Raw genomic sequence first — 72,089 nt, 5'->3', positions numbered from 1 at the left:
CCGGAAACGGACGCATGTCTACCTTCATGGCAAACTGTCCGAAAGTTAATCGGCCTGATTCTATCGCCATCTGAATTTGTGCGCGCAACACTTTGCGATCGTTGGTGGCGTGCGTGAACGTATGATGCCATTTGCGGTATGGCCTTTTGTTCATCTCTGCGCCGTAGGGATCTTGTGGCCTTCGGGGAGCTTCAAGCTGCTTCTCTTTTAGTAGCAGATCGAAGATCTGTTCAGTCTTGCTCACATCGAAGTCCAACCCTCTTGGAGGCCCTGGCGGGTTCACCCATTTGCAGGACACAGGTACTGGCGTCCGAGTCCACTCGGCTACCGCAACTTCCTGATCTTCCGCAGAATCTTCATCCTCATCAGCATTGACCAGGGTTATCGCGCGCTTGAACTTGTCCTGGTACAGTTCTGGATGGCGCTGTTCATATAAGGTCAGCCTACTGACCAGGTGCGTCAACGAGTTGTACTCCACTTGGAACGTCAGATCTTTGAATGACGCTGCAAGGCCTGCCACGGCCAGCTCGACTGCTTCTTTCTCAGTTAAATGAACCGAATAGCATCGGTTCTTGACAGTTCTGAAACGCTGAATGTACTCAGCCACTGTCTCTCCTCGTCTCTGCCGAACTTGTGCTAGTTCGGCAATACCAGCTTCCGGTAGCTTCCGAATGATATTGGGTGTGAAATTGTTCCTCCAACTGCTTCCATGATCGTCACCGAGTTCGGGCCGCAGCGAGGTGTACCATCCAAAAGCTGGACCGGTGAGGGATTGCGAGAAGCACCTCACCCGTAGCTGATCCGATGCCGAAGCCATGCCCAGCCTGGGCCAAGTATCGGCTCACGTGCTCAATGGAGCTAGATCCTTCCGACCCACCGAATTTGTTGAAGTCCGGAAGCCGGTACTTAGGTGGTAGTGGGATCGAGGTCGAACTCATTGGGGTACGGCTTGGAATAGCCGATTATCTTCTTCTTCGGCAAGATGCCGAACCGATCTCTCGGGACTCGCGCCGATCCGATCTGCGGTGGAGGTGGTGGCAGCTGAGCTTTCCTGGGCCGGTGCGGTGGTATACTTGGCTAGCCACGCTTGTTTCTCGGCTTCCGCTCCCAAACTCCCCGCTCGCTGCGAGTCGTTCCTCCCTGCCGGAACAATGGCTCCTGCTGCTCCGGCAATCCCTCCTGCTGGAGCCTGGATCGCCTGTGTCCAGTTGTTGCAATCCGGCACAAACGTGCACACGTACCCGTGTGGGATCTCCTTGGGCGGCTCATATAAGAACTGGTAGTCGCCGGATCACCTCCAACCTTGTGGACAACGTATGCCGGTGAACCTTGTTGCTGTGGAGCTGCCATAGCGTACGGCAATGGTGGCCTGGTGTGGAGTTGCACCTCTCCTTGGTGAGTCCCTAGAGCAGGTCCTGAAGGGGAGTACCGACGCTCCATGATCTCTTGGACCACCCGGAACGCAACGCGCTCCAAAGAATTCACCAGGCTCTCAGAATGCCGATGCAGTGAATGGGCCACCACGTAGTTGATTTCCTGTCGCAGGGCTCTGGTTCGTTCATCTAAAGGGAGGGATAAATCCAACCCATCGAGGACACCTTGTGGCGTGAATCCTTTGAACCTGATGCCGTGCGAACGGGTCTTCTCAAAGGAGCCGATGAGTTCGGCTTCAACGATGGCCTTCAGCTCATCGTACTTCTTCTTATGATCAGGAGGAAGATCCTCGTATGTGATCTGTTCCTCCGCCATCTCGGATGCCGATGTTGACGTGGATGTTGCGAAGGTTGTCCCACCGGCGTGCGAGAATGTGTTACCCTCCAAAACCCACCGACGGGCAATGGCTGAGCAACACGAAGAGCCGGGAAGCTCCCGGGGCCGCTTAGTGGACCCCGGCACCTCGCGTCGTCCCGCAAATCTTCTAGCCACGTCCTGGCGGTTGCTAGGGCGTGCCACCTGACCTAGACCCGATCAGGAAGGTGTTAGAGTGCTTCGATTGTTCCTGCATGGTAGACACGTAAACATTAAATACGAGCCCTATCGGCTCTTAGGTTTGCCTGTGGATCGGCTCAAGGAGCCGATCGCCCCATGTTTCACGTTGGATTTACAATGGCATGGGGATCCTGCTTGATCGGGACAAAGCTAAAACGATCCACGACGGTTTAGGGTTTTCACCGCATAACCGGAACGTCCTACGTGTGATCGGGCCTAGCAGCTACGGAAGATGATGCAAACCACCCCTACGAGAGGCCTAAAAACCAACATAACGTCGATTCCCGGAACATCCCTCGCAGGGACGGTGAACAACATCTAGCGCACTACCGGATCCTCCGACCCCAGCGTAAGGCCTAACTATGCAGATATTAAACTAATCCCCGCGGAGCAAGGAGCAACTATAACGGATCGGATCTACTAAGTAACGAACAAGCAAGATGCTGCCCTTACGTCTGGATAGACGTAAGGGCAGCTAGGTGTCGAGGGACGGCATCGCCACGCAGATATGCACGTGAAAGCATCAATGCAAGCCCCTAAACACCTAAGGATAAATAGTATTGCTCGCCATCAACAAGGCTTCAGCACGAGCAGTACAAGGTTGACGAATAAACGTATACTGCCTAGATCGCTAGATGCGATCTAGGCATCATGGTGCTTACCCGGGAGAAACCCTCGAAGAAAGGGGTGGCGATGCGCCTGATTTGTGTTGGTTGAACGATGATTGTCCTCCTTTTCCGATAACCCTAGATACATATTTATAGTCCAAGAGACTTTCTAATTGAGGCGTGCACCTAACCGTGCACGGGCCGGACTCTAACTGTTAATTCTAAACACATACGATCTAATAATATTACAGATACACGGGCAACTTGGCCCAAATTCTCAGCACAAGGCCGCTTCAAAGATGCTCCACGTGTATGTCCTTTAAGCCCATCTTCACTTACGGCCCAACTCCTGATTTGGCCAAAATCGGGTGGTAACAATCGGACGATCAACATTTTGCAACAAATTAGTGTTGTGAGCCTCTTATTGTTAAGGTGGCTCTTTTTGTTTTTGTTTTGCTCTAGCCATTTTATTATTGCAAAATCGGTTTCATCTTGTATTAGTATATGGAAAATAACTCTAATCTGAAGGTTGTACGTACTTCTATGTTCAAATGTACTACATAGATGAATACAATATACCATTTTATTTTTCTAATATACTATATTATTAAATACCAGATACCTCAAAGTGAGTTTTACGAAGAAAAAAAATATAGTCTACGTATTCTATACCATCTGCATATATAGTGCAATTTATATGTAAAAGTGGTATATTAGAAAAATCTGAGGGTTCCGATGAAATTTTTGCGTGGTAATTGTATTGGGGTATATTAGAATAACTAGTGAGGTATACTGAAAATAATAAATATGTATTATACACTCATCTAAAGGTATATTGACCTGTGGAGTATGTACATCGAGAAGTATATAAAATGAGTCATTAATATTTTCCTTTTATTGAAAAGATGTTTTATCAAGTTTCTATCAGCTGCAGGGGAGCTGAATTGAATGGATCTCAACAAATCTGAGTGAAATGTGGATAGGAGAATAGCATTTCTCTCCCACAGGTACAAGTCCAGAACAAATATTGTAGCACAGGCAAGTTTGAAAAGGAAGATTGATAGAGGAAAATGAGCTCGTCATTTGTTAGAAAATGATGATCAGACAAGACAAGCTGAACTTTGACTTGTGAGCCGTGATCATTCCACCACGGGTAATCCGTCCTTCTCCACACCGCAGAAAGCCTTGAGTGAATCACTGGGCTTCCGCCCTTCATCGGAGTGCCGGAACTTGGTGTAGCCGTCGTTGGTGCAGGGATGGTACAGCAGAGGGTGCTCACCGTCGACGAGTTCGGGCATCGGGTGTTGTATTGTGATCCAAATCCATATACTAAAGGGAGGCTAAATTTTGACGAGCGGAGCGAGGCCCGTCGCCGGAGGCTTGGGAACTCTTGATGATAACACTGTTGTTCAGCACTCACCACCTGTTTTGCAGCAAACAAACAGTTCCATTGCTGCTGATAGACCGAGACATAACAAAAGTCCACGTCCTCGTTTAATTGAAGAATGTAATCTTGTTCATCATGCTTTGAGTTGCGCTGAACAGGTGGAGCATGATACTGAACCTGCTACATATACTGAGGCCGCTGCATCCGTTGACCGCGTGAAGTGGATTTCTGCTATGCAAGAGGAGATGCAATCGCTTGACAAGAATGACACATGGGATGTTGTGCCCCTGCCTAAACAAAAGAAGGTTGTCCGCTGTAAATGGATATTTTTAAAAAAGGAAGGTTTGTCTCCTAATGAGTCTCCGAGGTTTAAGGCAAGGTTAGTAGCAAAAGGTTTCAGCCAAATTCCAGGTATTGATTATAATGATGTATTCTCTCCGGTTGTGAAACATAGTTCCATTCGTGCATTCTTTGGTATTGTGGCTATGCATGATCTTGAGCTTGAGCAGTTAGATGTGAAGATTGCTTTTCTGCATGGTGAGCTTGAGGAGGAGATATACATGGACCAACGGATCACCAATATACTTGCTGTTATAGGTTTGCAAGTTATACTTGCTGTTATATGGACCAAGGTTTTGTTGTGCCTGGTAAGGAGGATCTTGTTTGCAAGTTGAAGAGGTCCCTTTATGGTCTGAAATAGTCTCCAAGACAGTGGTATAAAAGGTTAGATTTATTTATGATTGCACGTAAGTTTAAGAGATCTCAGTATGATCGTTGTGTTTATACATAGTTTGTTAATGGATCACCAATATACTTGCTGTTATATGTTGATGATATATTGATTGCTGCCAAGAGCAAGAAAGAGATCACTACTTTGAAAGCACAATTAAGTAGTGAGTTTGAGATGAAGGATCTTGGTGTTGCTAAGAAAATACGATGTATGGAAATTACAAGAGACAGAAAATGTAGTGTGTTATTTCTTAGTTAGCAAAATTACATTCAGAAAGTTCTTCATCGTTTTAATATGCATGATGCAAAGTCTGTTAGTACACCAATTGCTTCTCACTTCAAATTTTTAGCATTACAATGTCCTAGTACTGATGAAGATTTTGAGTACATGTCTCGAGTTCCATATTCTAGTGTTGTTGGTTCTTTGATGTATGCCATGGTTTGTTCTCGTCCTGATTTGTCATATGCTATGAGTTTGGTCAGTCGATACATGACTAATCCTGGTAAAGAACATTGGAAAGTTGTTCAGTGGAACCTTTGTGGCACATCCAAATCTTGCTTGAAGTTTGGCAAGACCGGTGAGGGACTCGTATGCTATGTGAATTCAGATTTTACTGCCGATTTGAATAAGAGAATATCCCTCATAGGTTATGTGTTCACTGTTGGTGGATGTGCTGTGAGTTGGAAGGCAACGTTACAATCTGTTGTTGCCCAATCTACGACCAAAGCAGAATATATAGCCATTAATGAAGCTTGCAAAGAGTATGTTTGGTTGAAAGGTTTATACGCCGAGCTTTGTGGAGATGATTCTTGCATTAACTTATTTTCTAACAGTCAAAGTGCAATATATCTTACTAAAGATTAAATGTTCCATGAGAGGACAAAGCACATTGAAATGACAGGTGAACTACAACCATCGTGTGTGAATAAATAAATGGAACAAGAAGTATAATAAGATGATGTTGCATTTAGTATCTGAAAATGAGTACTGTGTGCTAATGTAAAAGTTAAGTGCGTGGCACAATCATATCAAAAGGCTGTAATATGTGATGTTGTTGGCTAAAATAGTGAAGGATTGTTTTTAGTTTTAAGAAAGTCTGGAAGCCCCATGCAGTTCAGTAAAGAGAAGTTCATTAAAACTGATTTCATTTTTTCCCAGGGATTACCTGCTTAGCTTACGTGTAGTTGGGCTCAAAAGTGTTGAATGTGTTCGTCTACTAACATTACATCATAATGCCTTCCCTGTAAGTTGTTGTTGGAGTAGTTTTGAACTTTTGATTCATATGCAGTCAATTTCATATTTACACACCAATGCTTTGGCCACTCAGGTTGACACCAATGTTGGCCGGATATGTGTAAGGCTGGGATGGGTGCCCATTCAACCTCTTCCTGAATCTCTACAATTACATCTCCTCGAGCTGTAAGCGTCCTGCATTGTCTAAACATTTATTTCATCATGTATTTTCAGTTACATTTTTCTTATATCGATTTTTTTGCTTGTCAAAGTTATCCTGTTTTGGAGACTATATATATACAAAAGTACCTCTATCCTTGTCTGTGTAAACTTAATCAAGGGACACTGATTTAAAACACTATTATCTGCTTCAATGGATTCTATGATAATTTCTTCAAAAATCGTTGAACATTTGTTTTACCGTGCTTCAAGTTTTGTGGCTACCAGTTCTCGATCTCTGTTTATTGGTCATGCTGCTTCTTTTAGCTCACTGACAATAAGACATGGTCTCAACAACAATATGTGCTTCTAAAATGAAGACTTGAACCGAACTATGTTGAATTTTGGTTTAACTAATGTACAGTTTGCCACTAGATGATAGAGCAACATTTTTGGAATTTCTAAGTAGGATTTTTTTTTAAAAAAACTAGCCAACTATACTTCTTTTGCTTCACAATATATTTTGTCATAAATTTCCCCTATGCTTGCTGCAACATTCAGTATGCATGTACAATTATCTGGAAGCTTAAAACTGATACTTAAAGGTCACTTTGTCTAAGATGCAGAGAGGGCTAAAGAGTTGGATAAGATGGGCCGGTCTATTTGTATTCCAGTAAAGGCTGAACCAACATGAACACATTCAGAGTTTTGCTCACCAGGTAAATTTCTCCTTTGGAAATGATGTGATTATCTCCCCCATTATCTTGTTGACTATCTTCATCAGCAACCAGTAATATCTCTGAGGTATCATCTCGGAAAAAAAAGACATCAAGGACCTGGGTCTGTTTTCACGATGGAACAAATCTCGAGTATCCCAGCAGTCTGTCTCCTTCGTCGAGACAATGAATTTAAAGTTCTTAAAGATTTTTAGACGGTAAACTATAGTGTTTTATACCTTCATCATCATTTTCACCCTCTCTGATTAGTTATGCAATACCTGACAGTCTCTGGTTGTTATGTTGATAGTGTGCTTTTCGGCTTGCAGTTGCATAGTAGAAAGGAATGTCTGTGTACCATTCTCTATTAGTTCTTACTTCCTTAGCTTAGATAGTGGTAAAGAACACGAACAAGTAAAAGGGCTTAAGCAATATTTTTTCCTATGTCTTTTCATTCACGCAACAAACATGTACCATGCATTGACAAAATGACTCAAGTATAATTTGAATTTTGTAAACTAGAACGTATAGATAAATGCTTAATTTATTTAGGAGGTCCTCAATACATATCTGAACATGACCAGACTATTCTGCCTTTTACAAGTCACAGTGATACTCACGAACCCAAGAAAATTAAGTATAGACTGCTATCGATAGGCATCCTCACAGGAAATTCTATTACCATGAATATATCTAAACATATTTACCATGATTGATGTCCATCGAGTACTGAATATTCCTCTGCCTCCATTCCATGTTTCAGGATTCTCAGAAATTCTCACGATTCCAATTCTTTTAGAATCTTCGGTCTCTGCATGCTTCAGAACCTCTCATTAGTAGGACACATCAGAATATAGTAGAGCTGCTGATTCTTTAGAAAATAGCTTTAGGCTTGGAGAATTAATATGATACTTTAGTTTTTTCCCTCAAAAAAATATATTATACTTTAGTTTTAGCTACTTTCCTTAATTTTTTTCCGAATTCTTTTGGTAAATATGATATTGTTATTGTAGGCATTAGTGGTCAGTATTTCTGGTGTATAATGTCTCACCCTTCTATGGGACAAGAGTGAAGCATTGTCGGTTTTTTCTTATTCTACAACCATGTCATAGGAAGAGCACACTTGCTCCATTAGTTACTTAGTGCACTAGGTTATGAAATAAATTCATTAAGTAGATACCAAGGTGATGCTCAGCTATTCATTCTTCCCCGATAATCTGCATAGATTGTAAAATTATTGAGATACACATTACCCTGATTAGTTTGTCGATTCATGCTTCTGTATTTATGAAAGATGCTTCGAGCCAAGCTGACTTAATTGGTAAAATGATGCATTGTTGAAATAAAACTAGGTAATAAAATAGATAACAAGGGCGTTCTCTGATATTCATACATTGACATTTACTTCTGGACCAGGTCTGTGGAAACCTCTCATTTTCCTAAATTTTTTGTTATAAGAATTTATCTTGTAAGATGCCTAAAGTATTGTTGTATTGCCAGTTCGACACCATCCGTATCTGCAAGTTGAGCACAAATGATTTCAACAACACTAGGTTATCTGCTGCTAGCATTTCATGTTGTATTTGAACTGACTAGGGACAAAAAAATTAAATTAAAAAATTGTATTATTGGGTTAACGGTTTATCTGGACAGCTCATGGCGCAATGGTCTCATCGTCCGCTGATGTCTACTCACGCTTCTTTTCCTGTAGACAGTGTTGGGCCTCCAAGAGCAGAGGTTTGTAGAACAGCAGCAAGTTTTCCCTTAAGTGGATCACCCAAGGTTTATCGAACTCAGGGAGGAAGAGGTCAAAGATATCCCTCTAAAGCAACCCTGCAATCACGATACAAGAAGTCTCTTGTGTCCCCAACACACCTAATACACTTGTCAGATGTATAGGTGCACTAGTTCGGCGAAGAGATAGTGAAATACAAGTAATATGGATGTATATGAGTGGTAATAGCAATCTGAATAAAATATGGCAGCGAGAAACATGCAACAGAACAGTAAATAAACAGAGATTCGATGTTTGGAAACAAGGCCTAGGGATCATACTTTCACTAGTGGACACTCTCAACATTGATCGCATGATAAACAACTCTTTCTCATATGTGCTACATACACTCTTTTGTTGGATGACAAACACCAGTCGTTGTGTAGGGCTACAAGAGCACCTTAATGCCGGAGTTAACAAGCGCCACAACATTCGGCATTCATATTTAAGTAACCTTAGAGCATAATAGATCATTGCAAAATAAACCGAGAACTAACATAGCATACACACTGTCCACATTACGCTTTGAAAGGAGGAATAGATCACATCAATACTATCATAATGATAATTAACTCCACAACCTACAAGAGATCATGATCATAGCCTACGACAAGAACCACATGGTGCACACACTGGCACCATTACACCATGCAGGAGGAATAGACTACTTTAAAAACATCACATGAGTAGCACATAAACTAGTAGCGATACAAAGCTCATATGAGTCTCAATCATGTAAGGCAGCTCATGAGATCATTGTATTGAAGTACATAGGAGAGAGATTAACCACATAGCTACCGGTACAGCCCTTAGCCTCGATGGAGAACTACTCCCTCCTCATGGGAGACAACCAGCGGTGATGAAGATGGCGGTGGTGTCGATGGAGGAGCCTTCCGGGGGCACTTCCCCGTCCCGGCGGCGTGCCGGAACAGAGACTCCTGTCCCCCAGATCTTGGCTTCGCGATGGCGGCGGCTCTGGAACTTTTCTCGTACCGTGGCTTTTTTCGTATCGAGGTTTTAGGTCAGGGAGACTTTATAGGCGAAAGGGGAGCCTCGGAGGGGTTACGAGGCCGCCAGACAACAGGGAGGCGCGCCCCCCTGGGCCGCGCCGCCACCATGTGTGGTGGGCCTGTGGCTCTCCTCTGGCCCCTCTCGGGTGTTCTTGAAGCTTCGTGGAATTCTAAGATGCTGGGCGTTGATTTCGTCCAATTCCGAGAATATTTCCTTACTAGGATTTCTGAAACCAAAAACAGCGAGAAAACGTGAACCGGCACTTCGGCATCTCGTCAATAGGTTAGTTCCGGAAAACGCATCAAAACGATATAAAGTGTGAACAAAACATGTAGGTATTGTCATAAAACAAGCATGGAACATCGAAATTATAGATACGTTGGAGACGTATCAGCATCCCCAAGCTTAGTTCCTACTCGCCCTCGAGTAGGTAAACGATAACAACAAATAATTTCTGAAGTGACATGCTACCATCATAATCTTGATCAACATTATTGTAAAGCATATGCCATGAATGGAGTGATTCAAAGCAATGATCTATATGTTGCTAGATAACATATTGCAAAACTTTTCATGAATAGTACTTTCAAGACAAGCATCAATAAGTCTTGCATAAGAGTTAACTCATAAAGCAATAAATTCAAAGTAAAGGCATCGAAGCAACACAAAGGAAGATATAAGTTTCAGCAGTTGCTTTCAACATTCAACATGCATATCTCATGGATAATTGTCAACATAGAGTAATATGATGAATGCAAATAAGCAAGTATGTAAGAATCAATGCACAGTTGACACAAGTGTTTGCTTCTAAGATGGAAGGAAATGGGTAAGCTGACTCAACAATAAAGTAAAAGATAGGCCCTTCGCAGAGGGAAGCAGGGATTAAATCATGTGCTAGAGCTTTTCAAGTTTTGAAATCATATAGAGAGCATAAAAGTAAAGTTTTGAGAGGTGTTTGTTGTTGTCAACGAATGGTAATGGGTACTCTAACTACCTTATCAACCAGACTTTCAAGAGCGGCTCCCATGAAGGACGTTATCTCTACCAGCAAGGTAGATCATCCCTCTTCTCTTTTGTTTACACAAGCCATGGCTAACCGAATCCTCGGGTGCCTTCCAAAATTCACATACCATGGAGGAGTGTCTATTTGCAAATTAAGTTGGTTACTGATAGATCAGAGCAAAACATGTGAAGAGAATTATTAATGCAAGTTAATTAATTGGGGCTGGGAACCCCATTGCCAGCTCTTTTTGCAAAATTATTGGATAAGCGGATGAGCCACTAGTCCATTGTGAAAGTCTCATCGAAGTAAATGACAAGATCGAAAGATAAAACACCACATACTTCCTCATGAGCTATAAAACATTGACACAAATAAGAGATAATAACTTTTGAATTGTTTAAAGGTAGCACATGAAGTATTTACTTGGAATGGCAGGAAATACCACAAAGTAGGTAGATATGGTGGACACAAATGGCATAGGTTTTGGCTCAAGGTTTTGGATGCACGAGAAGCATTTCCTCTCAGTACAAGGTTTGGGCTAGCAAGGTTGTTTGAAGCAAACACAAGTATGAACCGATGCAGCGAAACTTACATAAGAACATATTGCAAGCATTATAAGACTCTACACTTGTCTTCCTTGTTGCTCAAACACTTTACCAGAAAATATCTAGACTTAGAGAGACCAATCATGCAAACCAAATTTCAACAAGCTCTACAGTAGTTCTCCACTACTAGATTTAAACTACATGATGCAAGAGCTTAAACATGATCTATTAGAGCTCAAAACAATTGCCAAGTATCAAATTATTCAAGACCATATGAAGCATTTTCTGATTCCAACCAAATAGCAACAAGTGAAGCGATCAATTTTCGCCCTTGAACATTAAAAGCACAACTAAGAACACAAGTGTTCAATATGAAAAAGCGGAGCGTGTCTCTCTCCCACATGAGCATGAATTTATTCAGAGAATGAAAATAACAAAATGAAAATAAAAGCACACCGATCCTCCAAGTAAAGTACATAAGATGTGACGGAATAAAAATATAGTTTCACTAGAAGTGACCTGATAAGTTGTCGATGAAGAAGGGGATGCCTTGGGCATCCCCAAGCTTAGATGCTTGAGTCTTCTTAAAATATGCAGGGATGAACCACCGGGGCATCACCAAGCTTAGACCTTTCACTCTTCTTGATCATAATATATCATCCTCTTCTCTTGACCCTTGAAAACTTCCTCCACACCAAACTTCAAGCAAACTCATTAGAGGGTTAGTGCATAATCAAAAATTCACACATTCAGAGGTGACACAATCCTTCTTAACACTTCTGGACATTGCACAAAGCTTCTAAAAGTTAATGGAACAAAGAAACTCATTCAACATAGCAAAAGCGGCAATGCGAAATAAAAGGCAGAATCTATCAAAAACAAAACAGTCCGTAAAGACAAATTTGGCAGGGGCACTTAACTTGCTCAAATGGAAAAACTCAAAACTAATGTAAGTTGCGTACATATATGAGGATCACGCTCGTAAATTTGCAGATTTTTTTGATTTTTCTACAGGGAAATCTGGACCAATTCGTGATAGACATCAATGTTGTTTCTGCGCAGCGATCCAAATCTAGCATCAACTTTAGCATGGAAACTTTACTTGGCACAAAAACATGATAAGGAGAGGTTGCTACAGTAGTAAAAAACTTCCAAGACTCAACAATACAGTAGCAAAATAAACACATGGGTTATCTCCCAAGAAGTTCTTTCTTTATAGCCATTAAGATGGGCTCATCAATTTTAATGATGATCTCATGAAAATAGACAATGAAGCAAAAGGGAACATCAAGAAGCAAATTCAAAACACATTTAAGCCTAACCCAATTCCTATGAAAAGGAATCTTGTACACAAATAAATTCATGAAGAACAAAGTGGCAAGCATAGAAAAGCAACATAAGTGCAATTTCAAAATTCTCAACATAAAGAGGGGAAACTTAATATTATTAAGATGCATATAACCATGTTTCCCTCTCTCATAATAACTTTCAGTAGCATCATGAACAAACTAAACAATATAACTATCATATACAACATTCTTGTCATGAGCTATATGCATAAAATTATTACTCTCCACATAAGTATAATCAATTTTATTAGTTGTAGTGGGAGCAAATTCAACAAAGTAGCTATCATTATTATTCTCATCAAGTGTAGGAGGCATAGTATAATCATAATAAAATTTACTCTCCATAGTAGGCGGCACCAAAAGACCACTATCATTATAATCATCATAAATAGGAGGCAAAGTATCATCAAAGAAAATTTTCTCCTCAATGCTCGGGGGACTAAAAATATCATGCTCATCAAAACCAGCTTCCCAAGCTTAGAATTTTCCATATCGTTAGCAACAATGGTGTTCAAAGCGTTCATACTAATATCATTGCTACTAGCATGCAAATAAGATTCCATAGGTTTTTTAATTTTCGCAGCAAACAATCCATGTCTTAACTCAGGAAATAGAATAAGAAGCTCACTGTTGCTTTCCATTATGCCTAACTAGTGTAAACAAGAAACCAAAAGATGCAATTGCAGGATCTAAAGGAAATAGCTTCGAGCACTTACAACGGCAACATAAAATAACTTAGTTACCTGGGACCGGAGTATGAGTGCCTTTTAACTTTCCTCCCCGGCAACGGCGCCAGAAAATAGCTTGCTGTCCACAACAGGCGCGTGGTTGACGTGGGAGGTTTGATGGCGGTTGGCGGGCTTGATGGAGTGTCTTGATTCGTCCCCGGCAACGGCGCCAGAAAATAGCTTGATGTCTACTCACGCTTCTTTTCCTGTAGGCAGTGTTGGGCCCCCAAGAGCCAGAGGTTTGTAGAACAGCAGCAAGTTTTCCCTTAAGTGGATCACCCAAGGTTTATCGAACTCAGGGAGGAAGAGGTCAAAGATATCTCTCTCAAGCAACCCTGCAACCACGATACAAGAAGTCTCTTGTGTCCCCAACACACCTAATACACTTGTCAGATGTATAGGTGCACTAGTTCGGCGAAGAGATAGTGAAATACAAGTAATATGGATGTATATGAGTGGTAATAGCAATCTGAATAAAATATGGCAGCGAGTAAACATGCAACAGAACAGTAAATAAACAGAGATTCGATGTTTGGAAACAAGGCCTAGGGATCATACTTTCACTAGTGGACACTCTCAACATTGATCGCATGATAAACAACTCTTTCTCATATGTGCTACATACACTCTTTTGTTGGATGACAAACACCAGTCGTTGTGTAGGGCTACAAGAGCACCTCAATGCCGGAGTTAACAAGCGCCACAACATTCGGCATTCATATTTAAGTAACCTTAGAGCATAATAGATCATTGCAAAATAAACCGAGAACTAACATAGCATACACACTGTCCACATTACGCTATGAAAGGAGGAATAGATCACATCAATACTATCATAATGATAATTAACTCCACAACCTACAAGAGATCATGATCATAGCCTACGACAAGAACCACATGGTGCACACAGTAACACCATTACACCATGCAGGAGGAATAGACTACTTTAAAAACATCACATGAGTAGCACATAAACTAGTAGCGATACAAATCTCATATGAATCTCAATCATGTAAGGCAGCTCATGAGATCATTGTATTGAAGTACATAGGAGAGAGATTAACCACATAGCTACCGGTACAACCCTTAGCCTCGATGGAGAACTACTCCCTCCTCATGGGAGACAGCAGCGGTGATGAAGATGGCGGTGGTGTCGATGGAGGAGCCTTCCGGGGGCACTTCCCCATCCCGGCGGCATGCCGGAATAGAGACTCCTGTCCCCCAGATCTTGGCTTCGCGATGGCGGCGGCTCTGGAACTTTTCTCGTACCGTGGCTTTTTTCGTATCGAGGTTTTAGGTCAGGGAGACTTTATAGGCGAAAGGGGAGCCTCGGAGGGGTTACGAGGCCGCCAGACAACAGGGGGGCGCCCCCCTGGGCCGCGCCGCCACCATGTGTGGTGGGCCTGTGGCTCTCCTCTGGCCCCTCTCGGGTGTTCTGGAAGCTTCGTGGAATTCTAAGATGCTGGGCGTTGATTTCGTCCAATTCCGAGAATATTTCCTTACTAGGATTTCTGAAACCAAAAACAGCAGAAAACAGGAACTGGCACTTCGGCATCTCGTCAATAGGTTAGTTCCGAAAAACGCATCAAAACGATATAAAGTGTGAACAAAACATGTAGGTATTGTCATAAAACAAGCATGGAACATCAGAAATTATAGATACGTTGGAGACGTATGATCCGCTTCAAGATCCAACGACTCTGATGACTACATTGCTATGGAGTTTGCTCCTTCTGCCAGTGCTATGATATCACTAATGGCAAAGGTAAGAGTCTACAGGATTAGAACTAGGCTATTAAGTCTACTAATATAACTATATATCCTACATCTCTAAGAGATGTTAACTAGGCAGATCCAAGATTTCCCACTCATCCAAACAACCATGCAGGTTAAGCCACTTAGTATATCATCTCTAATTGCACTAGCTTTTTATTTGTTGTTCCTTTAAAAGTAACTCTATGGTTAGAAATATTTTGCAACATTCGGCTTAAGGCTGCAAGCATGGAAACGGGGGAGCAACGACCTCCATGCCAAATAGGTCGTCTAAAACAATTAGTCGGGACCATTGATCCTGCCATTCCATACATTTTTTAGAATTTAATCATTTCACTGTAGAATGATTATTGCGTCTGTCTCATCACTGGTCATCAGCATGTGTTGCTGATTTGGAAAACCAAACTTTTCTTTAATATGAATTATGTATAAAGTTTGCAATAATGGTGTTTTTGTTTTATTCTGCAGATAGCACTATTTGTTTCATCAAGTGATGTTGTGCAACCTGGCTGGCTGGTGAAATACCTAAGAGGTATCAATGCCAAAATAGTTAGGGAAATGCATTGTAATCTTATTAAGGTTTTTTGTTTACTTGAAACTTATCTCACATTAGGTTTTCTAGGAAGACCCAGTATTTTTGACTATTTCTTACTCATGATGCATTTATAGAACTCAAGGCATTTTATCTATTGAAGTCATGCTTAGCCCCCTTGGGCCAGAAGACCTTACATGGAGAATGGTAGTTTCGTCATTCTTCTAGGCATGTGGGTGTGGCGTTCTTGTGTTTTTGTGAGTTCTAGGGCCAATATAGTCACGGTTCCTTACGTTTAATTGTTTTTGCTTTGTTCTATAAAATTATATGCTTCATCATAATTCTCTTATTCGAGATGATTACACTTCGCATCCAAGCTCATACGGAGTTTTTATTATTGACATTGGACTGCTCTTGTGCGAAATTTTATTTCGATTGGTTATATCCCATAGGGGCGCGTAATTAGAAACCCGAAAAATCCTTCCATATTTTTCTGGCAGATGAGTGCCAAGTAGCTATTTTTTTAAAATGTTTGTAGTTCCTGATTGAGTTGAAAGTATGCCAAGGCATTGTGTGAGTGTTTTAGTTATGTCTAACATATGATATACAAGAGAGTGTGGTAGTTCAGTTATCAACATACTCTCTTCCACTGTACCATCATAATTAGGTATGATATAGAAGAAAGTGTGGTAGTGCAGTCCCAAACTTAGTTACAATTTAATTTCCTCCACAATCTGTAGGTATCACACAATTTGTATGGAAATAGGCCGATTTACTTTATATGGACCCTTTCTGTAACTCACTATCAGGTTTACTTTATATTTCTTGGAAAGAATACATGTTTCCCTTCATCATATGGAGTTTCCAACTATTGGTACTGTGAATTATATTAAGATAATTTGCATGCTTTAATATCTTAATCTTCTCTTCAGCGAGATGGTGAGCTCTTCCCTATTTACCAGTGGTGCTGCCGATAAGTGAGATGTATGTTTTGCTCTTTAACGCTTTGGTTACATATGTTCGACCTAATCTTCTCTAAAATGTTATCATGATTTTGGTGATACCGTGACTTGCGTGCTTTGAAAATTAAGGTTATTAAGATGAATGGCGTTTGTATAAGGCTAGGCGTATTTCAAAATTATTGACGAAATCCTTGAGGGAGTTTTATAGTTGTATTGTACTGCCAGTTTACTACCATATTAAAAGAAGGATTTGAGTGTGGAGCACTACATGTCAATCATAGATTGAAATGAACTTCGGATACAGTTGTAGTTGGAAGTGGACATAATATATGTGAATAAAAATACCTAAAGATCAGTAGGCTGTTGTGAAACTGAGTTGCTACTAGAATTGAGGCATGGGTCATGTATTATTTGAACCAGTATTGATTTGTATGCTTACTGTGTGAAGTGAAGTTGCAAAATAACTATTCTATGAAATCTGTTTTGACCACTCACAAGTTTGTTTTTTGTAAAATATGTTCTTATAATATGCAAGTCATGTATTTGCCACTAAAAATTAGGATTAACTGAATTTTGAGTAAACTACTGATATGTTGTTTCTTTTCTAGTTCAAATGTTCATCCTGTCGTGGTCGTGGCACATACTCCGAAAGCAATTCAGTTCACTCTAGGCCTTACCGATGGCATTGTTTATGTCATGATTGGAAGCTTGCAGTTTTGACTTCAACTTTTAGCTGAAAACCTGATATTTAGAATGCTGTGAAGTTACATGTATTACAGATTTGTTATGATGTGTTATATTATTATATAGAGTTCTGGATTATGTATATGTATTACAGGGTTGGATACTTTTCTGGTACATTTGTACATTTGGATTATGTGCATACATTGCTGTTTATATTTGCCTCTATTGTTATATTGAAGCATTTTCCTAGATTTGCCTCTAATTATGTTTTGGGGCATTTCTTAGAGTTGCCGCTAATTGTGTTTTGGGGCAGATCTCAAAGTGCCCCTAAAAGCTTTTTGGGGCAGTTCTCAAACTGCCCCTAAAAATGTTTAGAGGCAAATCTCAATCTGTCCCTAAAAGTCAAAGTGCCTCTAAATAGATTTAGAGGCATATCTCGAAGTGTCCCTAAATACATTTAGAGGCATATTTTAAAGTGCCCCTAAAAGCTTTTAGAGGCACATCTCGAAGTGACTCTAAATATATTTAGGGGCACATCTCAAAGTGCCCCTAAAAACCTTTAGAGGCAAATCTCAAAGTGCCCCTATTTCAATTAGAGACAGAAGCATCGGGGGCATTTTTCATAGTGCCCTAAAAGTAATTAGGGGCAATTTGGCTACCTATTGGAGCACTTTGAAATGCCCCTAAATCTATACGGTACAGTAGTGTGTGAGGGTTATATGTTAGGTGAAATGCAACTTTACACTCCTCGTCAGCACTTTGCCTATTATAATGTGCATTAGGTAAGGCCTTAGTCTTCTTCTGCGCGTATAATTTTCATATCTCTAGAGAGATAGCGGAACAACAAAAATAAATGACGGACTTAGAAATCGCATTTCATTGGCTGAGAGATTGTTGACCAACTCGATCGTTACACTATATAACAGGTAGGTGATCACTTAGAGCGTTCATAGGGCACTAGCTGGTCCAATTAATCAATGTCGACCCCATTATTCTTGGTTCCCGCTCTGCTACTGGCGGCAGCAGCAGCTACCACCAAGACGGCCGAGAGCCTCACCGTGGCTCCTGGCTGCCAGGCGAGCTGCGGCAGCGTGGACATCCCCTATCCTTTCGGCATCGGCAGCGGCTGCTCCCGCAAGGGCTTCGAGATCGACTGCATCAACAACGGCCCTGTGCTCACCGGCACGTCCTTCGAGGTGGTGCGTCTTTCAGTGGATCCTGCTGAATCGCTGGTGAGGCTCCCCGTCGGGTTTAAGTGCTACAACGCCTCCGATCCAAGCAACTATGAGGACTCTAGCTATGGTGAGACGTTCATAAACAAGGAAGGCGTGTACCGCATCTCCAACACGCACAATATGGTCGTCGTCCTTGGCTGTAACACCTTTGCACAGGCGTCGAGCACCAAGACCGACGGCACCAACTACACCTACGCTTTCTACACAGGGTGCATGTCCTACTGCAACAACTCGGCGAGCGCCCAGGACGGCCTGTGCGCAGGCGTCGGGTGCTGCCACGTCGATGTCCCTCCGGGGCTCACCGACAACTTCTTCAAGTTCACCACGTACGAACACAATGGCATGATGGACTACAGCCCATGCGACTACGGCTTCCTCGTTGACAGGACCAACTACACCTTCAAGCGCTCAGACCTCCTCAGGGACCCAAACCGGACCTCTCTGGTGTGGCTAGACTGGGCAATCCGCGACAACGTCACTGTCTCCGGCGACATACTATCGTGCACCGAAGCGGCCAAGACCACCACCCCGAAGTACGCCTGCGTGAGCGATCACAGTAAGTGCGTTAACAGCATCAATGGGCCTGGCTACAACTGCAGCTGCTACGATGGCTATGAGGGCAACGCCTATGTTGTCAATGGATGCACCAGTAAGTATTACTACTCCATTTAAACCTTTCTCGACTTCTCATGATTTTTCAGTCACTCCATATTTTAACACTTTATTCTTGTATGAAATATGCATCATGTACAAAATTATCTGAAACTATTTGTTACTTTTTCGAAAAAGAGCGTTTTATTACTTCAAAGTTTGTCGTAATACACCCGGCCTCTGCATAACTAAGATGCACACAGCCGTTCACGGACACCATCCAAACAAAAAACAAGTACAAAGGGATCTCTGAAGAGATAAACAAATCATGGTGAAGGAGTCGCTATCCGTAGACTATGCAGCCACCCATGTTGGGAAATAAACTCCTTGGCGGAATTCTCCAACCGTGTAGACACCTCCGTAAAGAGGTCTCGGTCCTCCAAGCGCTGAAGCGGTGACCATGAACGGACCGTAGCCGTACAACGGTAGATTACCTGCGGAGTCGAGGTTTGACGGCGCCTTGCGTCTCATGGCCTTGGCCATCGAGTCCTCGTCCGTGGTCTCGGCACCATCCACTGTCATCCCATGCCGCGTGCTCCTACGCGTCGGGGTAACAGACATGGCACGTTGAGCGGTTGCCACCTTAGGGGGAGGAGTGGCTGGTGCAGCCCCCCCCCCCCGTTGACCGTGCCTTGGATCGACGAGGGCGCTTCAAGCGGCAAAGGAGAGGGCGGCTGAGGCGCTGCGCGCCCAAGCCCAGCCCCGCCAGACATCTCCCGCGGTCCAAGGCCAAGCGGCAGAGCGTCCGTGACGGCGTCCGTGAGCTTTCGCCGCTCCGACCCAGCTGCGTCGCCAAATTATGAAGAGTTTGTGTGTTCATCAGTCGTCAAATAGTAGAGAAGTCTGATGAAGGTTTTCTAATACAAATTACGTCGTGCCTAGAACTAAGATTTTCTTCAATGTCCTAATGATAGTTTTGTGAATTTCTGTGACACAGATATAAATGAATGTGCAAATTCAACCAAGTATCCATGCAAAGGTGAATGTGAGGACATCGAAGGATCTTACCGATGTACATGTCCTTCAGGTTACCGAAGCGATGACGCGACGATCATACCATGTACTCGAAAGTTCCCACTAGTTGCACAGGTTTGCATAGGTAACCTCAGACAACTTACTTCTCTATGTGTAGATTTTGCTGACTATATGTTTCCTAAATATTATTCTTTCTCCATCGCATAAGATTACACACCACAAACAATTAATGTATATATATCTAGCCCCTCTGTATTTTGTATACCCACTCTGTGTTTGTAAACAAGGTCCAAGGATCTGTCACCTTCTTAACCTTTCTAAAATTAAAGCCCAACTAACCTCTGTCAATCATTGGTTGAGATTTAAATCTTAAATCTTACCTAATGCGAGGTAATCTGGAACATCTTAAAAAACACAGGAATGCAAAGGTATGCTTTGGTTGATATAAAAATTTATATTCATTTGTCAAATTATTAGCCAAAGTTAGACTCAAAATATGAAGTAGCCTTGTATAGAAAGAAAAAGGGGGAGTGTTTAAAACCCTCTTAGAGTCTAACTGAGTGTGGGTGGGTTATGTGTAGAAGGAGTTAAGAAGATTGACCTAAATTAAACATAGTTTTAGTCACCGGATAACAATACCTTATATCATGTGGAATCGGAAATGTGTTGTACATTCAATTTCGGTAACTTCCTACTACCTCTGTACCAAAGCATATAAGTTCAGTAAAAAGTCAAATCGTGTGAAGTTTGACTATAAATGCGGAGAAAAATATCAACATCTAATAAATTTAACAAGTACACCATGAAATTAAATTCAGCAGCCGATCTATTGGTATGAATTTTGTATTCCAAATGTTCATATGTTTGTCTATAAGCTTGGTCAAACATAGAGAACATTGACTTTTGACTAGATTTATATGTCTTACAATTTAGAATGGAAGGAGTATTTTTTTGTTAAGGTTTGCAACGCTTAACATAACTTATTCTCTTTAATGGAGATATTAATAATCGCAAATTTTAGTCAATGAAGTTTGTTTCTTTATCCATGTAGGTACAATAGGTGGTATTCTTGTCATCGCATTCATGGCATTTTTCATTATTATTCGAAAAGAGAGGCGGAAGACCAAAGAGTTTTATGAGAAAAATGGTGGTCTAACCTTAGAGAAGGCAAAAGTTATAAAGCTTTTCAAAAAGGAGGAGCTCAAGAAAATTTTGAAGAGTGATAATATAATCGGAAAAGGTGGCTTTGGTGAAGTTTACAAGGGGCTTGTTGATAATGAACTTGTCGCAGTAAAGAAACCAATTCGCAGCAATGTTCTGGAGAGCACACAATTTGCAAATGAAGTCATCATCCAGTCTCAAGTCATCCACAAGAACATCGTTAAGCTCATAGGTTGCTGCTTAGAAGTGGATACCCCCATGCTAGTGTATGAGTTCATCCCCAAAGGAAGCCTGGATGACATTCTTCACAAGGGTGACAACAAGGTGCCTCTCAGTTTAGATGTGCGTCTAAGTATTATTAAAGACTCAGCACATGGACTAGCTTATATGCATTCACAAGCCCACACCAAAATCCTGCACGGTGATGTTAAACCGGCAAATATACTCTTGAATGGCAATTTTGTCCCAAAGCTCTCAGACTTTGGCATATCAAGGTTAATTGCAATAGACAAGGACCACACCGCAAACGTCATTGGTGACATGACTTATATGGATCCAGTCTACCTACAAACAGGCCGATTGACCGAAAAAAGTGATGTCTACAGTTTTGGGGTTGTCATCTTAGAAGTCATTAGCAGGAAGAAGGCCACTCACAGAGACAATAACAGCTTAGTGGCGAGTTTTCTTGAATGTCGCAAAGAAGGGAGGAAAGCAACAGAGTTGTTTGATCAGGAAATTGCAGCAACAGAAGATTTGGAGCTCCTTGAGGTCCTGGCAGGGATTGCTGTGGAATGTCTTAATATTGATGTGGACCACAGGCCATCAATGACAGATGTTGTGGCACGCCTTGCCACATTAAGGGCATGGCCAACTAGGTTTGGACTGTCAGACTAGTAGCCTCGCAGTCTGTCAGAGTCTCCTGCAGAAGAGGCAGCAGCTCCATTCGGGAAAGCAAGAAAAGCAGGAGAGAGAAGAAAAAAGTAGATGGGAGAAGAGAGGAAGAAGATGACTTTGAGTGGAGAGAGAAAAACGCAAGCCCCAGAATTAATAAGACTAGCTTGAGATCATGTCGTTGCAGGATACCTGGCTCATGTTGTGGCCTCACCGTGATGACATCATGATGCATACGATTTCTATCGCTTCCATTGCCCATGCCCTAAATAGATCTTTGTTATAAGTTGCTTTCCTGAGTTGAGTTTACACAACCTGTATGCCATGTTCAATAAAATAGGCAACTATCATTGTTTGAATCCTTGTTGTATTTGCTATTGTGATAAGGAGGGAGGCCATCTTTATTTCCAGTAAATTGTAATATTACAGTGAGTAATGTTGTGTTTTATTTGAACAAATGTATTGATTAATTAATTAAATTTCTGTGTGCAATTGTTTCGGTCTGCTCTTTCTCCAAGAAACCTCAATGTGATAATTTGTAAACAGTTTATTCGATGAAAATATCTAGTCAAAAGCTCTAAAATCAGCTAGAATATTCATGAGTGTAGATTTCTTATTCTTAAGCGTATGTTGCTAATATGTTGCTAGTTTCAGTGACTCCTTCTGATTATGCACCAGAGTAATTTGAGGATATATTGTATTATATATTGTTCTGAAAAGGACAAAGGTTTCAATTTTTTGGTAAATTTATGTTGCAATTTGAGGATCACACATAATTTGTAATGCCACACATTAATTGATGAGGTTCTTTTTTTACTTTGGCTGGGAACAGATGTGATGTTCTTGGAGTTTCATTGCTGAAGAGATGCATAAGCTTGTCGTGCACTTCGACGACATTTAATTGCGATCTGCCCTTTTCGAAAAAAAAATCTGAGCAATTCTCAAGTTGAATAAGATGTGGTTTCTTAGCAATAGATGGATATGAGGGATGTATTCGAGGAGGCTTTGCCTTGATGCTTTATCATGGGTCTCCTAGGATAAAATATGAAGAGCTTCCACTTAACCTTGATTTAATTGTTTAAGCATATGCATGATAAACTAGAATGCATTTTCTTCTACTTTTCATTACAGATTTTTTCCAGGTCGACCTCATTGAGTTTTGCCAATTCATGTCAGCACGCAGCAAGAAGCAACCCAGTCACGATTCATGAAGCCTTTTCGCATTAGAACAAATTAGGACATCATGGGTTCCTGAGAGCTTTTTGAGACTTAGTATTGAACTATTGATCTAGAAGTCAATGGAGAAAAAGAATTTTCAGACAAGAAAGCAATGGGGAGAATGGTCGACGTCTACTGAAGCCAGGTGATGTGGGAGAGTTCAATCATTTTCTGAAATTCAGAGCTATGGGCCAGAGTCTATTTTTCGAGAGAGTCTTCAGAATGTTGGAAGTGGATTGGAGACATTTACCCTTTTGAGTTCAGGAAGGATGTGATATTATGAGGCTATACTCGCCTGGGATAAAGATCAAGAAAGGAAAAAAGGGAACTTCAAGACGTGCACGGTATTAATCGAACTCAAACCCAATTCAAATTTACATATTAATAGTCAGACTAAAGAGACATGATAATTCATACAAGCTGTAGTGAAACAATGATGCTTACCATACTGGACATCTCTGAAGACTAGATCAACTAACATGCAAGTACACCCAACATCAAAATAGCACTTGTGCGGGAAAATATGGCACAGTGATCACCGATGACTGAACTTGAAGCTGTTAGTATTTATTTTCAAGCTCGGCTCTTTATTTAATAAAATGAATATCAATATTGTTACAAATATTCTCACGCATATGCTCCATAGGAAGAGGATAAGAAAATGATTTGTAATGTGAAATATCACTAGCTCTAGCAGGCAAGAATGTAACCTCATACTCCGTACATAATGTCGCTCAGAATAGGGCTGAATACGGAACCTTCAGGTGCTCGGGACTTCAGCCTATGAATCACAGATTAGAAGATATTGATGCATATTCATGAGCCAGATGGAGAACTTTGAGAATAGCAATGGCTTTAGCAGGTTCTGGATCAGAAATACTTTCAGAATATCCTAACTTGTTGAATTAAAATTTTGGAATGTTTTTTGTTATGGAGGCGAGAGGACACGGCAGGACCCAAGCCCAATAGCCCACAACCACTCTCCTCCGCACACATCTCTCTAACTCTCCCCAGTATAGAGGCATGCCCTTCTATTGCTACGCTGCCACGACGCGAACAATAATACAATAATCTTCAGGGAAAATTGGTTTTCTACCAGATTTCAGAAAAATACCATTGAAAGATTGTGCTTTGGAAAAATATCACTAAAAGCTTGCTCCATTATTGAGTTCTCTACCATCACCGTCAACTCCACGTGAATTGGAGATCAAAAAACAAATGGATTAGGGGAGAATATAAGAGGATTAAAGGCTGCCCATACACAAAGGATTAAAGGAGAATACGTAAGTTTGTTGATGTGGTCTGGAGGCTCTACGTTCTCGTCTGTTGTGTTCTAAATCAAATTAGCTGTTTTCATATATCTCGCACTGTATGTGGTGTTATATTTTTTGATCGGCTACTGCTTGTCTTGCAGTTTTTGTTTTTGTTTTTTCTTTTGCCTTTCTCTTTAGGTAACTTTATTATATAATAAATAACATACTACTATGGTTTTTTTAAATTGGGGGAACCCCTTATCTAAAAAACACCCAAAGGCAAGAGGATTAGGGGAGAAGGGAGTGTTAGCACTAATTCATCATTAGGGTGGGGACATTCACATAAGCTGATCATACTTAGATCATCTAATCAATATTTACACAGAGATTAGGAGATGCACTTACAGGTAATTGGAGATTTCACTTGCCTGCCATATGCAGATATGGCGTAGCCCATGTCGATGATTGTGTTGGGATGCCGCTGGCACAACCCTCCTGGTGGCCAGCGGTGGAATTGGCCTTCTGATCCTCTTAGCACATTTTTTAGGATCGGGTGTTGGAGTATTTTGGAGGTTTCGCCTAAGTGTGCAAGGGGCATAACCTCCTATTTATACTTGGTGCTAAGCGAAGAGTGACCAAACCAGATTTGTTGGGTGGTGCCTCCGATCAAGCCACCAATGTTAGGGAGAGGACTTGATCTCCCTCCTTACTCTCTCGGTTTGTTATACCGTGAGATCATATTTCAACATTCTCCCCCTTGATCGTAAGGTTAACAAACATCATAAGTTCATTCTCAATAGGAATAACATACCAAATTAAGGTGTTGTAGTGGCCAAAGACATGCCCCTGAACCTCGGTACTTATAGTACACCATCATATCTTGAAATAGATAACATAATACTTTATGGGAGTTGGTTTATTTGAAGCTCTTTATTTCCAGAATCAATAGGCTCTCGAGCAACCCATGCCGGCAACATAATCGTAAATATGGGTGACAAGCCTTCAATAAACGGATCCATACGAAACATATCAATATGTTTAACATCAATGGCTTGATCCTGGATTCTATGTTTCACAACACGAAACATATTGTCAATATGGTTTTGGCAACACTATTTTACTTGTTGTTACTCGCATAGAAAACTGCGTGTTCATAATGCAGTAAGTGGTTTTAGAAATGTTGTTTACCACCTTAATTTCGGAAACAAAACTTCTTCGACATACAACCTTCCCATAGCCTCTTAACATGCCACATAATAGTTTGCATCATTACTGATGCCATCAAATCATTTTGGATCTTTTCCACGATATAGCTCCACGTGTGATGGTGAGGATTTAACATGATGTGGGAATCTTAATATCCACACACCTTGCAAAACAATGTCTATATAACCCACGATATCAAGGTTACCAGACATCTTATTAATAAGCATGTAAACTTTATTATCTTGCATGTATCGCAAGACCTCTTGGCGGCGTTCCCAGCGGTCTATTGCTGCATTTATTGTGTCTTTGCCAATCATCCCGATCATAAATAGGATGTGTTCATACTTGAAAACACATGTTGCTTCTGACAGCTGAAACATAAGGAATTGACATTATCTTATCATTTTAAATGGTTCCTTGGACATTTAAATGTCCATCTTTATCTCCCTTAACTTTAGTACCAGCTTAGACAGAGTACTAGTGCATAATATTTTTCGTTCGTACTCCATCAACGTGTATGTCATCATAATAGAACATATACTCCTTTTGGATTAGACTTATATCTTAGCGAACCTCACAATCAAAGTATGAGGCATTACCACGATCTTTCATATCATAATTAGAAGATTGAAAAACTCTTGGATAGCCAATAAGATTCTTGTTTTCCTAGTTAACAAGTTTAGCATCACTAGCAGATATGGTTAGTAGATTAGTGCACTAAATCAAAAATATATGGTGGTAATCTCACAACTCACTCAAAAACTGATAAGAAAAGGAAATCTTACCGTTCCAAAGTATATTAGTGTTGCTTACCACTTGTAGTAACAACTAGTGCAGGGATATAGCGAAGCAAATATGAAGGGTATAAGAACAACCACACGACAAAGCAGGATATATGTGGGGCTGTAGGTGGGCTACCTATTTGCACCAATAACAAGCTCTAGCGCTGACCGTAGACAACCAATGATACTCACACAAGGCGATAAATGTGGCAATGCAACTATATGGAAGAAAGGTTACAATGCACTTGAGAGACACTAACAAAGCTCAACGAAAACAGACACAAGATTGCTCAACTACTGGTGCAGAAAAGTAAACTAGGCCTTCACTTGATCTTACTAGCACTTCACACTTTTTCTCTTTGGATTTTCTTTTTGTAACACACGCAGCTATGTAGCTCTTTTTGCTTCTTTTCGATTTTCCTTTTTTTTATGACTCAACTCCTTGATAACACGGCCAACAGATAATGCAAAGCACCAAAACCCTAATGAGCAGCCTGTCGAGCGGTAAAACTAGTCTCTTCTGGGGAAGTTCCTAGTCACGTATATCGAAAGGTTGTGGCTATGGTTTGGACAAACACACTGTATGCTATGTGGACTCGGAGTAAACAAAAACTGACTCTAGATGAAAGCGGAAACACAAACCCTAAAAATACTAGATGGAAGAAAAAGATACGCAAAAACAACTACAAAAAGCAATTAAAACTCAAAATTAGTGCAATCTAAGGCTATGGCAAACCCTAACCCTAATATTTTTGGCTTTTTCTGTATAGGAAACACTCACAACTCAACTATGGGGTGGATTATGGATGGCTTACCGAGGAAACCCGAGGCTCTGATACCAAGATGATAAGGGGTTGGCCCGATCTTCTCAGTAAGCAGCGGTGGTGATGATGATCACGAGATGAACACAGCGGAGATACACGACGATGAAGTGGAAGATAACTTGTATGACGCAACAAGATCTCTCGATTGATCCCTGTCGCCAATGCAACAGCTCTCAAACCCTGCAAGATATTCGCAACTCCACACACTTGCGTACGTAGCCGCCGACCATGAAGCGGTAAGTTGCAACCTTCTAATTCCCAATGGAACAGCAGATCACACAAGACTTTCAGAGGTTCCACACCAAATCAATGCAATCGGTGTAGAGATTCAATAGAGTTGCAAAGCAATCAACTATGAACTAGGGTTTATCTTAAACATGGTCTAAAGCTACTTTGGGGGCGTCCTGGGCTCTTATATAGGGGTTCAGGACGACCTCAGGTCGAAAAAGTACGAAAATAACCGACCCAGAATAGATCTGGTCAAGACAGACTCAAACTCGTCCGGTCTGGGATCCGGTCGATCGGGCCTGGGACCGTCCGGTCCAGTTTGGACCGGGCCAGGGACCGGATGACGACCGGGTGGGCGTCCTGGCTTACTGGATACGCCCTGGCTGGCACAAGCGTGGGACCCGGTTTGGACCGGGCTGATCCGGCGTGGGAGCCGGTCTGACCGGGTGAATGGATCGTAGCGAACAAGAGGGGGGGGGTGAATGGGCGCTACGCAATTTTTAATCTTTTCAGTTTTTAGTGCAACGGAAGATAAAGGTGATAGCTTTGGTGATGGAGGTGTTCCTAATATGATCCTAGGCTAGTGCAACAAGCAAAGGAACCAAACAACAGTAATAAGGATAAGGAGCGGGACAACGCGAGGGCGCGAAGACGAGGCGAGGATTTGTTTCCCGCAGCTTCCTCCCACAAAAGGGAGTACGTCCGCGTTGACGAGGTGCTAGTCTCACACAAGAGACTAGATGGCCACACCACGAAGGAAGGCCTCACCTTCTTCCTCAAGAGAGCTCCACAAAGGGGCTCCCTTTCTCCACTAAGGCACCGGTCGAGGCGGTGGTTCCTTCACAAGGTTGGGGCGAGCTCCACAACACCAGGAGGCTCCCAACACCCTATGGGGCTAGCACAACTCCAAGCTAGCCTCCATAGGAGCACTTCATCCAAGATCCCACCATAGGAACCCTAACTCCAAGATCCACTAAGGACTACCACGAATTGGTGAAATTTCTCTCGGTAGAACAATAGATCGGGGTCTCCTCCACCACTCCTCAAAGTATCAGCAAGATTGGTTGGGTAGGTAGGGAGATCCACTAAGTTTGAGCTCAGCAACAATGGAGGAGAGAGAGAGAAGAGCTAAAAAACGAGCTGGAGAAGAAGGGCCCTTTAAATAGGGCTCCTCAAATCCAACCGTTATGTGCAGTTTCTGCCTAAGCGGTACTACCGCTTCTGGAAGCGGTACTACCGCTCTGGATTCGAAATCCCCACAGAACTTGTCCACGTGGACGCATAGCGGTACTACCGCTTGAGGTACCGCTCGAGGTACCGCAATGGCCTCCAGAGCTTACTGGATACCAAGCGGTACAAAGCGGTACCAGAGCGGTACTGCCGTAACTTAAGTTACGGTACCGAAGCGGAACCGAGGCGGTACTACCGCTCGAGGTACCGCAAGGGTACCGTACTTTGTTCTGTGGGACATTTACAGTGCAATTCTCTAGAGCGGTACTGCAGAGCGGTACCAGTGGGACAGCGGTACTACCTACCGCTCCTGGTACCGGTAGTACCGGCTTGGCTAAAACTGCTTTTTCCTCTTTCCCTCTCCTACCATGTCACCTCGCGACACACACACAAAACCAGAAAACCTAAGAGCTACGCTTCAGTCTTCCGATCATAGTGTATTCAGCGAGGGCACCGTACACTTGCAAATCTATCAAAGACAATCTTTGTGCACAGTTAGAATTATTCAAGTGTTGTCATCAAACACACAAAACACGGGATATAGATCTTGCTCTTTCAATCTCCCCCTTTTTGGTGTTTGATGACAACACAAGAATTTGCAACATAGCAAGAGATATTATGATAAGGCTCTTGATTTGTAAAAAGTTGGCGGAGCTCCCCCTAGATGTGTGCATATTTGAAATATGCATTTGTATACAAATTCACACATCCTAGAGAAACGACTCCCCCTAGATTCTACAAACCATGCACATATGCAATAAGGATATTTGACAAGATGAATAGCATATGCACACTATGGAGGAAACACAAGATCATATAGGAGATTTGGGCGAGTTTTTCATACCTTTGCCTTGAGAAAACCCAAACTCACAATAAGTGCCTCCATAGAATTGGTGTAGCCAATATGAGATAGATAATGAAGATCAATATAGGCTACCACGAATAAGTCTTAATACAAACCGGGGGATCGGGAGATCCACAAATAGAGTAGCAAGCATACGAAATAAGTTCCGAATAACTAGAGATAAAATATGATGCCAAGGCCGAAAAACCAAAATGAAGCATCAAGCCCTTGGCATCCCCATGCAAATTCCCGTCCTAATAGACCAACTTCTCCCCCTTTGGCATCGTAACACCAAAAAGGGAGAAGAAGCATACTAACGTCCCAAGGTGAATCACTCGTCATCCTCATCATCATCGTCATCGTCTTCCTCTTCGTTCTCCTCCTCATCATCATCCATCTCCTCGTCCTCGTCCTCGTCCTCGTCCTCTTCATCTTCAACTTGGCCCTTACCATGAGGTGGTGGAGAGGGACGAACGATGCGCTCGGGGATGGAGTCCTCGGAACTTGACCAAGTGTACTTGGACGTGCACTCACCGGGAGGGGTAATGTTGTCCTCGGAGCCCTCGGAGATGGGGAGGCCCATGTGCTTCATCATCGCCTTTTGGCGTTGGCGGATCTTCTTGTTGTCACGGTGAGCTTGGTACATCCTATCTTGGAGGTCCTCCTTGAAGCAAAATGACTTCTTGAGGCTAGCGGTGAGCTTGGCGAAGAGGCCTTTGGTCTTGACGGAGTTAGGCACGAAGTAGGAGTCATCACTATCGGCTTCTTCCTCCTCGGTGTCCTTGGGTTCATTCTTGCCATACCTTGGAGGGTCATGGTTCTTGACAAGGGGGCTCTTCTCCTTATGGATAGTGATGTTGGGGCGACATTGGTCAAGAAGATCTCCAAGGCCATCTCGATCCCACTTGAGACAAATGAGCCTCATGATGAAGGGCACATATTGAGGGAGCTTGCGGAGGAAGGCACAATCACGCATCTCATGACAAATGAAGTCCGTGACATCCAATTGTCGGCCACTACCCCTAATCTCATCGGTGCGCACGAGAAGGTTCACAAGAAAGCCATGCACCTAATCATGGTTGGTGTCTTTGGGGTTGATGGTGCTGCAGTAGATGCGGTTCATGATGTCGTAGACGGGAAGGAGGTTGTAAGAACTTCCACATAACATCCTCCCAGGGATGTAGAGGTTGGCCATCTTCTTTTTGGCCATAGGCTTGGCCTGGAGGTGAATTCTGAAGAAGTTGATGTCAAACTCGGTTAGGTCGTATCCAATGCCTCTAGCAAAATCCTCCCACGTGGCTTCCATCACATGCTCCCTAGTCATCCACTTCAAGGAGCGGAAACCACCCTCATCCTCAAGGAACACAACAGTGGCATAGAACTGGCATATTATCTCCTTGGAGTAGTTGTGAGAGAAAGTCATCGGGCTTGTTCTTCGCATATCTCGAGTGCTTCCCCAAAGTACTCGGGCTTGGCTTGGAGCTCGTCCATGTTGATGGAGTATTGAGGGCAACACCGGAACTCCTTTGACCCATAGACATCATTGTAAATCCTTTCTTTGTCGGCGTGGTAGAAGAAGGTGTTGGCGCAGAGATGAGAGTTCTTTGGCACCAAGTAAGGATTGACCCCCCGAACTTGGAAGAATTGGGCTTTCTTGATATCTTTCATAGATTTTTGAGGACCCTGGACGGTCCTTTTGCCCGCTGCCGCTGCTGCATCCCTTTGACGCTTGGTGGTCCTTGTTGGTACAATCTTATCTTGCTCTTCGTCTTCTCGATGACGACGAGAGGAGGGCTTGACCTTACCACCACCACGGGGCCTAGATGATCCTGTGAATAGCAAAGGTTTGGGAGGGAACAGGGGATAAGTGCACAAGCCATGGAGTTAGAGATCAAGGAGGACACTAACAAGCAACACTGGTGAAACTAGTCAAAGCGGTAGTACCGCAACCTGACCCAGTAGTACCGCTTGGACCGGTAGTACCGCCTGTGAACAAGCGGTACTACCGCTGAAGCTCAGCACATCTAGATCTAGGTTGAGGACATGGCAAAGAAGTTCATAGTGTCACACATTGTTGCTAGCTAATATCCTCGTACATGTAGAGCTTCTAAGAAAGTTTCTCCACCACAAACCCCCATCAAACCCTAGCCTATGCATCTAGGGAGTTCAACACACCCTAGAGAGAGAGAGTAGGGTTCATACCGGAGGACATGGCGGAGAAGAGGATGGGGAAGCTTCTCCACGGAGGAGATTTGGTTGGGGATGGCTGGAGGAGGAGATCGGGGCTGGTCTCCTCGAGGTCTTGGAGCTTGGGGACGCCTTTGACTCGTGGTGGGTGGGGGTAAGTGGTGATTTGGGAAGAACCCGTCCCACCCGGTACCTTAAGTCAAAGGTTCAAGCGGTAGTACCGCTCATAGGGGCGGTAGTACCGCTTACCGGTACTTGCCCGGTACCTCGGGCGGTAGTACCGCTTTGGAGCAAACTTCTGACAGTTGTCAGGTTACGGCCCCTAAGCGGTAGTACCGGCTTGAGGACCGGTAGTACCGGCCTCCACAGCTCAAAAACACTCAGATTTTGGTGTAGACTTGTACTTTTAGACTGAATTGGCTCAAGAGATAGGTAATGGCTTAGGATTAGATGACGGAACAGTTAAGGTACTACTCAACAAAGCTTGCAAGAATTAAAGCATGAAAAGCCAAGCTTGAGTGAATCTCCCATGAAGAACATGAAGAAAAGAAAACCAAAAGCAAATGAAAGAAAAGAAATCAAGAGAAACAAAAGCTCCTCAAGGAGGAGGTTGGTGGCCGAAGCCACCGTGTAAGAGTTTAGTAGTGTGAGGTCGCGTAGATGTATCTAGGACTCACGGCTACAACTCAACATGAAGCTCATTAGTCACTTAGTTGACAAATAGCATATGCTTTGGATTTCTTTATGCATTATGGGGGGAGGGATAGCTCAATAAGTTTAAACCGCACTCCCCCTATATTCATGCGTGCTTTACATCTAGACATGTAGTACAGAAGTGGTATTATCCACTCTTGACACGACGTCTGGGTGAGAAACACAAGGATAGAGAAGCAAACCTTGGCCGGTAGAGAATGAGTCCATTGTTTTGTCGGGCTCATTAAGGAAGTATCGATGCTCTAGGTGCTTGGGGTTGCTATACCGTTGGACCTCTTCATATCTTGCTCTTGAGTATGTCTTGTACTTTGCCCGAGTCATGAAATAGTCTTGACGCTTTAGTACCTCGGCGAGAATGGACCAATTGGATAGATTCTTGTGTGGTCCCTTGATCTTCATCATGGTTTAGGTCCTCGCCTTGACCCTCATTGTTGTTTATGCCGAACTTGAGGTTGTGGAAGAGGTGATCTTTCACTTGGTTGTTCAACGGAAGAATCTTGGCCTTGTGGTGTAGATGGCTCCATATAGATGGAACTTCGTCCTTCCCCGGAACCCGTAGAAGGTAGCTTTTGAGGTCGGTGAGTGCCAACACTCATCCTTCCTACGGTAATCGGGGGAATTGCATCTCCTTTCTCACAAGAAGCACTTCGCCCCCTCCAAACAACTATCATCTTCATCAAAAGAGTCTCATCACACAAAACCACAACCACACAATAGACTCAAACTCCATCATCATGTTTGAGTGTCTCCAACTAAGGTTTGTCTCTCACTTTCGGCAACCCCATGAAGTTGGGGTAAGAATATGGCTAGGAGTAAATGACGGATTCCTTCTTTGCCAATGAAGATATCCAAAATATTGAGCTTGAACTCCATTCCGTTGTTGCTTCTTCTTGCAAGGATCATGTTATAGAACTTGCATTGAACTTGTTTGACAACCTTCATGGTTCATTTTCTTCAACGCAATTCCTACAAAACATGATCTCTACACAAAGAAGCATTTTCTATTAGTCCGAGAACGGGCCTCTCGGAGTGTCTAGGTCCACAAGAGGACCACAACAAAATCATTGTAAAAGGTACAAAGACCTTAGCATGAAAAACGATGAACATTGTAAACAAGGGTCTTGACAAGGCCAGGTGTTGCCACCGCCTTGTTAAGGCCCAATACCTTTAAGCTTGCTTGTGTTGACGCCATAAGAAGAGATAGAATGAGATAGCTCGAGGGCGACAACAACTTCTTTGCTTCCGGACAAGAGAATTGTGGCTTCAACATCTTCCACCAAAGAAGCACCACCGGAAGCAAAGACCTTCATGGATCAAGCTTTGGAGATAGGAACCCATTTTTCAATGGGCCCTATCGTGATGCTCCTTTTTATCTTGATCCTCCTCCTTCTCTTCTTCTTTGGCTTTATAGACACTCCTCCTTCATTGCAAGAGTCCTCATTGGCTTTATCTCTATTTTCAATGACTCCTTCCAAGTATTGCGCTTGGATTTGAAGACTTTCAATTTTGGACTTCAAACGGTTGACTTCATGAACATGATCCGGATGAGGATGAGTAATGTTGAATTCTTGAGCCTCTTTCTCCTTGTTCACCCGGAAATGTTCCAATAAAGCTTCTTCTTGAAGAGAATTCATTATCAAGAGTGAGCGCTTTTGTCTTTCCAAGGTGGCAATATCATCTTCATGGTTGCGACAAATATAGTCCTTGCTAGCTTGATGATATTCCATCAAGGCTTCCTCATGCATGATCTTGATCACCCTAAGCTTGTCATTTCTCCTCTTTAGAGTTGCAATTTCATCCTCGTGGTTACAACAAGTAACTTTTCCTTTACTCAAGCGAAAGTACTCAATCAAGGACTCATTTTGCCTATCATTCTCTTCAACTAGCATGGCCTTGTGTCTCTTTAGAGCGGCAATCTCTTCTTCATGGTCACAACATGACACCTTCTCCTTGCTCAAATGAAAGTACTCATCCAAGGCTTCCTCTTGGCGAGAAATGATATCCAAGAGTCTTGCATTATGTCTTCTCAACCAACCAAGAGCATGATCTTGATCCTCGATGAGTTGGGAGATGAAGTAATTGTTGGAATCTTCAAGAACAATAGCACTAGTTTCAAGAGACATGCGCATGCACCATTCTTCCTCATGAGTTGAGTGAGAGAGATAATTTCCAATTCCGCTTCAACACGATCTTGAGCCACATCAAGTTGAGTCACAAGTTCCTCATCATGAGTTTCCGATGATACCTTTGCCACAAGACAATGGAAGTTGTTGACGATGAGGTTCTCATTTGGAGAGTCGAAGAGGGAGATGAAGGGAGTGGAGATGGCGATGGCGGCCACTTCCCTTTCCTCCTTGTTCATCCCCTTGTCTTTGTGTTCTTCACCTTCATCGGAGGAGTATTCGTCACGGATAATGAAAGCTCTAGGCTTCTTGGTGAAGGAGACCTTGGTGTCACCGGAGTTGGAGGAGAACTTGGAGAATCCTTTTGAGAGAGATTTGAACTTGTCCTTTCGTACAAGCCTTCCACCATGGTCTTCTCTTCTCTCAAAGATACAATTGGCAACAAAGTGACTTGTGTCGCCACAATTGTAGCAAGCTCTCCCCCTTTGCTCTTCCCTTGGACTTGTGGGAGAGTATCTTGAAGAGTCATGAGGTGAGTATCTTCTTTACTTTGAGCCCCGTGTCTTGTTCCCACTCCAAAAGCTCTTGGCGGCAAGGGCCATGTGTTCATGATAATTCGCCTTGAGATCATCCGGACCCCACTCGATGGGATCCTCATCGCTCTCACTAGCTTCATGATCCTTCATCTTCAACGCAAGGTTGGGCTTACAGACGTTGTGGGCGCGAGCAACGAGATCTTCCGCATTCTTATTGGAGATGTCCAAAGCGATGACTTTGCTAAGGACTTCATCGGATGTCATAGCACGGAAGGAGGCATTTTGGCGGATGGCCGTCAACTTCACTTCCTCATAAGGAAGAAGAGCATTATAGAACTTTTGCTTGATCCAAGGGTCATCCACAAATGTTTCTCCAAGATCTTGCATTTGTACGGCGAGAGCGATAAGGCACCGGTACATCTCTTCGGGTGATTCTCCTTCATTCATGACAAAGTTTTCCGCCATATTGTTCACTTCATCGAAACGAGAGCTTTGGATGCTCTCATTTCTGAGGAAGAGCTTGTCAAGTTTATTCCATGCTTCCTTGGCGGTCTTGAGCGAGCGAATATGAGCGCGGTCCTTGGGTGTGACGGCCGTGTGAATCATGTTGATGGAGGTGGCGTTGAGTTGATCATCCACGACCTCTCTTCTTGTCAGGTTCTTTGGGTCTCTTGGTGAATAACCTTCCTCAATGATGCGCCAAAGCTCGGTAGACGCGCTGCGCACATGAGATTTCATCAAGAATTGCCAATTTTCAAAGCTATTTGATTCAAGTAGAGGTGGTGAGCCATGAGTCAAAATATGAGGCATGTGTATTGGGACATTTAGGGAGTAATCACTTGGTGGAGGCACCGCATGATAACCTCCTAATTGTCCCATAACCGGTGGTTCATCCTTCCCTTTTGATGAAGTGCCAACATCCTCAAGTTCCCCTTCTCGAGGTGGTTTTGTCGATTGCGCGACAAAATCAAGAAGAGGAAGGGTGTTGACTTGTTGTGGAGAAACATTGACACTTGCCTTAGGATCTATGATAGGGGTTGGTTTGGCAGCAATCAACTCCATCATCATAGCCCTCATTTGAGATACAATGGATGACTCCAATTTCTTGAGGTCATCCGAAGTAGCCGGAGTGCTATCGACTATTGATGGTGGAAGTGATTGCTCACCGGGAAGGAACCCATTCCCTCCATTCTCGTGTTCGTCCATTTCTTAGGCGGTTAAGCCCGAGCAAGAAACCTTGCTCTGATACCAATTGAATGGATCGTAGCAAACAAGAGGGGGGGGGGGTGAATGGGCGCTACACAATTTTTAATCTTTTTCAGTTTTTAGTGCAACGGAAGATAAAGGTGATAGCTTTGGTGATGGAGGTGTTCCTAATATGATCCTAGGCTAGTGCAACAAGCAAAGGAACCAAACAACAGTAATAAGGATAAGGAGCGGGACAACCGGAGGGCGCGAAGACGAGGCGAGGATTTGTTTCCCGCAGTTCCTCCCACAAAAGGGAGTACGTCTGCGTTGACGAGGTGCTAGTCTCACACAAGAGACTAGATGGCCACACCACGAAGGAAGGCCTCACCTTCTTCCTCAAGAGAGCTCCACAAAGGGGCTCCCTTTCTCCACTAAGGCACCGGTCGAGGCGGTGGTTCCTTCACAAGGTTGGGGCGAGCTCCACAACACCAGGAGGCTCCCAACACCCTATGGGGCTAGCACAACTCCAAGCTAGCCTCCATAGGAGCACTTCATCCAAGATCCCACCATAGGAACCCTAACTCCAAGATCCACTAAGGACTACCACGAATTGGTGAAATTTCTCTCGGTAGAACAATAGATCGGGGTCTCCTCCACCACTCCTCAAAGTATCAGCAAGATTGGTTGGGTAGGTAGGGAGATCCACTAAGTTTGAGCTCAGCAACAATGGAGGAGAGAGAGAGAAGAGCTAAAAAACAAGCTGGAGAAGAAGGGCCCTTTAAATAGGGCTCCTCAAATCCAACTGTTATGTGCAGTTTCAGCCTAAGCGGTACTACCGCTTCTGGAAGCGGTACTACCGCTCTGGATTCGAAATCCCTACAGAACTTGTCCACGTGGACACATAGCGGTACTACCGCTTGAGGTACCGCTCGAGGTACCGCAATGGCCTCCAGAGCTTACTGGATACCAAGCGGCACCAAAGCGGTACCAGAGCGGTACTGCCGTAACTTAAGTTACGATACCGAAGCGGTACCGAGGCGGTACTACCGCTCTAGAGCGGTATGATGCGCGTAGATGTACATGTCCGTTGGGAACCCCAAGAGGAAGGTATGATGCGCGCAGCGGCAAGTTTTTCCCTCAGAAAGAAACCAAGGTTATCGAACCAGTAGGAGCCAAGAAGCACGTGAAGGTTGTCGGTGGAGGAGTGTAGTGCGGCGCAACACCAGTGAAACCGGCGCCAACGTGGAACCTGCACAACACAATCAAGATACTTTGCCACAACGTAATAGTGAGGTTGTCAATCTCACCGGCTTGCTGAAAACAAAGGATTAAGCGTATCGAGTGGAAGATGGTGTTTGTTTGCAAAGAACAGTAAGAACAATGATTGCAGTAGAATGTATTTAGTTGTAAAAGAATGGACCGGGGTCCACAGTTCACTAGTGGTGTCTCTCCAATAAGATAACTAGCATGCTGGGTGAACAAATTACAGGTGGGCAATTGACAAATCAAGATTCAATACATATCAATGATGATTACTATGTGATTTAATTAGGGCATTACGACAAAGTACATAGACCGCTATCCAGCATGCATCTATGCCTAAATAATCCACCTTCGAGTTAGCATACGCACCCCCTCCAGTATTAAGTTGTAAACAACAGATAATTGCATTAAGTATGGTGCGTAATGTAATCAACACAAATATCCTTAGACAAAGCATCGATGTTTTATCCCTAATAGCAACAGCACATCCACAACCTTAGAACCTTCTGTCACGATCCCAGATTAAATGGAGGCATGAACCCACTATCGAGCATAAATACTCCCTCTTGGAGTTACAAGTATCAACTTGGCCAGAGCCTCTACTAGCAACGGAGAGCATGCAAGAACATAAACAACACATATATGATAGATTGATAATCAACTTAACATAGTATTCTAGATTCATCGGATCCCACCAAACACAACATGTAGCATTACAAATAGATGATCTTCATCATGTTAGGCAGCTCACAAGATCTAAACAATGATAGCACATGCGGAGAAGACAACCATCTAGCTACTTGCTATGGACCCATAGTCCAAGGATGAACTACTCACGCATCAATCCGGAGGCGGGCATGATGATGTAGAGCCCCTCCGGTGATGATTCCCCTCTCCGGCGGGGTGCGGAGAGCGATCTCTGAATCCCCGAGATGGGATTGGCGGCTGCGGCGTCTCTGGAAGGTTTTCCGTATCGTGGCTCTCGATACAGGGGTATTCGCGATGAAGGCTTTAAGTAGGCGGAAGGGTAGGTCAGGGGGCCACACGAGGGCCCCACACAACAGGGCCGCGCGGCCAGGGGCCAGGCCGCGCTGCCCTAGTGTGTCGGTGCCTCGTGGCCCCACTTCCTTTCCGCCTCTGTCTTCTGGAAGCTTCGTGTAAAAATAGGACCATGGGCGTTGATTTCGTCAAATTCCGAGAATATTTCCTTACTAGGATTTCTGAAACCAAAAACAGCAGAAAACGACAAGCTGGCGCTTCGGCATCTTGTTAATAGGTTAGTGCGGAAAATGTATAATAATGATGTAAAGTATGTATAAAACATTCAAGTATTGTCATAAAAGTAGCATGGAACATAAGAAATTATAGATACGTTTGAAACGTATCAAGCATCCCTAAGCTTAGTTCCTACTCGCCCTCGAGTAGGTAAACGATAACACAAATAATTTACGAAGTGACATGCTACCAACATAATCTTGATCAACGTTATTGTAAAGCATATGAGATGAATGGAGTGATCCGAAGCAAAAGATTGCTAACAAAGATAATGACTAAACAAATGAATCATATAGCAAAACTTTTCATGAATAGTACTTTCAAGACAAGTATCAATAAGACTTGCATAAGAGCTAACTCATAAGCAATAAATTCTTAGTAGAATGCATTGAAGCAACACAAAGGATGATTAAGTTTCAGCAATTGCTTTCAACTTGTAACATGTATATCTCATGGATATTTGTCAACACAGAGTAATATAACAGGTGCAATAAGTTAACATGTAAGAATCAATGCACACAGTTAACACAAGTGTTTGCTTCTAAGATAGAAAGAAGTGGGTAGACTCACTCAACATAAAGTAAAAGAATGGCCCTTCGCAGAGGGAAGCATGGATTACTATTTTTGTGCTAGAGCTTTTATTTTGAAAACATAGAAACAATTTTGTCAACGGTAGTAATAATTCATATGTGCTATGCATAATACTTCCTACAAGTTGCAAGTCTCATGCATAGAGTACTAATAGTGCTCGCACCTTGTCCTAATCAGCTCGGATAACACGGATTATCATCACATGACATATGTTTCAACCAAGTGTCACAAAGGGGTACCTCTATGCTACCTGTACAAAGGTCTAAGGATAAAGCACGCATTGGATTTCTCGCTTTTGATTATTCTCAACTTAGACATCCATACCGGGACAACATAGACAACAGATAATGGACTCCTCTTTTAATGCTTAAGCATTCAACAAACAAATAATATTCTCATAAGAGATTGAGGTTGTATGTCCAAACTGAAACTTCCACCATGATACATGGCTTTAGTTGGCTGCCCAATGTTCTTCTCTAACATATGCATACTCAAACCATTTGATCATGAAATCGCACTTACTTCAGACAAGACGAACATCCATAGCATCTCACATGATATCCAACAAAGGTAAAAAGTTGATGGCGTCCCCAGAAACATGGTTACCGCTCAACAAGCAACTTATAAGAATTAAGACACATAACTACATATTCATCACCACAATAGTTTTTAAGCTATTTTTCCCATGAGCTATATATTGCAAAGATAAAGGAATGATATTTTAAAGGTAGCACTCAAGTAATTTACTTTGGAATGGCAGAAAAATACCACATAGTAGGTAGATATGGTGGACACAAATGGCATGGGTTTTGGCTCAAAGTGTTTGGATGCACGAGAAGCATTTCCTCTCAGTACAAGGTTTGGGCTAGCAAGGTTGTTTGAAGCAAACACAAGTATGAACAGGTACAGCAAAACTTACACAAGAAAATATTGCAAGCATTATAAGACTCTACACTGTCTTCCTTGTTGTTCAAACACTATACCAGAAAATATCTAGACTTAGAGAGACCAATCATGCAAACCAAATCAAACAAGCTCTACGGTAGTTCTTCATTAATATATTAAACTACATGATGCAAGAGCTTAAACATGATCTATGAGAGCTCAAACAATTGCCAAGTTATTCCAAACCATATGCAGCATTTTCTGATTCCAACCAAATAGCAATTTAACGAAGCAATTTCAACCTTCGCCATGAACATTAAAGCACAACTAAGAACACAAGTGTTCCATATGAAAAAGCGGAGCGTAATATCTACAATATAAGGATGATCGGATCCAACTTTATTCAAACCAAACCAAAAATAAAAGCAAACCGACGCTCCAAGTAAAGAACATAAGATGTGATGGAATAAAAATATAGTTTCACCAGAAGTGACCTGATAAGTTGTCGATGAAGAAGGGGATGCCTTGGGCATCCCCAAGCTTAGATGCTTGAGTCTTCTTAAAATATGCGGGGATGAACCACCGGGGCATCCCCAAGCTTAGACCTTTCACTCTTCTTGATCATAGTATATCATCCTCTTCTCTTGACCCTTGAAAACTTCCTCCACACCAAACTTCAAGCAAACTCATTAGAGGGTTAGTGCATAATCAAAAATTCACATATTCAGAGGTGACACAATCATTCTTAACACTTCGGACATTGCACAAAGCTTCTGAAAGTTAATGGAACAAAGAAACTCATTTAACATAGCAAAAGCGGCAATGCGAAATAAAAGGCAGAATCTGTCGAAAACAGAACAGTCCGTAAAGACGAATTTTTCAGGGGCACTTAACTTGCTCAAACGGAAAAACTCAAATCTAATGGAAGATGCGTATATATCTGAGGATCGCTCACGTAAAGTTTCAGATTTTTTTACTCTCCTACAGAGAGATCTGTGCGAATTCGTGACAGACAGCAATGCTGTTTCTGCGCAGCAATCCAAATCTAGCATCAACTTTAACATAGAGACTTTACTTGGCACAAAAACATGATAAGGAGAGGTTGCTGCAGTAGTAAACAACTTCCAACACTCAACAATACAGTAAATAAAATGAAACTTGGGTTATCTCCCAAGTAGTTCTTTCTTTATAGCCATTAAGATGGGCTCAGCAATTTTAATGATACTCTCGCAAGAAATAAGAGTTGAAGCAAAAGAGAGCATCAAGAAGCAAATTCAAAACACATTTAAACCTAACCCACTTCCTATGAAAAGGAATCTTGTAAATAAACAAGTCATATAAGCATAATGCAATAAGCATAGAAAGGCAACACAAGCGCAACTTCAAGATTCTCAACATGAAGAGGGAAACTTAATATTATTAAGATGCATATAACCATGTTTCCCTCTCTCATAATAACTTTCAGTAGCATCATGAACAAACTCAACAATATAACTATCACATAAAGCATTCTTGTCATGAGCTACATGCATAAATTTTTTACTCTCCACATAAGCATAATAAATTTTATTAGTTGTAGTGGGAGCAAATTCAATAAAATAGCTATCATTATTATTCTCATCACCATAATCATCATATCTAGGAGGCATATTGTAATCATAATTAACTTTCTCCTCAATAGTAGGTGGACTGAAAATATCATATTCATCATTACAAACATCATATATAGGAGGTAAAGTATCATCAAAGTAAATTTTCTCCTCCATGCTTGGGGGACTAAAAATATCACAACCAGCTTCCCCAAGCTTAAATTCTTCCATAGCATCAGCAATAATAATGTTCAAAGCATTCATACTAATAACATTGCCATAATCATGCATATAAAGTTCCATAGGTTTTTTAATTCTCTCTTCAAACACATCATGTCCTAATTCAACATAAAGTTCATAAAGATCTCTAATTTTTTTGTTGTTTTCCATTAGGCCTAACTAGTGAAAATAAAAGCAAGTACATGACTAGACATGATAACAAAATAAATTAAATGCAAGTAACTAATTTTTTGTGTTTTTGATATAAAGCAAACAAGACAGTAAATAAAGTAAAGCAAAGCAAGACAAAAACAAAGTAAAGAGATTGGATGTGGAGACTCCCCTTGCAGCGTGTCTTGATCTCCCCGGCAACGGCGCCAGAAAAAGTTTGCTTGATGCGCGTAGATGTATACGTCCGTTGGGAACCCCAAGAGGAAGGTATGATGCGCACAGCGGAAAGTTTTTCCCTCAGAAAGAAACCAAGGTTATCGAACCAGTAGGAGCCAAGAAGCACGTGAAGGTTGTTGGTGGAGGAGTGTAGTGCGGCGCAACACCAGTGAAACCGGCGCCAACGTGGAACCTGCACAACACAATCAAGATACTTTGCCCCAATGTAACAGTGAGGTTGTCAATCTCACCGTCTTGCTGAAAACAAACGATTAAGCGTATCGAGTGGAAGATGGTGTTTGTTTGCAAAGAACAGTAAGAACAATGATTGCAGTAGAATGTATTCAGATGTAAAAGAATGGACCGGGGTCCACAGTTCACTAGTGGTGTCTCTCCAATAAGATAACTAGCATGCTTGGGTGAACAAATTACGGGTGGGCAATTGACAAATCAAGATTCAATACATATCAATGATGATTACTATGTGATTTAATCAGGGCATTACGACAAAGTACATAGACCGCTATCCGGCATGCATCTATGCCTAAATAATCCACCTTCGGGTTAGCATCCGCACCCCCTCCGGTATTAAGTTGTAAACAACGAGATAATTGCATTAAGTATGGTGCGTAATGTAATCAACACAAATATCCTTAGACAAAGCATCGATGTTTTATCCCTAGTAGCAACAACACATCCACAACCTTAGAACCTTGACATCACGATCCCAGATTAAATGGAGGCATGAACCCACTATCGAGCATAAATTCTCCCTCTTGGAGTTACAAGTATCAACTTGGCCAGAGCCTCTACTAGCAATGGAGAGCATGCAAGAACATAAACAACACATATATGATAGATTGATAATCAACTTAACATAGTATTCTAGATTCATCGGATCCCACCAAACACAACATGTAGCATTACAAATAGATGATCTTGATCATGTTAGGCAGCTCACAAGATCTAAACAATGATAGCACATACGGAGAAGACAACCATCTAGCTACTGCTATGGACCCATAGTCCAAGGATGAACTACTCACGCATCAATCCGGAGGCGGGCATGATGATGTAGAGCCCCTCCGGTGATGATTCCCCGCTCCGGCAGGGTCTTGGAGGCGATCTCCCGAATCCCCCGAGATGGGATTGGCGGCGGCGGCGTCTCTGGAAGGTTTTCCGTATCGTGGCTCTCGGTACAGGGGTATTCGCGACGAAGGCTTTAAGTAGGCGGAAGGGTAGGTCAGGGGGCCACACGAGGGCCCCACACAACAGGGCCGCGCGGCCAGGGGCCAGGCCGCGCCGCCCTAGTGTGTCGGTGCCTCGTGGCCCCACTTTCTTTCCCCCTCGGTCTTCTGGAAGCTTCGTGTAAAAATAGGACCCTAGGCGTTGATTACGTCCAATTCCGAGAATATTTCCTTACTAGGATTTCTGAAACCAAAAACAGCAGAAAACAGCAACTGGCGCTTCGGCATCTTGTTAATAGATTAGTGCCGGAAAATGTATAATAATGCTGTAAAGTATGTATAAAAAATTCAAGTATTGTCATAAAAGTAGCATGGAACATAAGAAATTATAGATACGTTTGAGACGTATCACGGTACTACCGCTCGAGGTACCGCAAGGGTACCGTACTTTGTTCTGTGGTACATTTACAGTGCAAGTCTCCAGAGCGGTACTGCAGAGCGGTACCAGTAGGACAGCGGTACTACCGCTCCTGGTACCAGTAGTACCGGCTTGGATGAAACTGCTTTTTCCTCTTTCCCTCTCCTACCATGTCATCTCGCGACACACACACAAAACCAGAAAACCTAAGAGCTACGCTTCAGTCTTCCGATCATAGTGTATTCAGCGAGGGCACCGTACACTTGCAAATCTATCAAAGACAATCTTTGTGCACGGTTACAATTATTCAAGCGTTGTCATCAAACACATAAAACACAGGATATATATCTTGCTCTTTCACCGGGCCTGGGGCCGGGCGACCCGGCGGCACAGCCGGTTGACCGGGCTGGGCGCCGGCCTGAACATCTCCTCCTCTCGCGCATGCCTCCCGCTCCTCCCTCGCGCGTCCATGGGATGTCTTCATGTCCAGCTCCATGTCCAACTTCACGTCCATCTTCATGTCCAGCTGCTCCTCTCCTCCTCGTGCAATGCTTGCTCCTTCTTGATACCTGATCATACATAAGTAATACGACTTAGGCAGTATAAAGTTCTCATTGATCAATGTATCACCTAGGAACAAGTTCACATGTTGTTTAAGTAGTTTCGCACGGGCTCGTGTCATTGGTCAAATCCTAACTTCATTGGACTTGAGCTTCACAGCAGGATCATTTTCAACTTGTAATGACGGAGGTAGTAGTGTGGTAGGGATGTCCTCATCAAGAACATATACATCAATTACAAATTAGAGAGGAAGAACGACCTAAGCAAGTCTACAAGGGGGCCGTCAACAGCTTTGAACCACCACCTCGAGATCGCAAGGTTGCCGCAAGCTCTACGAATCACCACTCGGTAGGTGCAGAGGCTTTTTACGGTAGGGACTGGAGAATACTAACCGTCTAGGACGACATATCCAATGGTTCAGTTTGATCAATACTACTTGATTTGAAGAGTAGTAATTTTTCACCAAAGGGAAGATTCGGTAGGGGCAAAAACACTGACTCATCTAATAAAGGAAACTTTCCTCCGCTTAACACATTCCATATATGGGATCCATGTATTGGATTTCTTTACGTTCATAGAGATAGAAAATACTAAACTAGTTTCTTGTGTATCTCTAACTAACGGGGGTGGAGGAAAATTTAAATAGAGTGCCTAAATCTTGATCCAGAACTTACAATTGTTAATATGTGTATACAAAATAATCAGAATGATAATAATTTGAACATAATTTATCCAAAATTTAGATGATCTCCTGGAATTATTTAAAATAAAAGATGCTTATTGGTAGTTGCAGCTTTGGAATATCTACAAAAAACAGTACTGAAAAATCGACTGTCATCTTTGGCTGAACCTGATTGTCAGATCAGGATACAACCATACATCCAGAAAAAGGTCATAGATTTTTGTGGATGTGTACAATTAAAATCTTGTGGACAAAATAATGGTCGTGGAATAAATAGAGTGAATGCATCCTTACTAAGTACTCCTACTAAATATTAAGTTCTAACGTACCACTGATTGTGGTAACAAATCAATCTAAATCTATATCATGATTTTCTTATTTGCCCAAAATACTCCTTAAAATACTACTCCTCCCTAGGACTAGTAAATTGTACCGTAAAAAACCTCTTAATCAAATAGCACTTTTCGCTGAGAGTAGTTAGATTGAGAGTAGTTAGATATGTCAGGCACTATAAAACATCTTTCTCTCTCCCTCTCTCTCTCTCCCTCTCTCTCTCTATCTTTTTCTTTAGGCACAATATAGCTATGCATATTCTTCTATTTGAAGAGACATATGATCTTCAACATCATTTTGTATGTTTTCCAGGTTATTTTTTATTTAGAATTATGTTTTTTGATTGTTTAAGGGCTCCATGGAGTCCTTACTCAAATAGCACTTTTCGCCGAGAATAGTTAGATATGGCAAGCACCATAAGACGTCTCTCTCTCTCTCTCTCTCTCTCTCTCTCTCTCTCTCTCTCTCTCTCTCTCTCTCTCTCGTGCGTGTATGTACATGTATATATAGCCCAATCATCGCTAAGAGGGCGGCGCACCGTGGTCGCGGTTCGGCCGGGTTCGACGGCGGGTCTCCGATCTGGGCCCAGATGGGCCTAGGCGGACTCGTGCATCCGCCCTCGATCCTCCCTGCGGCTGCGGCGTTTTCCTGGGCTTCTCCCGCGTCTTGAGGTGGCCAAGGGCAGCAGCTTCGGGTGTGGCGGTGGTGTTCATCTTCTTCGTCAGAGGCGGGCGGCCAGATTGGGGCTGTTCGTGGGGATATTTTGATCTCATGTCCAGTCCCAACAACGAATTAGGGAGCGTAGCTGCTGATGAAAACCGTTCTCTGACTTTGGTCATGGCGAACTATGGCGACGTCACGCGCCGTTACCTTCTTGAAGGCATCTTCGTCGCAACTAAGGCTTCTTACTCGTGCTGCTCCGGGAGAAATCCTAGATCTGATCCCGGATCGGGCGATGGCGGCGTACGTCATCGTTCTCCCTCCTGGGGGCATCGTCTATGGAGCAGATGCAAGCTGGAGGGTCCTGAGGTGGAGCGGCGTTTTTCTTTCGTGTTGAAGACGGCGAATCGCAGCGACGTGGTGCAGCGGGGTAGCATCGTCGGATACGTCATGTTCGACGTGCGCAGGGTGGTGGAGCTGTGTAACATCGTGGTGGCGTTGGTGGCAGGCCTCGCAAGGTCATTGCATTGATCTCTCCTGAAGATGGGTATGCGGAAGACGGTGGCGGCGAGGACTTCTGGAGTGAGTATGATGGTACGCGCCGAGGGTCTGCTGGACCGGTTGTGCAACCTGCTCTCCATTGGGCGACTTGCCGAGGCCTTCGGTTTTTTAATGATGCACGTTTTTGTGATGTCAGGGTGTTGGCTCTGTTCATTAACCCCCCCCCCCCCCTCATCGGTGATGTAGGATTAGCGAGCTGCCGTTAGTTTTGGTGGCTTCGGTTCGATCTTTGTAATTCTTCTTGTAAAGTGTTGTGAATAATCTAATAAAAAAGCCGTGTGCATCCCTTGGATGCATAAGCTGAGGTGATATTTTCCCCATTTTGAAAGAAAAAAATCAATTTTATTCTTTTCAAACTGAATGCCTTTCAATCCGTAGTTGGTGCATGTACTCTTTTCATTGATTGGCGGTCCAATGGACTAATTAATAACAAAACCATCCTCCGGTGAGCTTTTTTGACCTATGCTGACTCATGAGCAATAAGTTTTACAGTACAAAAGCGAACATTAATATGAATTTAATTAATTTTTGGTGAATGCCTCATGATGAGACCCCTTGCCACTCAAAAAAACTGCTCAAAATTATTCAGATCCTCAACCGCATTACTCACCAACTATGTTTATATATCTCAACGAAGAACACCAAATTGTAGTAATTAATCACCTCCGAGAAATTAACAAACATTTTACATGAGCCCATGACACCAACCAAACGCAGTGACATAAAAACACCACAACAATGACATGTACATGAATCACGTATAAAAAGGTACTCCTACCTTAGACAAATATATATCTTCATATTGTTTGCGTAATATTTTCCTTAGTGGCTAGCATGCAGCTGGAATATTTAGCTCCCTACTTCGGCACAGTGGCACCTGCGCCTTAGGTCATCGCAGCATGGGCTATCTTTGTTTTTTTTTTTTGGCCCTATGATGACACGACAAAAGAGACCCTAAAAGATAAAAGATGGAGCACGAGAGATACAAAGCAACGCCGAAACCAAAAGCCACCAACCGATCCAATTCCAATCTGAGCTTTGTTGGTGACCATCGAACCCCTAGCCTTAGCTTTTGCCTGCATATATATAGTTCACATCAGTAAAGAAGTGGATTCATGAATATGCCATGAACATTATAGGAACTCCACTATCATCGGCTCAAATCTGAATCTTACCATTGGCTGCGCGAGATCTTCTGAGAAAAACGGCGAAGACGACCACAATGGCGATAGCCGCCACAATGCCGATGATGATGGCGATATTCTTGTCAGATCCATCTGATGAACATAATAGAACAACATGCGAATTTTAAAATCTTTCACTCCATCATTTATTTGATCCGATGCTACTAACAGTACTATATAGGTGTAGCTTGCAATGTTGGGTAGTAAAAGTTTTAAAGCTACCGTGTGCAAAGCAGAAAAGGCTGTGGAGTAGTCTAGACACTGTGGGTACCATAGATATACGGAAGATACAAAGGCAGAACCAGGATTATTTTGAATCCACACTTTGTGATGTGCTGGTTCAGAGCAAAGGTTGGTGACAACAGGAAAGTGAATCCACATGAAAGTCTTTCTAAAAGTTCAGATTTAAAATATGTGTGGCAAAAAGTTCTTTTGCATGGTCTCTTTTGATACTACCTTTGCTACAGTTTCAACCCATCATAATTTGCTGGCCATTTCTTAAGTACCATCTAATATGCATGTGTGCATGCATTAGAGAATTCAAACCACTAGTTAGGTGGAACTGTCTACTTGTCTTTGTTAACTACTAGTTTACACACTGTAATGCTGTAGGGGTAAGAAAGATCAATTTGCATATCAGAAAAAGGAAATGATGGAACGTTCTACCAGGCACCCCTGATCATTGATGCCCTAGGCGATAGCCATGCCTAAATTTCTGGTGTAGATTCTGGCTGCAGGTACATTGGAATCCTAAATTTCAACAATATTTGCTCTCACATCAGGTGGTGACAGTAAACCAGCAATAATCAAGTTTTGGATCCAACTGTGTAGCCAACTCCTTGACCATGTTACACAGTGCTACTCTCCGAGAGTCTAGCTAAGGGGCTATTTGGTCGGCTAGCTTGATGAATTGAATAAGTGTAATTCTAATTTTTATCTATGAAAGCTTCTACCCCCGCCATCCGTAAATAAGTGTACTTCTAATTTTTATCATAAGTCAAACTTACTAAAATTTGAACAACTTTATAGAGAAAAATGACATCATTTATGACACTAAATTAGTATGACACCACTACCAATTGATGTTCGTTATGTTAATACTCTTTTCTATATATTTAGTTAAATCTTTTAAAAAATCTAACTTACATTGAAAGCTAGAAATATACGTATTCGTGGATGGAGGGAGTATATATTATCCATGAATCTTAGTGCCGGTTAACAGGTAGTAACTTAAACCTGAAGAAAAGATACTACACCTTTTTGTAAATAATAACAATAGTGTGTGCAGCCATCATGATGACAAAGACACAAGGTGGTGTACCCTGGGAGCATTTGATTACATGGATCTATTTTCGGTAATGGCCTAAATGGGCGATCTTAATAAATTCTTATAGTACACATTAGTCGTACGTACGCCAGTGTCAAAAGAGGGCATAATTGTATTCTACGCGCAGCTATGAATATTGGACCACTTCTGGATGCAAGATCCAACAAATATACTCAGATTTCCGTAACAAGTAACCGGTTGTGATCTGCAAGGCTCTCGAATTCAACGCCATTTCTTATGTATCCGTGCCGACGTGATGCCCGGGAAGGTACGAACACGCGGTGCAATCATCAACAGCTATCTAAAATTTGTATAGCAAGTTGCCAATGGCGGCATGCACGATGCTTACCTTGGACGTCGTTGTAGGTACGAGGCACAAACCCATATCCGCTTGTGCCTGGGACGGCGCCGCCGCCGTCACCCACGATGCCTCCGTTGCCGCCGATGACGCCACTGGCACCTCCACCGGGGGCGCCGCCGGTGCCTGCATTTGACCAGAAGCGCGCGTAGCACTTGCCAAGGTAGACCTCTCCGGCGGGGGCGTTGTTGCAGCCGACCTTGAGCTGCCCGGCCGCGGCGGAGACGCAGTCGGTGCACGCCTTGTCATCGAGGTCTCCCACGCACTGCGACATGGCCTGCACGTACCCAGACGCCCCGGCGCGGAACGAGCCCTCGCCGGCCGGGGACGAAGCGGCCGGGAGCGCGCCGAGCGCCCCATCGCGCAGCGCCGCGACGCCGGCGTCTGCGCCGTCGCTCTCGCCGCCGCACTTCTTGAACAGCACCGTCGTGTCCTGCTTCCCGACGAACGAGTCATTCCCGTAGCGGAGGAAGCACGCGCGCAGCTGCACCGCGCCGCCGACGGCCGAGTTGCAGAGGGAGGAGAGCTTGGAGACGGACGCCTTCACGCACACGCCGCAGACGGCGGTGGGGAGGTCCGAGCGGCACTGGTAGAGGCCGACCAGGCCGGTCGCGGCGCCGGACGGTGGTTTGTAGGTTGCATAGGTGCTGGAGCTGGCGCCGTCGCTGAGGGCCGAGAGCACGGTGCCCACGTCCGCCGCGTACTGCGTCCCGGCGTCGTACCGCGCCTGCGAGCACCCGGCGTACACGAACGCCGTGTAGTCGTCGGCGCCGCGCGCGCACGCGACGAGCAGCGAGAGGATCGGGAGAGCTGCTGCTGCAAGAGACCACGACATGGTCGGATGCTTACAGCTGAGGCAGCTAAGCGCGGAGGCGAGCAGCTAGCAGGAGACTGGCGAGGAGGGAGTGGGAGTGTGCTCGATAAGTGTGGGTGGGGAGTGGGCTTAATAGGGTTTGTAACGAGGTTATTAGAGCATGTCTAACAAGCCCCGTATTTTTTCGCCCCTTAAAACGCAACTACAGGGCTCTGTATTCGATTTCGGCCGGTCGAAAACTCGTCCGAGCTAGCAGACCCCGTATGTCTAAACAGTAAAAAAGAATATTCGCAGTATATGCCAAATTATTTTTTTCTCTTCTTCCTTATCTCTTTCTTCCTCCTGCGTGCATCACAGCTCCTGCCCCGCCCTACCCCGGCCGCCCCTGCTCTGCCCCTGCCGCCGGCCGCCTCGCCCTGCCTCCGCACCCCGCCGCCGGCCCTGCTCCGCCCGGCCGCCCCCGCTCCGGCTCGCCCGGCCGCCCCCGCCCGCCACGGCCGGCCAAGCTCGCTCCCGCCCGGCCGCGCGCGGCCACGGCCGGCCGCGCCGCGGCGGTGCGCCCGCTCCCGCCACGACCGCCCCGCCCGCTCCCGCCCCGCCCGCCACGGCCGCGTGCGAGCCACGCGCCGGCTGCGCCCGCTCCTGCCCGGCCACCGCCGGCCCTGGCCGCGCCCCCTCCGGCCATCCCCACGCCGGCCGCGCCCGCTCCCGCTCCGGACGCCCGCCATGGCCGCCGCAAGCTCCAGTGCGCAGAAGCAGTTGCTAGCTGAAATTTCAGCCCGCCAAGGGTGAGGGGTTGGCCCTGTATTCCCCCTCCCGCCCCGCACAAGTAAGGGGCGAGAAGCCGCCCGTAGCCGAGCCGAAAAATTTCGAGTCAGGGGCCTGATTTACAGGGACTGCTAAACGGCCGGGTAGAGATCTACCCCGTATATCGGCGGTTATTTTACGGGGTTGGGCCTTTTAGGGGGTCTGTTAGACCTGCTCTTACTCAGATCAACAATTATACAGACCACTGTCACCGGTAGTTTATTCAGTGTGAATGTTTTTTTTTAAGATTACCGCATTTCATCATTAGTCACAAGACATAGTACAAGTGCAACATACAAACGCGGAATCGATCAGAACGATAGAGAGCAAACGCCGTTTCCGCAGTTCTAAACAAAAAATAACTCCAGTAGAAGAAAATTATAGTGGAGTTCCTACGATTTTCTGCAACTGCCATCACCACCGCAACTGCCGCTGGAGACGAAGGAGAACCATCACCTCGAAGGGGCTTTGTGAGCAAATGAAGAGACCTGCCGTAGGCGAGGGCTTTGTCGCTATGGTGCGTCGGCCGGGGATCATCCCCATCCTCCTTGAATCCCAGAAATAGTGTCATCCATCGACATCGCCGAGGTCGAGCACCAAATCTGCCGCTGTCGGGCTAGATCTTGGTCCAGCATCTTCCCTCGCACAACAATGGCGCCGTCCAGGACGACAACCACTTGCCGAAGACCTAAGCCCACCGGCCCGAAAGGACGACGGGATACACAGCTGTAACATCCCAAAAATTTCAAAACAAAACAAATGAGTTTCCCTAGTTCCAAATTTTGGAACCAACAAAAACTTTTATTAAATTAAGATTGATACATAATGATCTTGCTTAATTCTTGTGCTATTGCCATGATTGCTTGTTCCTAATATTTGAAATAACCTTAAACCCTAAACCTCACCCCTCCTCTCATCATTCTAGTGAAAATAAAACAAAAGGAAATTAAATGAGAAAAAGGCATATGTGCCTATGGCCATAGTTATAAATATTTACCCTAGACCTTTTCACTTTATTTAAAGGGTTGGAAAAGCTTTATCAACCTTATATAGTACTTCTTAAATCATCTCTAGGTTGAAACCAAAAAGAATAAAAAGAAAACTAAAAATGCCATAGAGGCATATGAGAGTAAAATAGTAAATAAGGGAATTTAAGAAAATTAACCCTAGGACTTGTTGTGAATGGTTGGATCACCTCCATATATCATTTCAACATTCAACAAAACCAATTGGGCCAAACCAAGTCAAAGTAAAAATAAAATACCACATATGCATATGTGACACATAGGCATTTCATCAAACCTTGACCTATGTCTCTAAACCTTGACCAAATGGTGTGAAACCCTCTCTAAACCTATTATAACACTAAATGGACCCTAACCCATGTCCAAGTGAGGCAAGAACAACCCTAGTACAAGTTTATGAAAATTTGACACCTCATCTCTTATGTATTAAGGCCAAATTTGCAAATCTTTGAACAAGACCATTTGATTTAGTTTCAATGCTCTTAAAATGTTTCTAAACTCATAAGAACCACATTAGAGTCAACCAAAGTCAAATCAAATGGATAGAAATCAAATAGGGAGAGATTTCCCAAAATTCACTCACATACACATATGCCAAAATGCAAATCCTCCACCAAGGCCAAATTTGCTTGTCCCATTGCTTCTAAAATACTTCAATATGATAAACTAACACAATGGCATCATTGGATCAAGAATTAAATCAAAGCAAAACTCAAATTCAACATACATGTGATAATGGTCATTTTGTCACTTTATAAAATGTTCCCCTCTTTACCCCTCACGGCTTTGACTTTTCTTCAACTAAACTTGGTCAACTATGACCATGTCATCCAAGACCACATGAAGGTCAACAACTTTCATGTTGACCATCATGGATAATATTGACTAGGTTGACCAGAATAAGATTGACAAGTGGAGACTTTGAATCTATGTGAAGATGACCCCATTTTGGAATTCTTGTAAATCTCCACCAAAATGACCACCAACCCCACCAATACTTCACTCTAATTATATAAAAGAGATGCACCAAAAAGAATTGCAAAATTCCAACTTTTTCTTCATGCGGCCATTTCGTCGAACACTTGGCAGGCATGATTCAGATATGAGCACACATGCTATTGTCCAGTGGGTTTTGGCCTCAATCACCTCTATCTGGTGATGATCATCACCTCTCTACACCCCCTGCCCCTAGCCCAGTACTTGCATGATCAATTAAAGTCGAGGAGAAACCCTAAACTATGCCAAACTATGCCATGCCGGCCACTTGTGGTCACTCTCTCCCTAGCCTCTCTCCCACAGTACAACCTTGTCTAGGAGCTTCTACTCATCACCACGAACCTGCCCGTACCCTCTGCGGATCGAAACGGGCACGGCATCGGCCGGACAGACCGCGCCCGGACGCGCCCGAACCGTGCCGGTACACGCGCGTGCGCGCGGTGACCACGCTGCTCGGACGCCGCCGGTACACCATGCGCTCGAGCGCCCTACTCCTCCCCGCCAGGCTACCACTGCGTCAAGAACCGCCTCCACACCCTCTAGCCGATAGACATGCTCGAGTAACTGCGGCTGCCTCGTCACCGTCGTCCTCGCCGGAATCATGCCGCGTGTACTGAGGTACAAAGTACATGCGCTCGAGCGATCCTATCGCGCCCTGGACGCTACGGCTACACCCAGGGCATCTACTAGCATACGCCTACACGACGCTCCATTCTCCTTGCCCCTTCGCGTCCTGAATCGCCGGCGCCACCGACGACCTCGCCGCACCCCCACGGCCACCCAGCGCAGCTATAAATAGAGGCCTCCTCAGCCTTCTTCCTTCACACCAAACTCGCTCCACTCTTCCTTCTGAGCCTCCCCAACCTCTATATCATCCACATTGTGCAGTAGAACTCTCCAATTGCGCCGTCGATCGCCGGAATCCGCCGCAGATCAAACCGTTGATCCACGCCACCCCGAGCTCCGCCACGGTACCAGGGGCCTATTCGCCCTCGCCAACGACGCCTCGATCACCGCCCTCGGCCGCCGGCGACCTCCTGCGCTCTCCGACCCCCTACCTCGCCGGCGCAGTGAGCTCCTCTCCCCCGACATTGACGACGACGCTCGACCGTCCGATCTTCATCTGATCCATCGGCTCGCGCTCGCAGGTACCGTTTCGGGTTAAAAGAGAGACTGACGGGTGGCCCCTCACATGTCAGCTGGCCCGCGGTGGTGAAACGTTAGTTGGGCCGGCCCAGTCTGTTTAAGCTGTTTAGCCCGTTTATTTTCCCGCGCGGCCCACAACATTCAAATTCGACTTAATCTATTAGTTCAAATTCAATACTGGTGCCCACTTCAAAATTAAATAGTTTGAAATCTACTACACCAAATTTAACCAATTTTATATATTTGGAAACATCATGAAATTGTCTAAACAATGTCACTGGCCTCATGTCCAAATTCGAGATAAAATTTAAATGATAAAAATAATAAGGCAGGGACTTTTCTGACTTCAAATAAATATTAGAAATTATCTAGAAATGATTTTAAGTTGATTCCAACTCTAATAAATCACATTTGACATAATATAATTGATTATGCAAAAATATAGCATGGTTGTTTTGCATGATCATAAACTAGAGTTAAATAATGGCTATGGAACCATTTCTAGAATATTTAATACACACACATAAACTTATTTAAATAGTATGAGGGCTTCTCTCTCATTTAAATTATGATCTTAAGTAATTCCAATAGAGGTACTGACCTAGATCAAATAAGTCTCATGCTTGGTTAATTAGAGAGGTTAATCATTTAGATGATAGTTTAACTTATTTGAGGTGTAGCCTCTCACATAAACCATTAGTCCAAATAATTCAATAAGAATTAATAACACATAATTAATGACCCATAGGTTTATATTTGAAAATACTTAATCTTTCTCATAAGTAGTATTTAAATATTTCAAGCCTATTGATTAAATCATATGATAGACTTTGGGATCATTTAAATTTTACCTCAACCAAATTAATATGAAGTAGATCCCATGGTCAATTAAAATTCACCTTTAATTAATTAATAATATTAAAACATTACAAGGTGTTACTAAAATAATATGAGGTGCTCACCTCATTTTAAATCATCTTCCTCAAAAATATGAAGTAATGTGTTGACCTTAAAAATACTAGGCTCATACTTGCTCCCTTATAAATCTTAAAGCTAAATAATAATTAAATTAATTAAATCACATGAGATGATGAATCTCACTTAACTCACTTTCTCAAGTACTAAGTGTGAAGTATTGACCTTGGTCAACATAGGATCAACCCTGGTTATTTTGAGACTATTAATTCACCTCAACAATAGTCCTTTAAATTAGTTACAAATATGTGTTAAATCATATGAGAGATACTCCTCTCATTTAAATCTTGTTCTCCAAGTAATCCAATATGAGGTAGTAATCATAGTCTAGGTAACCTCATATTGAATTATTTGGTGGCATTAAAAACATTACCAGGTTAGTATTAAATTACATGAGGTATGGAACCTCATTTAAATCATTTTCTCAAATGGTAAGTATGAAGAGGTTGACTTTAGTCAACCTAGGTCATGTATTATTCATAAGGGAAATTAAGTCTTAAGAAGATTCAATGAGAGGAAATTATTTCCTCACAAACTAAAGAGAAACCCTAACTCCATTTTTCAATGAGAGGAAATTATTTTCCTATTATTAAATAAGGAAACCCTAGCATAATCTTGTAATAAATGTTAAGTAGTGATGCTAGATCATTGTGTGCGCCACTAAGGCTAAGTAAGAGTGCTTAAGTATTGTTTGGTGATTGTATCCTCGTATTCGTTTATAGACGCTAGTACCGGAGACTATCAAGAGGAGGAAGTATTCTACCAAGAGGAAGAAGAAGAATACTTTGATCACTTCACCAATCAAGGCAAGCTAATACCTTTGCAAGCTAGTCTACTGCAAGCTATTAATAATATTACCCCTAGGAGCAAGCTAATATTCTTGCAAGATACCCTAAGGCAAAGCTCTACAAGAGCAAGGCCTCATCCTCATTTAATTTATGCTTAATGATCCTATCCCAAGTTTTTACCTTACAAGTTTTTGACTTTGGTTTATCAAAGCTTAATTTTTGATTCATGATTCACTTGGTCTAGAGTAGAACAATACTTGATTCAGATTGACACCACTCAAAGCTAGATAGCACCCCTCATATAGTTGCTATCGTTAATCAATTAAAATTGGATTACTCTAGATGGGAACATGTGACTTTGAAATGAAGTTGAAACCTTGGAATGATGGTTCATTCAATTGAATGACTTTGAAGGTGAATATGACCAAGAGAAGATGGTGATTTTTGATATAAAACTGATGGTTGGGTTCGGATGCGATACCATTCCAATTCTGAAGGTACCCCCACAATACCCAAAATGGGTACGGGCTTAACTAGAAATTTATGTGCTTTAGTATGGGTTCCCTCTAAACAAGCGTCATCGGGGTTATGCCAAGGGCTGCCTCCAAAGACATCTGAGATGATGTGACGTGATTGACGTGAATTGTCCGGCCCAAGCCTCGTGCGGTTCCCGGGTTAACGAGGTTGGTTTTCACGGGAGGCCAAGCTCATGGGGAGAGGTGCCCGTACTAGAGTATATAAGTGAAAGGTTATGGTTGGTAGTCCGCATACGGAGTATGATAAATCAGGGCCAGCTAACCACGACGGATTATTGCAAATATTGTGGCACAAGTGTACGACCTCCGCGAGTGTAGAACTATTCGAATAGCCGTGTCCACGGTTACGGACGATTGGAAAGGCCATACTGTTCCGTCATCAGACCAGTTTCAAAAATGTGACATATGACTGGTGACTTGAAGTTGACCGGTGAATGGTGACTTTGAGTTGGACCACAACAGAGTTGTGGGAATGACACTAAGGTTCCCACTTGAGATAGTCTAGTGATTCAAGCATCTTTACTAAATGTTTATGAAATAAACTTGGCTTTATGCAAATAAATCTAGAGCTTAGTATCCCTTTACCCCCAAATTGATAATGCTTACACTAGTATTAGTTTGCGAGTACTTTAAAAGTACTCATGGCTTTGTCCCTGGCTATTCAAATGGCCAGACTATGAAGATGAGCAGGTTGTACGAGGAAGATGGACAGCGAACGTCTACGACAGCTAGGACCGCTCCGACGTCAACAGTTGCCTGTGGAACAGATGGACCACGACCGTTACTTCGCTTCCGCTATGTGTTTTGTAATGGGATCTCTAGATCCACTATGTTGTATTAAGACTGGATCATGTGATCCTTTGTTGTAAGACGATTATGTGTTGTAATAAATGATGTGTTGCGATATCAAGCTATTATGTCTCGCAAAAACAATATTCCTGGGATTGCGAGGAATGGCATAATAGGCATACGGACTTAAAAATCCGGGTGTTGACAAGTTGGTATCGGAGCCATTGTTTGACCTTAGGAGACCCTAGTTAGAATGGACGTTCGGAAAAATGTTAGTTTCAAAAACAAATAAAGTGAGTATTTATGAAAACTTATTCATTTTCTTCTCTACCGAGATCTTCTTAAAAATAAGCTATGCATCTCCTTATAAATCCAGGTAAAATTTTGCAACACTTGTTCACATCTCTAACTTACTCATCCATTTCACTTTCAGATGGAGCCCTACGTCCAGACGGAGACCTACGATCTGGAAAACGGAGGAAGTCTGGTGTTTGAGCGCGACTTGTACCTAGTGTCCGAGAAGCTCGAACGCCCACCTCCCAAGTTCCACGGAGTCCGGATCCACAACACCCCCGCTGGGGAACAGCAGTGGATGATCACCGCTGACTTGAAGGGAAGCTCGGAACCTCCCATCTCGGAGAGGATCCTTTTCTCCTTCAAGGCATACAGCTGGGTGGACGGTCTTGCTCACGCCCTTCAGGAGGGACTTGCTCGGGTGTGTGGACAGAACATCGCCGCACTCCGGGGAAGCCGCTTCGCCCACTTCGCAAGGCACGACACCATGGGGGAACCCATGGCACTCTCTTCGCACCCGGTGCTCAAGATCCATGTGCAGCATTTGGACTTTATGCTTCACGAGACCCGGAAGGATCTGGAGCTGACACGTGTTCACTCCCACCGTGCCCAGATGGCTTTGGCTCATCATGCTGACGCCATCAGGCTACTCGCCAAGGACCGCCGATCACTCCGCCTGCAACGCGCCAAGAATGTCGCTACTATCACCCGTCTTCGCGAGAAGATTCGCACCTTAGAGGTGACTCGTCCGGACACAGCAGGACCAGATCCAGGAGATGGAGGAAGATGGAGAAGACATCCAAGGAGGCGATGACTTCCTGAGTGACGACAACGACTTTGAGGATGGCGAGTTCACTGATGAGGAGGACTACGAGTTTCTGGAGGCTGCAGAGGATGGGATCATTCCCATCGATGTGGATGAAGACAATGAGGAATAGTTGCACTAGCTTCACTTACGTAGGTGTGAGTTGTATCCCGCACCATGTATCGTAGATTGTGGAAGAAGGGTTCTTAAAACCCTTAGTGCTTTAGCGTGTAATGTGTGATGTTTGTGTGAATAAATAAAATATGTGTTATGTTCATCCTGAAAATATCTTAAGTTTAGGTTTAAACTTAAAATAAGCCATAGAAAAATTCCCTCTTACCTCATGATATCTCTACATAATCAGATGGCCCCACCAAACCGCAACGCAAATCAGGATGCCATGATGCAACTACTGCAAACAATGATAGCAGACCGGGAAGCCGAAAGAGCGGAACGCCAAGCAAACCTTGCTGCACTGCAACAGATAGCTCAGAACAATCAAGGCCATGGAAACCACGATCACCCTGGGTCAAAGCTGAAGAATTTCCAAAACACTAACCCTCCAATGTTCAGCAAAACCGAAGAACCCCTCGATGCTGATGACTGGCTCCAGACAATAGAAAACAACCTTGAAGTTGCGGGAGTTGAAGCCGCAGAAAAAGTACTGTTTGCCACCCACTACCTGTCAGGACCTGCAAGAGCCTGGTGGACTAGTGCCCGTGCAATGAATGCGGGACAGATGATGACATGGGAAGACTTCAATCTGAAGTTCAGTAAGTACCATGTGCCCCAAGGATTAATCAAGAAAATGAGAGACGAGTTCCGTGAACTCAAGCAAGGAAGAATGTCCGTGGTGGAATACCGCGACAGGTTTCTCACTCTGTCAAGGTACACCCCGGACGAGACCGACACCAATGAGAAAAGAAAGGAAAGATTTCTGAACGGACTGCACGACGAGATGCAAACGGTGTTAGTGAATATTCCGTTCGCTGACCTCGAAGCCCTCGTAGACTCAGCCATACAGATGGAAGGAAAGCTGCATCAGGCCAATGAGAATCGCAAGCGCAGAATGATGAACCAGAGTGGACCCCATCATACCCAGAAGCACCGCAATAACTCCTCTGGAGGATTCACCCCCAGAAACAACAGGCCACCCGTGCAGACTTATCGCCCCAACTACAGCAACAACAACGGAGGACCCCCGAAGCCCGGAGGCAACAACAATAACAACCGCAACCCCAGCAGCCACAACAACAATGGGAACAACACCAACACCAACACTGGCCCGAGAACTGGAAGTAATACCATCCCCGTCGCCCCGAAGGACAAGTCCACTGTAAACTGTTATGAATGTGGAGTTGTGGGCCACTTTTCCAAAGAATGCCCCAAGAAGCTTGCCAAGATTGCCGCCAACACCGCTGCACCTGCCCAGCAACAACGCCGCTTCGCAAGTAGAAGGAACCAGAACAACAACAACGGCCGTTTCTACCACATGACTGCCACTGAAGCCCAGGAAGCACCCCAGACCCTGACAAGTATGCCTTCCTGTTAATCAAAATGCTCAATCTCTCTTAGGAACCTAACTGCTCTTAAAATCTCGGGACGAGATTTGTTTAAGGGGGAAGGGTTTGTAACATCCCAAAAATTTCAAAACAAAACAAATGAGTTTCCCTAGTTCCAAATTTTGGAACCAACAAAAACTTTTATTAAATTAAGTTTGGTACATAATGATCTTGCTTAATTCTTGTGCTATTGCCATGATTGCTTGTTCCTAGTATTTGAAATAACCTTAAACCCTAAACCTCACCCCTCTTCTTATCATTCTAGTGAAAATAAAATAAAAGGAAATTAAATGAGAAAAAGGCATATGTGCCTATGGCCATAGTTATAAATATTTACCCTAGACCTTTTCACTTTATTTAAAGGGTTGGAAAAGCTTTATCAACCTTATATAGTACTTCTTAAATCATCTCTAGGTTGAAACCAAAAAGAATAAAAAGAAAACTAAAAATGCCATAGAGGCATATGAGAGTAAAATAGTAAATAAGGGAATTTAAGAAAATTAACCCTAGGACTTGTTGTGAATGGTTGGATCACCTCCATATATCATTTCAACATTCAACAAAACCAATTGGGCCAAACCAAGTCAAAGTAAAAATAAAATACCACATATGCATATGTGACACATAGGCATTTCATCAAACCTTGACCTATGTCTCTAAACCTTGACCAAATGGTGTGAAACCCTCTCTAAACCTATTATAACACTAAATGGACCCTAACCCATGTCCAAGTGAGGCAAGAACAACCCTAGTACAAGTTTATGAAAATTTGACACCTCATCTCTTATGTATTAAGGCCAAATTTGCAAATCTTTGAACAAGACCATTTGATTTAGTTTCAATGCTCTTAAAATGTTTCTAAACTCATAAGAACCACATTAGAGTCAACCAAAGTCAAATCAAATGGATAGAAATCAAATAGGGAGAGATTTCCCAAAATTCACTCACATACACATATGCCAAAATGCAAATCCTCCACCAAGGCCAAATTTGCTTGTCCCATTGCTTCTAAAATACTTCAATATGATAAACTAACACAATGGCATCATTGGATCAAGAATTAAATCAAAGCAAAACTCAAATTCAACATACATGTGATAATGGTCATTTTGTCACTTTATAAAATGTTCCCCTCTTTACCCCTCTGGCTTTGACTTTTCTTCAACTAAACTTGGTCAACTATGACCATGTCATCCAAGACCACATGAAGGTCAACAACTTTCATGTTGACCATCATGGATAATATTGACTAGGTTGACCAGAATAAGATTGACAAGTGGAGACTTTGAATCTATGTGAAGATGACCCCATTTTGGAATTCTTGTAAATCTCCACCAAAATGACCACCAACCCCACCAATACTTCACTCTAATTATATAAAAGAGATGCACCAAAAAGAATTGCAAAATTCCAACTTTTTCTTCATGCGGCCATTTCGTCGAACACTTGGCGAGTGCATGATTCGGATATGAGCACACATGCTATTGTCCAGTGGGTTTTGGCCTCAATCACCTCTATCTGGTGATGATCATCACCTCTCTACACCCCCTGCCCCTAGCCCAGTACTTGCATGATCAATTAAAGTCGAGGAGAAACCCTAAACTATGCCAAACTATGCCATGCCGGCCACTTGTGGTCACTCTCTCCCTAGCCTCTCTCCCACAGTACAACCTTGTCTAGGAGCTTCTACTCATCACCACGAACCTGCCTGTACCCTCTCTGGATCGAAACGGGCACGGCACTGGCCAGACAAACCGCGCCCAGACGCGCCCGAACCGTGCCAGTACACGCCGTGCGCGCGGTGACCACGCTCTGGACGCCGCCAGTACACCATGCGCTCGAGCGCCCTACTCCTCCCTTGCCCAGGCTACCACTGCGTCAAGAACCGCCTCCACACCCTCTAGCCGCTAGACATGCTCGAGTAACTGCGGCTGCCTCGTCACCGTCGTCCTCGCCGGAATCATGCCGCGTGTACTGAGGTACAAAGTACATGCGCTCGAGCGATCCTATCGCGCCCTGGACGCTACGGCTACACCCAGGGCATCTACTAGCAGACGCCTACACGACGCTCCATTCGCCTTGCCCCTTCGCGTCCTGAATCGCCGGCGCCACCGACGACCTCGCCGCACCCCCACGGCCACCCAGCGCAGCTATAAATATAGGCCTCCTCAGCCTTCTTCCTTCACACCAAACTCGCTCCACTCTTCCTTCTGAGCCTCCTCAACCTCTATATCATCCACATTGTGCAGTAGAACTCTCCAATTGCGCCATCGATCGCCGGAATCCGCCGCAGATCAAACCGTTGATCCACGCCACCCCGAGCTCCGCCACGGTACCAGGGGCCTATTCGCCCTCGCCAACGACGCCTCGATCACCGCCCTCGACCGCCGGCGACCTCCTGCGCTCTCCGACCCCCTACCTCGCCGGTGCAGTGAGCTCCTCTCCCCCGACATTGACGACGACGCTCGACCGTCCGATCTTCATCTGATCCATCGGCTCGCGCTCGCAGGTACCGTTTCGGGTTAAAAGAGAGACTGACGGGTGGCCCCTCACATGTCAGCTGGCCCGCGGTGGTGAAACGTTAGTTGGGCCGGCCCAGTCTGTTTAAGCTGTTTAGCCCGTTTATTTTCCCGCGCGGCCCACAACATTCAAATTCGACTTAATCTATTAGTTCAAATTCAATACCGGTGCCCACTTCAAAATTAAATAGTTTGAAATCTACTACACCAAATTTAACCAATTTTATATATTTGGAAACATCATGAAATTGTCTAAACAATGTCACTGGCCTCATGTCCAAATTCGAGATAAAATTTAAATGATAAAAATAATAAGGCAGGGACTTTTCTGACTTCAAATAAATATTAGAAATTATCTAGAAATGATTTTAAGTTGATTCCAACTCTAATAAATCACATTTGACATAATATAATTGATTATGCAAAAATATAGCATGGTTGTTTTGCATGATCATAAACTAGAGTTAAATAATGGCTATGGAACCATTTCTAGAATATTTAATACACACACATAAACTTATTTAAATAGTATGAGGGCTTCTCTCTCATTTAAATTATGATCTTAAGTAATTCCAATAGAGGTACTGACCTAGATCAAATAAGTCTCATGCTTGGTTAATTAGAGAGGTTAATCATTTAGATGATAGTTTAACTTATTTGAGGTGTAGCCTCTCACATAAACCATTAGTCCAAATAATTCAATAAGAATTAATAACACATAATTAATGACCCATAGGTTTATATTTGAAAATACTTAATCTTTCTCATAAGTAGTATTTAAATATTTCAAGCCTATTGATTAAATCATATGATAGACTTTGGGATCATTTAAATTTTACCTCAACCAAATTAATATGAAGTAGATCCCATGGTCAATTAAAATTCACCTTTAATTAATTAATAATATTAAAACATTACAAGGTGTTACTAAAATAATATGAGGTGCTCACCTCATTTTAAATCATCTTCCTCAAAAATATGAAGTAATGTGTTGACCTTAAAAATACTAGGCTCATACTTGCTCCCTTATAAATCTTAAAGCTAAATAATAATTAAATTAATTAAATCACATGAGATGATGAATCTCACTTAACTCACTTTCTCAAGTACTAAGTGTGAAGTATTGACCTTGGTCAACATAGGATCAACCCTGGTTATTTTGAGACTATTAATTCACCTCAACAATAGTCCTTTAAATTAGTTACAAATATGTGTTAAATCATATGAGAGATACTCCTCTCATTTAAATCTTGTTCTCCAGTAATCCAATATGAGGTAGTAATCATAGTCTAGGTAACCTCATATTGAATTATTTGGTGGCATTAAAAACATTACCAGGTTAGTATTAAATTACATGAGGTATGGAACCTCATTTAAATCATTTTCTCAAATGGTAAGTATGAAGAGGTTGACTTTAGTCAACCTAGGTCATGTATTATTCATAAGGGAAATTAAGTCTTAAGAAGATTCAATGAGAGGAAATTATTTCCTCACAAACTAAAGAGAAACCCTAACTCCATTTTTCAATGAGAGGAAATTATTTTCCTATTATTAAATAAGGAAACCCTAGCATAATCTTGTAATAAATGTTAAGTAGTGATGCTAGATCATTGTGTGCGCCACTAAGGCTAAGTAAGAGTGCTTAAGTATTGTTTGGTGATTGTATCCTTGTATTCGTTTATAGACGCTAGTACCGGAGACTATCAAGAGGAGGAAGTATTCTACCAAGAGGAAGAAGAAGAATACTTTGATCACTTCACCAATCAAGGCAAGCTAATACCTTTGCAAGCTAGTCTACTGCAAGCTATTAATAATATTACCCCTACGAGCAAGCTAATATTCTTGCAAGATACCCTAAGGCAAAGCTCTACAAGAGCAAGGCCTCATCCTCATTTAATTTATGCTTAATGATCCTATCCCAAGTTTTTACCTTACAAGTTTTTGACTTTGGTTTATCAAAGCTTAATTTTTGATTCATGATTCACTTGGTCTAGAGTAGAACAATACTTGATTCAGATTGACACCACTCAAAGCTAGATAGCACCCCTCATATAGTTGCTATCGTTAATCAATTAAAATTGGATTACTCTAGATGGGAACATGTGACTTTGAAATGAAGTTGAAACCTTGGAATGATGGTTCATTCAATTGAATGACTTTGAAGGTGAATATGACCAAGAGAAGATGGTGATTTTTGATATAAAACTCGATGGTTGGGTTCGGATGCGATACCATTCCAATTCTGAAGGTACCCCCACAATACCCAAAATGGGTACGGGCTTAACTAGAAATTTATGTGCTTTAGTATGGGTTCCCTCTAAACAAGCGTCATCGGGGTTATGCCAAGGGCTGCCTCCAAAGACATCTGAGATGATGTGACGTGATTGAGGTGAATTGTCCGGCCCAAGCCCCGTGCAGCTTCCGGGTTAACAGGTTGGTTTTCACCGGGAGGCCAAGCTCATGGGGAGAGGTGCCTGTACTAGAGTATATAAGTGAAAGGTTATGGTTGGTAGTCCGCATACGGAGTATGATAAATCAGGGCCAGCTAACCCTGACGGATTATTGCAAATATTGTGGCACAAGTGTACGACCTCTGCAGAGTGTAGAACTATTCGAATAGCCGTGTCCACGGTTACGGACGATTGGAAAGGCCATACTGTTCCGTCATCAGACCAGTTTCAAAAATGTGACATATGACTGGTGACTTGAAGTTGACCGGTGAATGGTGACTTTGAGTTGGACCACAACAGAGTTGTGGGAATGACACTAAGGTTCCCACTTGAGATAGTCTAGTGATTCAAGCATCTTTACTAAATGTTTATGAAATAAACTTGGCTTTATGCAAATAAATCTAGAGCTTAGTATCCCTTTACCCCCAAATTGATAATGCTTACACTAGTATTAGTTTGCGAGTACTTTAAAAGTACTCATGGCTTTGTCCCTGGCTATTCAAATGGCCAGACTATGAAGATGAGCAGTTGTACGAGGAAGATGGACAGCAGAACGTCTACGACAGCTAGGACCGCTCCTGACGTCAACAGTTGCCTGTGGAACAGATGGACCACGACCGTTACTTCGCTTCCGCTATGTGTTTTGTAATGGGATCTCTAGATCCACTATGTTGTATTAAGACTGGATCATGTGATCCTTTGTTGTAAGACGATTATGTGTTGTAATAAATGATGTGTTGCGATATCAAGCTATTATGTCTCGCAAAAACAATATTCCTGGGATTGCGAGGAATGGCATAATAGGCATCTGGACTTAAAAATCCGGGTGTTGACAACAGCCCACTGGCTCCTCGACGCTGCTGAGAGCCTTGTCGAGACGAGACTAGAGCCCGGACACCATTATTGCGTCAAGATCAGCGCCGACCTCCACACTACTCCTGCCTTATCTACAGATTGGACTTAACAGAATCGGGGTTTCCCTCCACACCCGTCGCCGGAGCAGATGGGCGGGAGAAGAACCCACGATCCCGCTGGCGGTGGATAGGGGCACAAGGATCGCCTCCTTCGGTTTTCTATCTTGGACGGTTACGAAAACGAGTGGAGCGATAGAGGATCTTTGAAATTGAGTGTGAATGCCTGCTTCTGCTGCACGGAAATCATTTCAGTGTGAATTTAAGTGATTTCCTTGACACCGAAATAGATACGTTTCAATCATAATATTTCACTAATTTCAGTAATACACATGGTTTCAAATAAAAAAATTTAAACAACTTATATTTAAAACATTTTATTGAATTAGAAGAGAAAATTTTGGCCCTCTGGCCCAAAAAAAACTAAAATCACCGAAATTTATTAAAATTCAATGATTTCGGTAGTGACTGAAATAATTGTGCTACAATAATAAAGGTAGATTCGTCGCTGCTGCCATTAAAAGAATGCCTTTAGCTGGTTGTAGATTAATTAACGACGTGAAGGATGGAGAGAGTACAGAACTCGCAACACCGTGAATTATAATCTAATGAAACTTTTGGCAACGATTTAACTATTGCCATTTGGCATTGATCAATATACTAGACCATACAAATGATAGTGTCCGCGCCGAGGATGGTGTATAAACATTTAGAAATGTTCATATCTTCGGAAGAATGGTACAGTGACTTAGATTACAATGATTTTTTGTGTGGCTTATTTTTTTTGAGAAATATGCATTTTCTGAGTGGAAACAAAATCTAATGTAACACCCATGCGCATCTAGGATTAATTTTCCGATCGGTCACCCATCCTCAAATCACTCTAGGCCAATTATGTTTAACCTAGTAATTCTTTGGTGATAAGCTTCTGAAAAATAAGTTACAACTTATTGGTAGAAGTATCCTATCACTTATTAAGCCCTGGGGTAGGATATAACACTAAAAATAATGTCTCTAATTATATTCAGAAGGGTCAGGTTAACATTACAAACATTACACCGAAATTCCACCCCTAAGGAAAGGTTGAGAAAATTTCCAAATAGCCATGCCAAACTACAATTTTAGTACTTCGAGAGAATCAATTATGTATATGATACATACAGAATAAACTCCATATCTTAATACACATAGACAAAAGAGAAACTATTCATATTTCTGAATATGCTTCTCATGTCACTGAAAAAATAATATTGATTAAACATGTGTCAAGCACCCATGGACGGCTCAAGCAAACAACACTCGTTACTTGATGAGGTGATAAAGTTTAACTTTATTCACACCACAAAAAAGTAGTGTTGTCAGGCAGTTCCAGCATACACTAGGGAATCAAAGACAGTAGCATCCCGCATAACACACACCAATCACTGTGACCAAATATGTCTTAACCACAATAACAGGAAGGCATGTGAAATAGGAAGTCTTCTCAGCAGTACCATCACATTATTAATAGCGCATAGAATAATTCGAAGTTGATTATGCATAAATTAAGAAAATATGGCATGTGAAAAAAATTGATTAACTCAATGATGCAAAAGGTGTATCATAGCAATGAAAACTACTCCTCAATAAGCACAAAATGTTCTCTTGCCACTATAATGAAGTTTCTTATATTCTTACAGAAACAAAACAAGTACACAAAGCAGGAGCTACTTTTGTGTAATGGAAGGGAATGGAGCCGCAGTCACACGAGTGGCATGGACCGTACATCAATGTTTTTGCAGACACAGTAATGCCATGAAATCCACAATATCCCAAGTAAATTTGACCTGAAATGAGATCAAACCATACCTTTACTTATTTGTAAGATTTATATCTGTTTTGAGCATATAGCAACATTATGAGAGAAGATGGAGGCAAATGTATAGCTTTGAAACTAACTTATGGGCATAAGGCATGCTATAAGATATGCACTCTAAAGACATTGTAAAATCTAGCCCTTCACAATCTAGAAATTACAAGACCATTGTTTGTTAAACTGCTGAAACATTTTGCCATTTTACTATTTATTTATGTAATTATGCTTTCAAGATGGAATAAAAAACTCTCTTGAAGAAAAATTTATAGCTATAAAGAATTGAAATGTGTACTCTGTCATACGTGCTAAAGGATGTTAAAATAAGCGATTCATGTTTTTCTATAGTCAGACGCAGTCACAGACAGACACACATGATTTTTCTTCGGTGATGGCGCCAAACAATCTTGGTGGTAGTTGTTTTGGAAGCGTTTGGAAAACCCCAAGAGGAAGGTGTGGTGAGCACAGCAGCAAGTTTTTCTTCAGTATGAAACCAATGTTTAATCGACCAGTAGGAGAAATGTTTGACTTCTGAAGGTGTTGCTAACTGACTAGTGGCAGGGCACACTACCGGCGTCAGCAACAACGTGAAACTTGCACACAACACAACCAAAGTACTTTGCCCCAACTTACAGTGAGGTTGTCAATCTCACCGGTTTGCTGAAAGCAAATGATTGGACATATCGAGTGGAAAGAGATGTTTGCAGTAATTAAAGAGAACAAATCTTTGCAGTAAGTAAAAGAACATGATTGCAGTAGATGAATTTATCAGTGTGAAGGAAAGGACCGGGGTCCACAGTTCACTAAAGGTCTCTCTCCATAAAGATAAATAGCATGTTGGGTTAACAAATTACAGCTGGGCAATTAACAAAGTATCGACCATACATGACAAGATGGTTACTATGAGATTTGTTTGGGCATTACAACATAATACATAGACCGTAATACAACTACGTCTATGACTAATAATCCACCTTCCTGTTATCGTCCGGACCCCTTTCAGTATTAAGTTGCAAGCAACAGATTATCACATTAAATAATGTGTGCAAAGTAAACAATAGAATTACCCTTGGATAAAACATTGTTATTTTCTCCCTAGTAGCAACAACACATCTACAATCTTAGAAGTTATTGTCACTCTTCCAGAAAACTAGAGGCATGAACCTACTATCGAGCATAAATACCCCATCTTGGAGTCACAAGCATCTACTTGTCTAGAATATCTTTTAGCAACGGAGAGCATGCAAGATCACAAATAACATATGACATGAATATATAATAAACCTCAACACTATATACAATATTCATCGGATCCCAGGAAACACAATATGTAGGATTACATAAGGATGATTTTGATCATGTAGGGCAGCTCACAAGATCTAACACATGAGGCACAAATTGGAGAAGACAACCATCTAGCTACTGCTATGGACCCATAGTCCAGGGATGAACTACTCACGCATCACTTCGGAGGCGGGCATTACGATGTAGATGCCTCCGGCGATGATTTCCCCCTCTGGCAGGGTGCTAGGAAGAGCTCCAGAACCCCCCGAGATGGGTTCTGCAATGGCGGCCGCGATGAAACTTTTCATGGATCGAGGCTTTGGTATCTAGGGTTCTCCCGAGATCGTTATTAAATAGACGGAGGGGTGATGTCGGTGGAGGCTAGGGTGGCCCACACCACCCCTAAGCGCGGGCCAGGGCCAGGCCACACATAGGGAAAGTGTGGCCGCCCTGATGCCCCCTTCGACTCCCCTCTGGACTTTGTCTTCATTACGGTAAAATATTGACTTCGGCTTTTGTTTCGTCCAATTCCAAAAATATTTCCTGTACAACTTTTCTGAAATACAAAAACAGCAAAAAACAGGGAACTGACACTGTGGCATCTTGTTAATAGGTTAGTGCCGGAAATCATATAAAAGTGCATCGAAGTGTAAGAAAAACATATATGAATTGGTGTAAAACAAGAATATAACATCAAAAATTATAGGTACGTTTGAGACGTATCAACACATTCGCCGGTGCATGCTAGCTAGCGGGATTGAGTATACTACGGTGGTGACACGATGAGCAGTGGAGGAAGAGAAAGAGTGCTCGTGTACCACTCCTCTTCTCAATCACTTGGTACTAAATGGTTGAACATCCTACCTTATAAGGTGGTCTAACTTCCTCCTAACTTACCCATATGAGACTAAACATAGCTCCTCACCTCTTGTCATGCCTTAAATGAGCTACCGCCAACTTGAGCTGCATCTCCCATGGGCTATCACACTTGGCCTTTGAGATTTATAGAAATTTCTGAAATCTAATATGGTTCATAGGATTGTTGATCGTTCTGTATGAAGTTGCAACATGCAGCAGTCCCTTCAGAAATTATTGTATCTGAACTGACAACAAAGCTATGTAAGAAATTAAGAATTTCATAGTGTAAAATTAAAAAGGGTAATCAGCAAAGAGACATCACGTGCATCAGACCTCTGAAACCCATGCTGCCGGCGGCCGACGGAGATGGAGGCTGGACGGTGCGGGTGCCGATCCTTATCCGTACGCGGGTAACCGATGCGGCTGCGTCACGTTGAGGGCACCCTTGCCCGTTCCACGTTGAGGGAGGCAAGGGATTCCCCGGCGCTGAGGCGATGCGGCAACGACGGCGAGAGGGCTGCTTCTGCGGCAGGTTAGGTAACTGTGATGGCGAGAAGGAGTGCTTGGCGGCAGGAGAAGGCGATGGCGAGAGGACAGCTCCGGCGGCAGGGTGGGCGACAACGACGGCGAGAAGGAGTGCTCCAGCGGCAGGAGGAGGCGGCGGCGAGAAGGAGTTCTCCGGCGGCAGGAGGAGGCGACGGCGAGAGGAGTGCTTCGGCTGCAGGGTAGGCGACGGCGACGGAGAGAACGAGGAGGCAAAGGCGTGGGGAGTTCGTGTTGATGAACGGTTCCATCGGTAAGTGGAGAGCAATCAGGGAAAAGCTGATTAGCGATACGGCGTTAGATGTGGTCCGCTTTCGTCAAACATGGAAAAGATCTGAGCCACTGGATATTTTGACTGAACGGCTAAAATGTGTTGGATCAGCCCATCTGAATCTCTTATTAGTAGAGATAGAGATGTTACTTCCACTACAATTAGTCTAAGTTTTGGCCAGCATATCAACTCGTTGATCAGAAACTTTTGGTGGGGAAGTAAGGATGGAAAGAGGAGGATGTGTTGGGTAGCTTGGGAAGAAATGACGAAGCCAAAGCATCTCGGAGGTTTGGGCTTTAGGGACATTGAGTTGTTCAATCTCGCGCTCCTAGCTCGTCAGGGGTGGCGAATCTTGCAGAACCCAGACACGTTAAGTGCGAGAATTTTGAAAGCAGTGTATTTTCCCTCTACAGACTTCTTGTCGGCTGATCTGGGCACTCATCCGTCCAAGGTCTGGCGCTCGATAGTGGAGGGAAGAGAGTTTTTGGCCCGAGGACTGATACGACGTATCGGTACTGGTACAAGTACTAATGCCTGGGATGATAATTGGATTCCAAGGGATTGTTCATTACGTCCAATTGCTTGTAAGGTGACAAATCCACCATTAAGGGTGAGTGATTTTATTGATCAGTGTACAAGGCAATGGAACATGGAGAAGCTGGAGGAGTGTTTTATTCCTATGGACGTGGAAGCAATACGGGAGATACCGATTTGTTCGCGTGTAGTGCCGGATTTCTGGGCATGGCACTATGAGAAGAATGGGCTGTTCTCAGTAAGGTCTGCATACCGGATGATGGTGTCCACGCGAGAGCGTCGGGTGGCGTGGGTAGACGAGATCGCAGCTCACTCTGATCAGCAAGGGAAGGATAATAGTTGGACGAAGCTATGGCATATTCCAGTTCCTTCCAAGCTGAAGATTTTCTTATGGCGTTTGGCTAAGCATTCCCTGCCAACC

At 43.2% G+C, this 72,089-nt stretch overlaps 2 protein-coding genes and 1 long non-coding RNA gene across 3 annotated transcripts; 2 read left to right on the top strand and 1 right to left on the bottom strand.

Annotated features, from left to right (window-relative positions):
- Positions 1–5,903: 5,903 nt before the first annotated feature.
- On the top strand, positions 5,904–6,789 carry LOC124673324. The gene is made up of 3 exons (XR_006992758.1): positions 5,904–5,957; positions 6,042–6,133; positions 6,733–6,789. It is a non-coding gene; the product is annotated as an uncharacterized LOC124673324 (long non-coding RNA).
- Positions 6,790–18,160: 11,371 nt separating this feature from the next.
- On the top strand, positions 18,161–22,099 carry LOC124708105 (wall-associated receptor kinase 2-like). The gene is made up of 3 exons (XM_047239798.1): positions 18,161–19,067; positions 20,007–20,168; positions 21,096–22,099. Exons 1-3 carry the CDS (start codon positions 18,161–18,163, stop codon positions 22,097–22,099), a joined length of 2,073 nt encoding a protein of 690 aa, XP_047095754.1.
- Positions 22,100–48,105: 26,006 nt separating this feature from the next.
- Positions 48,106–50,744, bottom strand: LOC124708097 (plasmodesmata-located protein 6-like). The gene is made up of 3 exons (XM_047239788.1): positions 49,892–50,744; positions 48,216–48,317; positions 48,106–48,116 (listed from the first exon to the last, which is right to left on the bottom strand). Exons 1-3 carry the CDS (start codon positions 50,742–50,744, stop codon positions 48,106–48,108), a joined length of 966 nt encoding a protein of 321 aa, XP_047095744.1.
- Positions 50,745–72,089: the final 21,345 nt, after the last annotated feature.

This window comes from Lolium rigidum, chromosome 1 (genome assembly GCF_022539505.1).
Source record: "Lolium rigidum isolate FL_2022 chromosome 1, APGP_CSIRO_Lrig_0.1, whole genome shotgun sequence".
Taxonomy (NCBI): Eukaryota; Viridiplantae; Streptophyta; class Magnoliopsida; order Poales; family Poaceae; genus Lolium; species Lolium rigidum.
This window is presented reverse-complemented; position numbering and strand designations above follow the sequence as displayed.

Coding starts and splice junctions, on each gene's coding strand:
- LOC124708105 (XM_047239798.1), top strand. CDS start 18,161: ATGTCGACCCCATTATTCTTGGTTCCCGCTCTGCTACTGGCGGCAGCA. Junction 19,068..20,006: donor TGTTGTCAATGGATGCACCA/GTAAGTATTACT, acceptor TCTGTGACACAG/ATATAAATGAATGTGCAAAT. Junction 20,169..21,095: donor AGTTGCACAGGTTTGCATAG/GTAACCTCAGAC, acceptor TTATCCATGTAG/GTACAATAGGTGGTATTCTT.
- LOC124708097 (XM_047239788.1), bottom strand. CDS start 50,744: ATGTCGTGGTCTCTTGCAGCAGCAGCTCTCCCGATCCTCTCGCTGCTC. Junction 48,318..49,891: donor CGACGTCCAAGGTAAGCATC/GTGCATGCCGCC, acceptor TATGTTCATCAG/ATGGATCTGACAAGAATATC.